General features: G+C 39.1%; 1 protein-coding gene across 2 annotated transcripts; it reads right to left on the reverse strand.

The window, feature by feature from the left end:
• Nucleotides 1-21,347: 21,347 nt before the first annotated feature.
• Nucleotides 21,348-38,240, reverse strand: FAM174A (family with sequence similarity 174 member A). 2 transcript variants are annotated; one of them, XM_052701246.1, is made up of 4 exons: nt 37,902-38,240; nt 26,933-27,067; nt 23,954-24,013; nt 21,348-22,740 (listed from the first exon to the last, which is right to left on the reverse strand). In XM_052701246.1, the coding sequence occupies exons 1-4, from the start codon at nt 38,162-38,164 to the stop codon at nt 22,719-22,721; spliced, it is 480 nt and encodes a 159-aa protein (XP_052557206.1). In that variant the 5' UTR covers nt 38,165-38,240; the 3' UTR covers nt 21,348-22,718. The 2 variants fall into 2 exon arrangements, with proteins under 2 accessions (XP_052557206.1, XP_052557207.1); XM_052701247.1 differs by lacking the exon at nt 23,954-24,013.
• Between the last annotated feature and the right edge of the window lie 33,849 nt (nt 38,241-72,089).

A 72,089-nucleotide genomic window follows, 5' to 3' on the forward strand; every position in this document is an offset into this window, starting at 1 on the left:
CTTTCAGAGCAACCCATGTGGCTACTTATAAATCCATACCTAAACGTCTTGCACAATGGTAGAAAAGCTGCTTCATGATAAATTCATGCAAAGGTTCCTATGTGCAACATTTGGTTCAGAAGTGTGTTGTGCTCTTTGTTTCTCTGCCTCCAACTGAGGCTACAGTTTGTTCTGACTTGAGCTTTGAGTCATGATCTACGTACTTTGTTAGTACAGAAAACAAGCAGCCTAAGGAAAGAAAATAACAGGCAAGTGCTACGGATATGTGCACATATGCACACAGCATATGTGTGTGTCCTAACGAGGTGCTGTCGTTGATGTAGTGGGGATATTTCAGTTCTGCTATAGTTCACTCAAACCTTTTAAAGCCTCATGCAGTACTACTAATACTAAATATTATTTCTCTATCTCTAATATATACTATTTTCTTGGACAATTTTGCTTACTAACAATTCAGAAATAAATGATCCTTCTGCCATATGAGACTGTCCTTTTGGAACAAACTTCTACCACATTTATAAATGGCATTGGCCTTTTCGAAAGGCCAAAATTGTTTTTTAGATCATAAACAGCAGAGAACAATGAATTACTAAACTATCTAAAATTTGCTTCTATTTCTCAAAATACTTCACTGTAGAATATTAATTATACTGGAAGAATAAATCTGAAAAGAAAAAATTGAGAAAGCACATTTACACAAATTTATGATTTGACAGTTTTGGAACTGAAAGGATTTTCATCATGCACAAAAAATGCTGGGACCAGCTAGTCTAGCAGTTCCACAGGAATAAAAAATTCTTCAGATGTCTGCATACCTACTGTACCCACAAAAGTCAACATGGATAAGCACAATATTTCCCAATTTCTGCATAAGAACCTTCATACATAATGCCAGTTTGGGCAGTTTTATAGGAATATGTACTGCTATTTTCACTGCCAGAGGAAAAAAGTAATTCTGTATTCAGTGGAAATATATCAAGTGTAGTTTACAATGTGCCAATTCTGCATGCATTCTTCTCAGTTTAATGGGATGTTTGCAGTTTTCTTTCTTCTCTGTGGTCTCTTTCTCAACCTAACTACCTTTTTCTCTTTTCTTTTTAAATACATAGGAAGATAATGTCTTTGAGAGCAATTTCTCTCTGTCATATCAAGTTTAAATCAGCCAGCATCTTTTGTTATCAAGGGGGGATGGCAGAAAGACTTGAGTTCTCATGCTGATAATTTGATCTTGAAGCATTCTTCCTTAGACTCAGGCTAAAAGTGGGGACATACTTTCAATATTTCATTTGCAATACATTGTAATCAATTTGAGAAAGAAAAAAAAAAAAAAAAGATGCTGGGTTTTGTACAGTTTATAATGTATCATTCTGGGAATGCTCTTTTCTTCAACAAGCTGTACTACTGACATCATTCAGCTTTACAGTGATGGTTATTAAAATGAAAGGATGACTGAAAAAGCTGCAATTTACACACAATTAAGACCACTTAAGAACACCATGCTATCAAGAGTAAAAAACAACCTTTAAAGTCCATTCAGTAGCACTAAGTATTTGCAGTGTCCATCTATGACTGTGAAAAAAAAATGGGTGGGGGAGGTATACATACTGTATTATTTATAAAATATATTGTCATTTTTTTCTGGCACTGTACATCCAAAGAGGTAATACTCTCCACCATGAACAGAACTTTGGATTTTTGTGAAGGTGTTATTTTGAACAAAACAGAAGCTCTCGGTCAGAAACAGAAAGCAAAATCTAATTTCAACAGCTTGATGAAATGTGTAATAATTAAACAAAACAAACATTCTGGAAAGGATGTCCATTATCTACAAAGCTAAACATTATGGAAGACCTTACCTTTTTTTTTCTTGAATGCTTCTTATTCTGTCGAGATAGTTCCCCATGTGGGAAGTTCTGGCAGGAAAGGAAAGCAGAGTTTGGCAGATTATAGGAATTTTTTGAATTTTTCCTTTCATTGGGTATGGAGCACAAGAAACACAAACCTCTCAATAATGAAAGAGAAATAGAGACAAAGGTTCAATGAGCAATATAGGAGACAGCTGTTTGTGGCCTACTGTATAGGAAATGAAGTGTCAGTTCATTTGCCTTATGAGAAACAGAAAACATTACAAATGTAATGGAAACCACAGATCATTGAAATATGCATGTTGCTCGTGGAGGATTAACTACTGTTATATTTTCACATAGAAACATACTGAATTAATGCAATCCTTTGCATATTTGTGTGAGTATGTATGAAATATAATTGTGAAGAAAGAGATGAGATAGTTGTGTTTGGATTAATTAATTATATGGAAGGCTGCATTTCTACATTTACTTCTACATTTGCTTTTAAGAGGTTAGTTGTCTCATTAAATTGCAGTTTTTGTGAATGTGGAATTTTGATGAACATTATAGATCTGCTTTTCTCACACTGTTCATAAAATTGCCCTTCTTCAAGCCACAAAATCAAAGAAAGATCGTGTTCCATTGTTAAAAGCAGCTGCAGACAGAAAAAATGCAGAGGTGCTTTGGATTTTTGCAATACATTAGTACTTATCATTCATACACAATTTTGAACATGTTTGCATATACACAACCATCTTCATCCTTCGCGATTTAACCAACCACAGTGATGAAATGCTAAGGCTCTTGGGCCAATGTTAGTTCTCTAATATATAGCAGATTATTAAACACACACGGTGAAGCAATGGCCACTGTAACCAAAGTATGACACGCAGCTCCATTAGATGTGTGTAATAGAAGACATTATAAAAGGAGATTTACAGCATCTATTACTGCTTCCTGCTAGAGAGAAGCACAAAATAAAGTCATAAAGGGGATATATGATAAGCCATAGAATACTGAAAAAGATTGCTTATGCAGCACTTAATCCCCTGGAGATCAGTTCAAGGCAGGCTAAGCAAGGGGCAAGGAGGAGTGGCTGTAAAAAGTGCTTAAATCCTGGCAAAGCAAGAAAAGCAACAGTATGTATGGATACATTATTATCTTGGCAGATGCTTTATAAAATGAATAAGAGAATAACTGGAAATTAATAGAAAATTGTGTGTGATTTCTCCTATCATTAGAAATTCAGTAAAAGAGATATTGCTTAGTGAAAGGTCTAGCCTCCAAAATTCATTAATAAACAAGGTACTGCAGGAAAATATATTATCTGTCTTTGCCAAACTGGTTGCAGCAACTGACAAAAACCTGTCCACTTGTCTTGCACTGTGAGCTCGCTGCAGGCATTGCCAATGAGTCCTTGTCATTGCTTTTGACATCACAGAAATCTGCCTTTGGAAAAAGAGACCTGATGACCAGGGTGTAAATGAAATGTACTGCATAAGTAGCTGGCAATCTGCATCTCACCCACGCAGTCAGCAATGTTCATTTCAAAAAATAAAAAGGCTTTGGAAGGTGAGGTTTGCAGAGGTTGTTTGGGCACATGAATCAGAGAGAAAATAAAAGCTCAAGAAAAATGTCTGAAGGGCAAATATTCTTATCGCAACTTTTGTTCCAATCAGATGTTTCAGATTTGGAATGAACACGAACAATAACTGAAACTCCTGTGAAGTAAAAGTGTGTCATGAATAATATGAGCATTTTATATTTGACCTCCAAACAATAATTGTATTTTACAGATTTCAGGTCTAACCTACAAGCTGTGATGTAGATTCATATTCTGTTTTACCAGTGTTCCACCCATACGAAAAAATCTGCCTAGAAAATGATAGTCAGAAAAGAACTGGTAAGACTAGATTGCCTCATGTGTATTTTATCAGAAATCACACTTATTTTATCATGCAAATTAATATGAAATTCTTGCCTGACATCCTCCTTTGGATGCACCTCCTTTGGATGCACCACTGTTTGAGGCCCCACTTGGTTGTTACTGTACCTCATCCCTTCCTGGGGAGAGGTCAACTTAATCTTCCAAAGTCAGCATTCAGTTGTCCTGCATGGGGTAGTTTAAACTTAACTGCACAATTTATATTGTTAATTTAAATGAAAGGACTACCTAATCTGTTAAGAGAATGTGGGTCAGTACAACTTGTAGATAGAAATAAGAAAAGGTGGGCAGAGGCATTAGCACATCTCTTTGCAAGTTGAAGGTCTGTTCATTCTTTTTACAAACACAGTCAGCTAAAGGTCTGAACAGGTCTTCAGGTATCTGGCTAGTTCCAAAATGATTTTACAGTGCAGCATTGTTCCTCTCAATTTAGAAGCTGGGCTCCAAAATACCTTATTAGAAAAGGGTTCCACTCAAGCCTCTGAAGGCTGGAAGAAAGCTTGTACTTACAGTTCAGATAATCAGCCAACCTTTCATATTGATGAATAGTTTACTGCTTTTCAGTAAAACTCCAATGATTTTTAAATGATGAAACTGTAAGTATTTCTTGGTTTCATATTCCACTCTTCACAACATCAAGCCTGCTAGTGAGGATTTTTTTTCTTCCTTTTCTTTCTCCTTTTTTTTTTTTTTACTTCCCAGTAGAAATATGCTGCGCTCAACCTGAGGAAACAAGCTATTATGAGACTACCACCCAGAATAATCCATAGGTCAGTCCTATATGTCTGCAGTCTTTACTGAAGCCTGACACTTATTCTGCTCTATTTACCAGTAGTTTGTCTCCTGGCACCTTCGTTTCGGCTGCCTGACTAACAATTGAAAGAAGGTAAAAAAGACTCACTGTCACTCTTCATCAGCTATTGTGGAACAATTCACTCTCTTGACACGATGGGAGAAAGAAACTGATAAGTTTATGAAAACACTGCCAGTCTGAAGAACAAGTGTAATGAACTAGTAAACCTAATCTTCTACTTCTAATGTATAATTGGTGTCTTGTAGACCTGATTAAACCTGTATCAGTTCAATCTTTCCCTCAAGTTGAATTTTCAAATACTAAAGAACCTTTTGTAGCAATAGTCAATTTCTAGTGATGTCCGAAGGGCAAGAAAAGTACTGGCAGGTCTCCAGAGAAAAATGTTGGTGTGAATAGGAGGGAGCTGGAATCTAGAAAGCCTTTTGGAATGCTGGAACTCATTAATATGGCTGGCTTCTCTGGGGGAAGAAATGCATGAATTCCCTTTTTTTTCCATTCTGCTGGAAAATGTATCCTATTTTGCCTATTGCCTTGAGCCAGCCTTAACACAGCTTTTCTCAACATTTCTTTAAGAAGTTTTCCACCCAATTGCTGAAAAGGTTCATTGTTTTTGAACCAAACATAATGTGGCAGCAGAGCCCTTGGGCATGCTCTTCAGTAAGCAATACATAAGCACAGTCACAGAGCCTAATGTTTCCAGTAAAGCAGTTGGCTCTATCCAAGAAAGGTGCAGTGATGCTAACACAGAAAAAGACTACACCCTACAACATAGGGAAAAAGAGGAAGGTGCTAGGAAATGACAGCAAGTGTGATCTACGCAGCCCACAGAATAAATTATAGTCTAAAAAAGGGGACAAAAAGTTCACTGCAGTAAACAGCAGTAACACAACTGGAAGAAATGTCTACTCAAAAATCCCATCAAAGATGGGATCTTGCACATTGTCCTACAATGGAATATACAGGAATTCTTACCTGCTTTGTTTTTTCTCTTGGACACCAAACATTAGATTTCACGTGACAAAAATTAATTAGCAATACCAATCCGTCCTTTAGTCTTCCCTTTGATATTTATTTATATTTTCTATTTCCACTTCTCTTCTGCCTTTTTCATTAAATCTTTTATCTTTCTTGCACTTCTCCCACCTTATTTATCTCTGAATTCCACTTTCAGAGGTGCTGGAGTCTGAAAAATTCAATTTTCTCTACCCATGCCAACACTTCCTGCCTCTTGCTCTCATTATTTTATCCTGCTTTAATTCTGTAGCCAAAAGGAAGAAATTACAGTACTAGTTCCACTCACACCTCATGTGTAGGCCAAAAAAAAAACACCAAAAAAACAAAAAAAACTTTTTCACCCATCAACCACACCTGTGTCTCCAGCTTACTTAAGAAATAGTCCTGCAATTGAGATGTTGCTATGTTCATCTTATTCTTCTGTCTTGTCTCTTCAACAGATTCTTATTTCTTATAAGCTGTGTTAACAATTCTTATTTCTTTTTTTTTCTCACAACTTTGTTGTATTTCTCTTTCCAGCTTTTCAAGATGCAAATTAACTAAAATTTTGTTATTTTTACAGAGTAACACACAAGTAGTTGTCATCTGCATATCATAACAGTGTGTTTAGAAGATTTACTTTGATCTGAAATTTAACCAAGCACGTAAAAATAATTGCAGACTGGTGACATTACATCAATAGCATATATTTACTGTAATGCACTGTTCCTGAATGTTAGTACAATGTAGTTGCATATGCCTATTGCTGTATTCAAGTTATGTCATTTATGAATTCTCACCATGCTTAGTGAATTCCTACCATCATCTTGAATTTAGCCACAAGTATATTCCATTCACTATGCTTTTATAAAAGTAATGTTGCTGCCTTTATGAAAGGAGCTCACACAAGAAGAGGATGAAGAGGAAATTAAGGCCATAGAGAAAACATCAGCAACTGCAGAAGAAAAAGAAGGAATTAATAAACGTTAGGGTTATCAGACTAATCCCAAAATGAAGAAAGTTTTCTGAAATAACTATGCTCTTAGATCAGAAAGAAAGAGGAAACCAAACACAATAGTCTATCATCTAAAAGATAAGGGTGTATCTCTAGTTTTTAAATAGGAATGAACTCTTATTAGCTAAATATCATCATTCAAATTTATATGTGATCATCAAAACAGTTGAAAAGGACTGTGAAAATACATGTTCTAATCTTATGACTAAAACAGCTTTTTTTTTTTTTTTTTTTTTTTAAAGATAAGCAGGACATGAAAGAATACGTAATTTTTTCTACATGTATAACAATAGAGCTACAGCAGACCTAATCTCATCACAAACTCAATGTATAGCTTGATGTTTACCTTCCTTGTTTGATCTTCTAAGATACCAGAATGATTCATTTCATTTTTGCTCTTTGCATCCATTTTGAGTATAAACACATTTTTTTCTACTTTCACATGTACTGACAAAGCTCCTGCAACATTATTTCTACTAACTCAGTTTGTTGTAACAATGGAAATCAAAACGAATCAGTATGAAATATTTCAGTCTTTAAAAATATTGATGATATTTAAAATTAGAAGCATTATTACACAACAAAGAATTACAACACAGGTGAATAAAGGATTTTGTAAGTCAGCTGCCAGTGAGAAGACAATGAAGAATATTTAAAGGCTGTGTTTCTGAAATCAGCATTGTTGAATTTTAATTAGTTTTGCTTAGTGTTTTCAAAAGCACAGTAAACACCCCAGTGGATGTACAATTTTTCAGATGCAGTCCAGATTAACACGTAGAGAATCCAGACCCCTGCAGTAATTACAGTCAGAGCTCTTGCTATAGGAAGATTCAGTCACATCTACTCGTCAGGCAAAGAAAGGATATTGCAAGATGCTTGATTTCAGTGCAAACAAAAGCCTTGCAATTGAGCCAGTTATTGAGAAATTTCTGCCTCTTTCTGACTATATGCATCTCTCATAGTCTGTTGAACTATTTCTTCCTGGTGCAACAATTACTGTGGAATTGGTTGCTTGATTTAAAGAAACAGCACTAACTCAGATATGCAATTGGTGTTAAATTAAAAACTGACTTATTCATAGATTAAAGAAGAATAAAACTGCTTCTTCTATTTCCGGAGAGCATGAGTTCAGGAGAACAAGAATGCCACTACGGTTTATTTTGCTGTAAAAGTGAGGATGATAGTTTACATGAAAGCATACTTGCTCTGTAAATTGTAAAACTGGCACTGACAATCTTAATGAACAAAAGGCATTGATATTCTGTGGGAACAGCTTTATTTCCTAGGATAATTACATCTTTTATAATTCATAGCATGCGAAATTTGACTGAATCTCCTTAAATGAAGGCATCTGAGATACACTAATATACATAATATGGTTCTGCACATTCTGCACATCATAGTAGAGTTGTGGCTTTTGGACTTCTATTTGGATGTATTAGCCTTTTCTTTATAGGTCAGATATAAATCATGCTACCAGCAGGCACACTACATAAAATTGGATTCAAGCGAACATTTACAGGATATTAAGGGGGAACTTTAAATTACAAATGAGAAGTTCTTACTGGTTTTCATAAGGATTTCTAACAGCTATGCATTAAAAAAAAATCCAGAGGTATAATTATTGTTAGGATTTTAATAGAACCGAAGAACTGCAAGCAAAACACACTGTGTTTTGTAGTATATAGGTTTTCAGTGAGTGGGGCTTGTCATCCTTTAGTTGTCCAAACACAAGTCTAAATGAAAATAAAAACCTGGCTTGCTTCAAGAGAGAGCAAACAAAAACACATTAAATATTTTCCACTAATTGATGGCACATTAGTCATATAAAATACTACTGGTCGTATTTTAGAAGACATACTTTCCTTACGTTATGAAAATATTATTTTTTTTTCAGAGGAAAAAACTGTCCAGAGATACTTCATTGGCCTAGGGAATAACTTATGAATGCCAAAATTCCCTGATGTTCAGATATATCGCACATTTGCAGTTTGACAGTATATTTTGCCTTGCATTGTTACACTTTCAATTACAGTTCTAAGATCACTATATTTAAAATACATTATTTTAGTTTAAATTAAAGTTAATTTTTTAAGATTTTATTCAATAAAAATAGCAAAACTGAAAGAAAGATAATGTCAGCTGTTCAGTTAGTTGATAAGCTAAGTAAAATAGGTTGGATCTAAATGTACTGAGAAATATTTTTCCTCCTAAGCCTTCATTCCTGAGACAAATTTCAGAGATTTGTTGCTGGTCTGTGGCAAATTCCAGAGTGAATTCTGAAAATTCATTCTCTCAGTCTATTGGTTGGTGCACCTACCTGATTTCACCACTGGCAACTTCGACTAAAGTTTTTTCTTTCGTTTCAACACTTATTCTCCTCCACTTACAGCAAAAGTTTACACAATCAGAGTAGATGCTCTGCTTAAGGACTGAAACTCCAAACAAAATGGAAACACTAAGAGTCCTACAATTGGGTCTGAGACTCAGCAGAGTATCATAGGGTACTGAGATCTTCATTCTTATTTCCTAGGCCTTGTGAGCTCTCGATGTTATGCAAGATGTCTTGATTTGGTTTTAGTTTTGCCACTTCATGTCCAAGAAACTGACTAAGAACAACCCCCAAATGTCTAAGCTATTATACAATATAATGATAGAAATTAAGCACTTTTGATTTTCCTTTGGGGGAGGTGGGAAGAGGAAGAAAGGGAGGGGGGCAGGAAGTGCTTATTCCTGCAGACAATTGCACTGTGCTTAATTAAAGGAAAGGAAGGAAGGGACTCAGGCAAGGAAACTTTGGATACCAAACAACAAAACATAAATCAAGGAACATTAAAGTGACTCCAAATAAGTAAGAAAAGTCCTAACAGCAAGTCCACATTTTAATGCTCCTATAAACTTGAGTTGATCTGCAAATTGGAGCGCAGCATGCATGGCACTGGACTTCCTTTTGACAGGTTTGGGTCACCAGTGAATGGCTATCTGCTATTTCCAAGTGCAGCTGTGGCCTACAAGAGAACAAGCACTACTGGAATTCATGGAATACGTTTATCCCTTGTGAAGGATCCAAACATCTCCTGGGACCTTTGGCACAGGGAGATCAAATGCTACTGCGATGTATCTTTCCTTAGTAAGGCACCTCTAGAAACAACGCCTTACTTAAAAGCGATCCTTTGAGATCTTATAAACATTTATCATTACTTAGAGGAATGTTTCTACTCTCTCCATTTTATTTTCATTCTTTGAGTGAAAGCACAGAAGTGATTAGAACAGCAAAGAGCTTTTGCCAATACGATGCAAATATATTGCAAATATATGATGCAAATAAGCTTGCCCAATATGATGCACAGTTTGTGGCAGAGTTTGTGGTTGACAATACATTATATTCCTGTAAATTGAAGACAGTGTAGATTCTTGCCTGTTAGTACTTGCCTGTTTCTCCTGCCCAGTTTCTAAGCTGTTGATATGTGACTTGTATTTATGTTAAATCAGACACAGTATATCCTTGATTCTCTTGTGCCATCTTAAGCTTCCCCTGTTAGAAACAGCACATAAGTACAGAATAAAAACACACATACAGAGAAAGTGGTAGGGATGCAAACAAACAGAATAGCTGAACTACAGTCAAATGAGTGACATGCATTTGTTACAAGCTGGTGTAATTTCTGAAACAGAATTTAGATTTACTCCAGACAGATAAATGGCTCCTTTGTTCTACTTGTCTGCCAATAACTAAATTCCCATCCAATCACCCTCAAGCAATGACTTCTGAATTCTTGATAATTCCTGCAGTTCATGGAAATACCTCTGTAACAGGTTACTCAAAGCCAGTCAGATCCAAATTAGTTCCTCCTAGAGACAGAAGTAAATTGAAACCTAGTGAAAGCCACTGCAAAAACTGGCTTCTCTTCTCATCATGTCACCTCTTATGCTCTATCTTCAAAGAAATCCTCCTGCCTTAGAATAATTAAATAAATAAATGCGTAGATACATAAATGTCTTAATTAGAGATTACTTTCCAAAACAATCACAAATTTAACCAAATACATCTCAAGTTCATCCCTACTTCTAATTACTACCCCTGTTCTCCAAAGATGAATAACCTTCATTTAACTGTAGCAGGAGAAAGTTGCCCCCTTGTGCACATGTACTGCAATAGAGTCCTTATTAACATAATCAGAAACCATTTTTCCCAAAGGACCATGCCTCATTCAGCATGCCAGATGGAGTGAACTTGATGAATGAACTGGGGCTGCATGGTGATTGAGGAAATATGAACTTCATAACAAGGTTAAAAGGAAAAAGAAAGGGAAAGTAAATTGAACAACACAGACCAGATTCCATATCAGCCCCTGTGCTGAATTTCCGGGTGGGGGCTAAACACATTTTACACAAAATTTGTCCAGATTATCATTTGTTATGTAATTCTCATTTTCCAACTGATTAGATTAGGATTCTAGTTCTGACCTGTAAAACCTTCTACAATAAGAAACAAAACAACACAGAACATGGGATACTTCAACACCTCATCAAGTCAGTTCGTAGGTGTTTGATCTGGAGCCAGCTTACAAACGTGGCAAATGTACTCAGTACCCTATCTGTAAAATAAGAATAAGAATTTGATGTTTCTATAAAAGTCAATTTATTGTAATTCGTTTGAAGCCCTAAGCCACTATTGTAAGAGGTGTCTTGGAAAAGGGATAAAAGTAAGGCAGTCATTTTTTATACAGAAAAGCACCTGAATTTAGGAATAAGACCTAAATCATGCAAACACGAAAGGCAAAACCAGTACATTTAAAGTGTATTTGTTAATTCTGTTTCTTCCTACTCCAGTAAGCAAGCAAAGTTCTATGGAAAAATCCTTATACATTCAGTGATAATGATGCTGCATATACAAAGAAATTAAATGAAGATTACGGAAAATCTTATGATGTGATCTAAAATTTAAGTAGTTGATTCTTAATTGTAATTTCAACTGATTGTAACCTTGAATATTGAACACATGCATACAAAAATACTGAGAGAAACCAACAAGTATCTGAGCGCTTGCCTTTGAAAAGCTGCCCATATAAGCATTGACAATCAGCTGTTAACTAAGAGATCAATCATGTTACTTAAAAGGTTTCAAAATCAAAAAAAGAGTTTGACAGAACAAAGCACTGTTACTGTATGCAAATAAAAAAATGGTAAAAATAATAATAAAATAATAATAATAAAAAAAAATCACAAAAGCCAAATACCCCTTCATAATCAGCAATATTTAAGTCTGCTTCAAAGAGATGCTGGCTGGCACATGCAAAGATGTATACATGTATTAAACACATTCATATCAGAAAAGAATCTTCAAGAAAACTGATTTGTTTTTTAATTTATTAAGTAACTGGATTGTCTAGTGAAAGATTATTGTATTTTTTAATACTGTATGTAGCTTAATTTTCAACATTGGATATCAACATTATATATGTAATCAATATTTTTAAGTCAAATGCGTGGGCCTGTTTTTGGTACACTGAACCATCTAACCTGCTGAACATACATTATTAAAAAGATATGATGAAAATGATTTGCCAGTTTTGTATGGCACCAGCTGTCATTTAAATTTATCTACTTCAGAGTGAGCCTGCAAAAACTGTGATTTGCCAAATTTTGTTGGAAGAGAAATTATTGAAATGAATTTGGTATTGTGTACTGTGGCATATTTCCACAGGAAATGGCTTCCTAGTAGTGTCCTACCTTAGCCTTGCAGAAAAAAAATGAATCCAGTCATTAGTAACACAGTGTTTCAAGATCTTAGTTGGACTGAGGCATTAGACATATGATGACCTCCTGTTGACATCCTGTTGACATCTGTGGAACTCAAGCATATGACTAAGAGCTTTGAATAAAATATTTAATAACCTTCAGTATTAACATGACAGCATGCATAATATTAGAAAACAGAACTGCGGTAGCACAGTTCTTCAAGATTTAAAAGTATAAATCATTCGCATGCAAACTTTCTACTCATAATAGGCTGTGTTGAATGCAGAAGGATCTGTCTCAACTGCTAGAGGGAATTAAATACATTGTAAAGAGATATAAACCATCAGGTCTGGATTGGTCCTTCATATCAAATGTAGACTTCAAATGAAACTGCTATCTTCTGCCTGTTTCAGCCTACATCTACAAAAAATAAGTTTGGCTCCCCCCAACGGTTTCACCTTCGCAAATTATCTATTACAAACTACAGTGATAGCTTACACAAGTATTCTGCACGCATGTGAGGCTATTCTCACGCGTGTGAGGCATCAGGCTATTCTGCTGCATTAAGCCACTTCTTACCACTAGCTTCTTTCTCATCCAACCACAATATCTTTTTTAAGCTCTATCTGCCACTTCCCTTAATGTAGTGCATACGATCTATGAAGTGGAGGTAGAGGAGATAGAGCTTGTAGAACTCAATGATATATAAAGTCAAACATATCAGAGTAACCTACCTAAGTTGCATCCTGGTCAGAAGAAAGAATACAGGAGCTGCTGTCTGAGTAGGTTTTGAGCGTACATCCATTGCTTCTCAATAATTACAGTTATATAGGTTGTTCCCTTCTACCCTGCCTTCCTTTCATACTGGCAGGATTATGACATGCTGCGCAGTTCAGAACTTATACAAAGAACAGCAAACCCCTTCAACCTGACAGCTTGCAGCAAGATCACAAACACCTAAATGGTTGACTTTCATTGAAGCAACAACAACCTTTAATCCTGCTCCCTTGATGAGCATAACTCTGGTGCATAGGTGTAGGCTTCTTTGTGTAATGTGTATGTTTATTCCAGAAAACTCATGACTATGTTCCCAGAGAGAAATTCCTTTCTTTTGGTTGAAAGTCACCCTCATGTACTTGATGATATCACTTAGCATAACCTATCTGTAATAAAGATGTAAAAAAATACACTCCCAAGAACATACATTGCTTCTGGTCTGTGATGCTCCTCAGAAGGATATCACCTACGATGGGTATGTCTTTTTGCAAGCACTCAGTACACAGAGGACATAGATTTGTTGAAAAGAGGGAGGAAGGGAATGAGGGAGGACTTGGAATAGTTCATGGTCCAACATGCTTCATTTACCCAATATGCCCTACATCCAACTATATCTATGCAAAGAGTTCCCCTTCCCCTTCCTTTCATGGCTCCTCAAATTTAGGACACTCAACCCATTTCATGTTCAAAGTGAACCTGACACATCTCTTCCTTGGGAAGACGAATCATTTTCAAGACAGAAAACATATGTTGCAATGTGCAAGTACTTCTTATTTTGTCAAGTGCCGAAAGAATACATAAATTTTCAATAAAAGGAGAATAAATATGTTTCCAGAACAGTGGTTACCTTGTCTTCCTTTTGCAGAGAATGGAATGCACACTACCCAAAACTGAACTTACATTTGCTGTGAAAAAAAAGCATTATATATTTGAGGCAGGTCTCATGCATTGGCATAAAGAGTGCTGAGCAGAGTTACTTTACTATAGGTCACTGCCCTTGCACTCTGCTGTAGATTTGAGTACACTCCAATGCCAGCTACAAGACTGCCCAACTAGATGGCAATAACCTTGTCAAGAAAGCCTCAATGCTTCCTTTTCTGGAGTATTTGTGTGGTTGAAGTCCTGGACTATCAATCAGAGAACAGAAGCCTTCGCAACTTCATTATTTTGAGTTTTGTTCCTCCATGATTTGAGAAAGAAGACAAAACACAGTAATTTTATATTTAATTTAAAATTCAATGCATTAGAACAATTTTGTTTGGAAATTTTAGTTACGCTATCTAGCCATGCAAACGGACAGCACAATACCAGCCTTTTTAGCGAGGTACTCAGCTCTGAAGCAGACTTGTTCCGTGCCAAAGCTGTGAACTGGCTCGGTTGGCTGAGGGGCAATCCAGGGAGCAGCTGCCACTTGCCATTGTCCTCCCTGTTCTGCATTCTGATGTCACTCGGGCAACAGCGGCAGCAGGGCCACCCTGTGTAGGAGTGGAGGATCTGCTCCGTATGGTGCCAGTACTTGAGGAGGAGGTAAATGGGTGGAGTAGCACTGGCAAACTTGCAAGAAAGATGCAGAGGTGATACACCCTAAACAGTGGTGGTCCCTTGCTCTGCCACCATTGAGCAGAGGGAGGGGATTTAAGGGAAGAGGAGAAGTGGAAACAGGTCCCAGCTCAGCATCACAGGCAAACCCCATCCCGACCTACTTCGGTTCCCCATGTGGCTGTTGAGGTTCTGGAACTTGAGTGAGGATGGACCTTTGGGGTTGTCTAGTGTGAGGTGATTGGTTCCATACCTCTAGACTGCTTCTGCCATGAAGGACCGAAGGCTCCTGCTAAGAGGAACTGGAGCCCCATGTGTCAGCCTGACTCTGCTGCAGGGAAGTGTGTTGCCTCCCTGGGGTCTGGGTCAGGGATATTTTTAGGAACCATACTGCTCTGAGTCTCCCCTCTGATTATTATCCTTTATTGATAGTTCAGGCCAGCAGCAGTGAAGTTGCTGAAAGGAGTCTGAGGATTATCCAAAAGGATTTCAGGGGACTGGGACAATTAGTGGATGGAGACTGTATTTTCATCTATCCCTTCAGTGGCAGGAAAAACCCACCTTCATAAATACATGGCTGAGAGGCTGGTGCAGTCAGAAGAATTTTGTTTTTTCTGACCATGGGACTGTTTACTTTGTGCCTGGTCTGATAGCTGCAAATGGGTCTCATTTGTCTCAAAGGGGAAACAGACCCTAACCCAGGAGCTAGCAGGGCTCCTTGGGAGGGCCTTAACCTAGATTATGAAGGGGAAAGGGGATAAAATCAGGGCTGCTAGATTTGAGTCTAGGGGAACAATGATAGAATTGGGGGTGAGGCAAGGGTGCATCTATAGCTAAAATGCATCTACACAAATGTCTGCAGGATGGACAAAAACAGGAGGAGCTGGAAGCCATTGTGCAGCAGGCAAACTATGACATAGTTGCCATTATGGAAACACGGTGAGACCATTCCCAGGACTGCAGTGCTGCAATGGGTGGCTATAAGCTCTTCCAAATGGATGGGCAAGGAAGGAGAGATGGTGGTGCGGCTTTCTCTGTTAGAGAGCGTTTTGATGTTGTTGAACTTGTGGCTGAAGGTTGAGGGTTGAGTCTCTGTGGATAAGGATCACAGGGGGAGAGCCAACAAGGCTGACCTCCAGGTAGGGGCCTGTTATAGACAGCCTAATCAGGATGAAGAAACAGATGAGGCATTCTACAAACAGATTGGCAGAACCTGTCCAATTGCCACCCCTTGTTCGCATGGAAGATTTCAATTTCCATAATGTATGCTGGAAATACAGTACAGTGTAGAAGCAGTAGTCTGGGAGGTTTCTAGAGTGTATGGAAGATGAGTTCCTGACACAGCTGGTAAGAGATCCAGGGGAGGTGCCCTGTGAGACCTGCTGTTCACAAATAGAAAAAGACTGGTGTGAGATGGGGAGCTCAGGAGCTGTCTTGGACAGAGTGATCATATAAAATGGCAGAGTTCTCAATTCTTGGTGAAGTTGGGGGGGGGGGTCAGCAAAACTGTTACCTTGGACTTACAGAATGTGGACTTTGAAGTAGGCAGAACACAGGTAGGAAACGTCACTTGGAATTCAGTCCTGAATGGACTAAAGGTGTCCAGGTAGGCTGGTTGCTGCTCTAGAAGGAAGTCTTAAAGGTGCAGGAGCAGGCTGTTTCCCTGTGCCACAAGATGAGCTAGCAGGGATGAAGACTGCTGTGGATGAACAGGGAGATTTTTCCTGCAGCTCCAGGAGAGAATCTTCTTCCAATGTAAGAAGGGATGTGCAACTTGGAAGAGTACAAAGAAGTTGTTAGGATGTGCAGGGAGAAAATTAGAAAGGGAAAAGCCCAGCTTGAACTAAACTTGGCTATTGGGGTAAAAGAGAATAACACCAAGTTGGACACCAAGTTGGGAGGCAGTCCCAATTTGCCTGAGGATGGAGGCCCTTCAGAAGGATCTAGGTCAACTTCAGAGGGATCTCTGGGCTGACGTGAATGGGCTGAGGTTCAACAAGGCCAAGTGCCAGGTCCTGCACTTTGGCCACAATAACCCCATGCAGCGTTACAGGCTTGGGGATGAGTAGCTGGATGATTGTGAAGAGGAGAAGGACCTGGGGGTATTGGTTGATGCTCGGCTGAACATGAGCCGACAGTGTGCCCAGGTGGCCAAGAGGGCCAACGGCATCCTGGCCTGCATTAGAAACAGTGTGGCCAGCAGGAGCTGGGAGGTGATCATCCCCCTGCACTCAGCTCTAGTGAGGACGCATCTTGAGTATTGTGTTCAGTTTTAGGCTCTTCACTACAGGAAAGATATTGAGGCCCTGGAACTCAATGTGTCCAGAGAAGGGCAACAAAACTGGTGAGGGGTCTGGAGCACAAATCTGATGAGGAGTGGCTGAGGGAGCTGGGATTGTTCAGTCTTGAGAAGAGGAGGCTCAGGGGAGACCTCATTGCACTGTACAACCTCCTGAAGGGAGGAGGATCCTGAACCTGAACATCCTGAAGATGAAGAGGGGTTTGGCCTCTTCTCCCAGGCAACAAACAGGACCTGAGGAAATGGCCACAAGTTGTACCAGATGAGATTTAGGTTAGACATAAGGAAGAACTTTTTCTCTCAGAGAGTGGTCAGACAATGGAATGGCTGCCAACGGAGGTGGTGGATTCACCGTCTCTGGCAGTGTTCAAGAGGCATCTGGATGAGGAGCCATGAGATATGGTTTGTGGTAGCAACAGTAGTGGGGAGGATGGTCAGACTAGATGATCTTCTAGGCCCTTTCCAATGTTGTGATTCTATGATAACAAACTATTTTACAAGTACATTAACGCTAACAGGAGGGCTAAGGAGAATCTCCATCCTCACTAATGTCAGGGAATATGTGACAACTGATGATGAGGAAAAGGCTGAGACTCTAAGTGCCTTCTTTTTATCTGTCGTTGAAAGTCAGAACACTCATCCTCAGGGTTCTCTATGCCCTAGCCTGGAAGACTGAGACGAGAGAGAATAAACCCCCCATAATTCAGGTGGAAGCAGTTAGAGACCTGCTACTCTATGTGGTCTGTCAGAAGTCTATGGAACCAGATAGGATCCACCAGAGGATGCTGAGAGAGCTGGTGGAGATGACAGCCAAGCCACTTTCTGTATCAGCATTTCTGGTCAACTAGAGAAATTCCAGGGGTTTGGAGGCTTGCCAATGTGACTTTCTTCTACAAAAAGGGTCATACAGAAAATCTGGGGAAGTATAGGCCTGTTAGCATAACCTCAGTGCCAGGAAAGGTTATGGAGCAAATCATCTTGAGGGAGATCACACAGCATGTGCTAGACAACTTGGGGATCAGTTCTAGACAGCATACACTGATCATCATTGATTGTATGAAAGGCAGGTTCTGCTTGACCAGCTTGATCTCTGCCTATTGTTGAGTGATGTCATGTCAATGAGGGAAAGGCTGCTGACATAATCTACCCAGACTTCAACAAAGCCTTCAAAACTGCCTCCCACAGTATTCTCCTGGAGAAGCTGGCAACCTTTCACTTAGACAGGTGTATTCTTTGCTGGGTAAAGAACTGGTTGGATGCCTCGGTTCAGAGAATGGTGAGGAATCGAGTCACATTCAGCTGGTGACTGGTTACAAGTGGTGTTGTGCAAGGTTTGATACTGGGACCTGTCCTTTATTGATGACCTGGATGAGGACATTGAGTGTACCTTCAGTCAGTTTGCATATGACACCATGTTGGGAAGAAGTGTTGGTCTGCCTGGAGATAGGAAGGCCCTTCAGAGGGATCTGGACAGGCTGAAAAACTGGGCTGAGGCCAGTGGGATGAAACTTAACAAGACCAAGGGCCAGGTCCTGCACTTCAGCCACAGTAACACCAGGTAATGCTAGAGGCTTTGGGCAGAGTGGCTGGAAGACTGTATAGAGGAAAGGGGCCCGGGGGATATTAGTTAATGCTGTGTTAAACAGGAGCAAGCAGTGTGCCCAGGTGGCCAAGAAGGCCAACGGCATCCTGGCTTGTATCAGATATAGCATTGCCAGCAGGAGCAGGGAGGTGATCATCTCTCTGTACTCAGCCTGCTGAGGCTGCATCTCAAGTACTGTGTACTGTGTTTTGGGCCCCTCACTACAGGAAGGTGCTGAGGCCCTGGGGAGAAGAGCGATGAAGCTGGAGAGGGGTTTGGAGCACAAGTCTTCTGTGGAGAGGCTGGGGGAACTGGAATTGTTCAGCTCGGAGGACGCTCAGGGGAGACCTTGTCATTCTCTACAACTACCTGAAGGGAGGTTGTGGTGAGCTGGGGTCAGCCTCTTCTCCCATGTAACTAGCAATAGGACCAGAGGGAAAGGTCTCAAGTTGAGCCTTGGGAGGTTCAGGCTGGTTGTTAGGGATTAGTTCTCAGAAAGAGAAAGAAGGCACTGGAATGGGCTGAGCAGGGAGGTGGTGGAGTCACCGACACTGGAGGAGTCGAGAAACATTAGGATGTTGTACTGAGGGACATGGTTTAGTGGGAAATACTGGTGATGGGTGGACAGTTGGAGTGGATGATCTTGGAGGTCTTTTCCAACCTTGGTAATTCTATGATTATGTAAGGACTATGCTGTTATAAATTGAGAGTAATATTTCAGTTTTTAGATAGTGATAACAGATACATCTCCATTAAGGGCAATGTGATTTTTCACATTAAAACTCAAAATAAAGAGCAACACATTTTATAATAAACTTTGCCACATTTATTACCTTACCATTCCTTTTCTTGAAACTTGTAGCAAACCAGATGAATTTAAGAGGTTTTCTGAAGGACAGTGAGAGTAGGCAAGGTCATCAACTAAACTCTTAATCATTCTCTGTGTTCATATCCAGAGGACTATAAACGCTTTAGTTACATATGTATTGCACACAGGAGCCCTGATACTTCTGTGTAACTCTGGAACCAGAAACACCACAGCTGCTCAGGCAAATAAGCCCCAGTACCATTGCCTATCTGTGAAAATGAGCTAAAAACTCCTAATCCTGTCATGTTTCAGAGTACTACATGTGGTTATTCATATTTATTTAAAATTATGCTTCCTACATACTTAACTTCTAATATTGTGTGGTTCTAAAGTTGCTACAAAATCCTAAGGCTTCAATTCCACATTATGTAGAGAGAGCACTCGAGCTGAAAATATGGTAAATAATATTGTTTATTCAGGGAAGGGGTGATGGGGAAAAAAAAAAGTTTTTATTTTAAAATTTTAAAATTCAGGAAAATAATTTAATGCAAAGTTATGCATAAGGCTTCAATCACTGAGCAAACAACTAAAGTGGGATCTGACAACCCGCTTCCATTTCATTTAGGGAAAAAATCTGTTTATATATATCAACCTTTGTTGATATATATTGTGTATATATGTCAACCTTTTCACTATTTGCCAGATGAAAATTTTAGCAGAGAAATCAGCAAACACACGTGCTGTATTCAAGTAACATGTTGTTTCAGCAGGAAAAGGACCCATCTCTAAATACTGTTTTCTGAAAACTAGATCTACATGACATCAAACTATTTCACAAACATCTTACTCAAAGAAGATGCTAAATAGGCTGGATCAAGTATAGCTGAAGCAGGTAAGCTCCTTTCACTCTTTAAGTTCCAGCACTGCCAAATGCTCAGTATACTACACATGGAAAAGTTCTGAGATTAGGTATCACTGAGCATGTGTTACCACTTCAATAAAAGACTTTCATGGCATACCGTTGGGACAGATTGAAAGCCTTTTATACTGCGTTACCAACCACCACACAGACATAATATTATGCAGACATACAATTCCCCTTTAATCTTTCTCTCTCACACAATAAATAAATAAATAAATAAACAAACAAACAAACAAAAAAACCAAAATAAAATAAAATAAAATTTAGAGCAGATTTCTAGCTGCTCGGTTATGTCCAAGATAGGTGCAATAAAAGCCTTTTAGAATAACTTAGTGCCAGTGACAGCCAAATTCAACTCCTAAAATTAAATATGGTCAGGAAAGCATTGAGGAGTTAGGCACCACAAAACACATAGCATCTGGAATACTAGAAAACACAATTGTCTCAATTTATTACCAGTTTTGTAACTTTTCTATAACCACTCATGCTAGAAAATAGAGGCTAATAATTTTGATGGCACGAATCCCCCACCTTTTTTTTTCAACCTGGAAAATTTGCTCAGGAATGTAAATAACTTTTTTTTTTTTTTCCCTCCAGGAAAATCTCCAGATTTACTTGGAACAGACAAGAGCTTACAAACTAAGTACTCCCAGATTCCCTGCCGCACATAAACACTTCAAGTATGTATGCTTGGCAAACATAACAGCTCTTCAGGATACATTCAGCTCAAAGCTTAAAAAGATTGTGCAGAATTAAAACAAGTCTAGGAAGTCAGGAAGATGGTCGCTACTGCTAAGCTTAACATGCAACACTGCTAGAAAATATGCAGTTACACTGACCTTTTAATGACGTTGGTCCCCTTCTCATATGGGAATAACACGCTTTACCTCTACCATGTAACTTGTTGCTTTCTCACTCGCAGCCAATGATACAGCTATTTTTTGCAATATTTCTTTCTAGATTTCCCAGCTAAGACTCGTCAAAAAAATCAGGCCTGTGTTCTCACTTCAGTTTTATCTTTAACTATGGATGAAAAAAAAAAATGTGTACAAGAGGAGAGGAAATAAAATTACTTCAATTTATTGTACATACAATGTATTTCCCAGCAGACTGTGGCACATGAGCAAACTGTAGATGAACATTAGCTTGGAAGACTGATTACTTCAAACCCAGTCTAAGGTTTCACTATGGCAAAATAAATAGGATTCAGTACAAATCAGCTAGCAGAGAATTTTTAAGATATATATATATATATATGTATGGCAGACAACTCCCCATTGTTATAAAAGTAGTCTTGAAGATATTCCTGTACTCCTCCAAAAAGGGACCGAATAATCAGGAAAAAGAGTCTGTTTGCAAGTTTATACCTTGAGATTAGATGTACAAAATTAGTGGTACAATTACACCAATGTAATTTTAACAGCCTGGAATTTCTACATTTCACCTATAATATTTAAGAGCATTGTAGGATGTGAAACATTTTTAAAAAATCACGTCTTCTCTATTTTAAAAGTTATTCCATTAAATTTTAGGACACTGGCTAAAGAAAACAAACAAACTACATTCATGTGAATGCTACTGCATATTTCAAAGTAACTGCTGCTTCTGATGTCACCTCTTCACTTTAGAGTTATGGTTCAATTTTAGTATTTTCCCCAGATCTAAAGCACAAAAGAATACAGACTACAAAAGTAAGGAACTTTACCTAAAGTCCTGATGTCTGCTTCATCACAAGTCTGAATGCTGACACCACTAAGTCAACGGAACAAGAGTTGTTTCACATCAGTTAAAGATAGCCCTTACAAAGAAATTGACTTAACAGCAAAAGATGAGGCATTACGATCTTTAGAAAGACCCTATTAGTAATATCCTTAATATCTATATAGTGCTGAAAAACACATTAAATACTAGAAACATTGTAAACAGGTTTATTTTTTCACTTAAACTTACACATAACAACTTTATTAGTTAAAAAAAAAAAAATCTCAACGTGAAAGGCAGTAGTTTGGCTTTTTATCTGCAAAGGGTAAAGCATCTCCTCAGTTAAAACTGAGTTATAACAATTCTGAGTAATCTACACAGGTTAAGTTTACTTATAATTTAATATCAGCCAAAAACCTGTTAACATTCCAGATTGTTGTAGAAAAATTGTATACCACACTTACGGCATACAAGATTTAGAACAAACAAAAAATACCCTGTTTTAAAAGTAATCTCCCTTCCAAATAGGTTTTCGTTTTAGTGCACCCTCTCTCCTCAGGCTTTACAATTCTCTATATACAGGAAGGTAACAACAAATTGATACAGTATTTATGGAACAAACTAAGGATGCTGCAGTATGCTAAGTTTCAATTAGCCTCTCCCCAGCTTACACATCTTCTTGCTTCCTATTCCTCGTGTGAAGCAGTCTCGTCTGGTTCAAGAATTAAGTTATTTCACTGCAAGGCACGTACTAATCTACAACAGAAGAAACACATGCATTAATGTGAAATGCTGTTTCAAGGGTAATGTTACTCTACATTTTTAAAGACCAAACATTAAGACAAAAAGGGTGCAATTCTTTATTATTAAATTTGTTCATAAAAACAGGTAGTTACCACATTACAGTGAAGTGAAATGCCACAAAACACTGTTCATTTAAACCTCCAAAATAGTTATTAGACCTCTATGTTTTTCAGTTTTGTTTTTATATATTATACGCAGATATAAAAAAAAATATAAAATATATATAACAAAACTAAAAACCATATGTATATATACAAACATATATGTAAGACATACAGTCCGTGAGATTAAACACCGCGCAAGACTGAAATTTTGCTAACTCTCATTAACACACTGTAACTAGCAAGTACTGCATTCATGAAGTGATTTAATGAGGACCACAAACTTGTATTACACAGCTTCAAAAACTAAGGATGTGCTTGCAAGACACTGTCCCTCTAGGGGGACAGTATCTAGGCCAAAATGCACGATGAGAAACCAAAGGCCAGAATTTCAAATTTTGACATGCAACAGTAAGTCACTGGACAAAAGAGTTAAAACTTCACATTCAGGTAAGATTCAGGTAAGGCACAGAGACAACATGGTATACAGAGCACTAAACTGGTGACAAGAGGAAGACACCTAAGTTGCACCTATGCTGCTTTTTTCATACAGCAACGAAAGGAAACTGCAACAAGGTAGTTACCATATCAGCACAACAACTAACACAGCCACGCTTATTTTAGGAGTGAAACCAGCTTCTCTGCTCTGCCTTATAAAGAGTCAAAAAGCAGCTTACACAAAACAGGCCTAAAACTTTCTAACAAAATGTACTGAACTGTGCACTAACACCTTAAAACAAAAGATCTTGGTTGATTCAATTAGAAAAGAAAGCAAGGCAGAATGAATACTACTGCAGTCTACAGCAAGTCATACAGAAACACACAACTCTTTTGTATACGTGACTGCTTCCATAATTTGTTGTCTATGAGAAAAACATATGGACACACCAGAATGTGTTAACTATACACCTACTTTCCTGAGACTGTGTTTAGTTTTTGAATACATTCCATTCTGATCTATGGCGATAAGAAAGTTATGAACTGAATAAGCTGAGTGACTGCAGTTATGCAAAACAGCAACACTGATTTGCCCATGACACACAGGGATTAAAATCAAAACCTACCCAAGACCTCTCTTGCTAGTTTCATAGTTGCTCCACACCTGACTGCATATTTGCATTATTCTAAAATAAAAAATAGAAACAAGCTCCAAATCACTGGAATTGTGAAAAAGTGAAAATACCATTTGAAATTATCTGAGGTATTGCTATCATTAAATTGTTTCAGTTTTATCATCAAGTTGTTTCAGTTGTTTTGATTCCTTACACATTTTCTACTCCCTAATTAGGGAACAATGATTATTTAGGTGTATACTGAGCCTATGTGGCAGGGTTCTGGTAGTAGGAGAGGCCACAGGGTTGACCTCTGTTCACCAAGGCAAGCAGTGCCCCATGTCAGAGCAGCACCACTCCAGCTGGTTCAACAGGGACCTGCCACTTCCTGAGATGGCTGCCCAGGAAGGTAGTGTTCAAGAGGTGTCTGGATGAAGAGGTACAAGTTATGGTTTAGAGGCTTGTGGGTAGCAATGGTGGTGGGAGGGGGGTTGAACTAGATGATCTTGTATGTCCTTTCCAACTTTGTGATTCTATGATTAAGCTAAGTATGTCTGGCTTGTGCCTGTATTTGAGAGTAATCTCCCTGTCCTTATTTTAACGCGTGAGCATCTCTTCATCATATTTTCTCCCTGAGGAGATTGTGTAAACAGTGTGGAGCTTAGCTGCCCAGTGTGAAACTTACACAGGTTGTCATGCAGACACGACAGGATGAATGAAATTGACAAAAGTGTATTTCCAATTACTGATAAATATATATATTTTAAAAGTACTCCACATTAGTTTTTAATGTGGAAAATGTTAGTTTTTCCTTCCTGGAAATGCTGTCCCTTTGCAAAATATCAGCAGTATTCTACCAAGAACTACTGACAGTTTTGCTAAACATATTCAGATTGTCCACCACAATTCTTCATATTCTCCTATGCACAAATTTCAAGATAAACATAACTTGCAAAATTTTGACAGCTTGTCTCTATATAGAGGAGAATACAGCAAGCTTTCAACATACATGTGTGGAATATAACTTAAAATATTTGCTTTCTCAATCTCCCATTTCAGAAGTGTTGTCTTTCATCACTTAAGCACTTACTTTCTGAGCACTCCTGAAAAAACAGTAGCGTTTTCTTAAGCTGAATGCCAGTTGTTCAACAACCAAGTGCCAGGTGCTGCACTTCAGTCAAGTCTCCATACAATGCTAGAAACTTAGGGCAGTGTGTCTGGAAAGCTGCACAGCTGAAAATCATGTGGGATGCCTACTGAACATAAGCCAGCAGTGTGCCCAGATGGCCAACAAGGCCAGCAGCATCCTAACTTATATTAGGATTGGTGTAGCCAGAACAAGCAGAATCACACTGTACTCAGCTTTAGCAATGGTACACCTTCAGTGTTGTGGTCAGTTTTGGGCCCCTAACTACAAGAAAGACGCTGAAGTGCTCGAGTGTCCAAAGAACAAAAAAGTTGGTGAAGGGTGTGAACCTCAAGTCTTATGAGGAGTAGCTGAGGGAATTGGGATTGTTCTGCCTGTAGAAGAGAAGGTTCTAGGGATACCTTATCATTCTCTAGAACTATCTAAAAGGAGGTTGTGCAAGGTGGGATCAGTCTCTTTTCCTGGATAACAACAAGACGACGAGATGTAATGACTAAAGTTGCACCAGGGGAAGTTTAGGTTGGATATAAGGAAAAAATTTTCCTCTGAAAAAGTGGTCAGGTGTTGGAAGAGGCTGCCCAAGCAAGTGGTGTAGTCATCACCCCTGGAGGTACTGAAGAAATTTGTAGATGTGACACTTAGGGACGTGGTTTGCGGGCATGGTGATGATGGGTTGATAGCTGGACTTGATGGTCTTAAAGGCCTTTTCCAATCTTAATGATTCTATGATTTTCTATTCATTCACTTGTGAGAGTAGTACTTCTATTCAGTAAATTCCCTTAGCAAGTAAACAGAAACATATGCAGAAATTCAGTCAGGACACTCAGTTACTTGAATATAATTGTTCTTCTTGCAGTGTGGTTCAATCTTGACATCACCTCTTCTGTAAGCTAACACTATCAGATCTTAGGCTGTTTTGCAGGCCCACAGAAAAGAAATAATCCCACCTTTTTTCCCACTTTTTCTATGTGAAAACATTGGGTATTTTTAGTTTTCATCTGAAGTTGAAACTATTAAAATAAACAGTATTTAAATAGTAGAAGTTCTCTCATCGAGAAGGTAACAAAGTATGTGAGGAATTTCATACGCTGATACTGATAAATACTTATCTGACAATAGCTATGTCATCAGATAAATGAAATACTTCTAATGTATTCAAATTATTTAGATCATATGTCATCCTAACGATTATACTAAAAATGGTCTGGATCAGGGGATCAGAAAGATACTTTCAAATATTTCCAAATTGTTTGGTTTAGCTAAAGGACATGATAATTTGCCTCGGTACTTCAATTTTAAAAGAAGCTGAGCATTTGGAAATTAGGACAGTTTTTTTGTTTTTTTGTGTTTTTTTTTTAAATCTACAATACTACATCATAATTTTTTTCCTTAGGTAACACTTAAAATCAATTGCCAATAGAGGTGTACTGTTTTATAGCTGTAAAGTACCTTGATCTAAACAATACTTCTGTTCTTATTATTCTTGTTTCTATCTCCTTATACACTCAGTAAGTGACAAGAATAAAATATCCAAGAATGGAATAATTGAAGTGTGTATAGCTGATAAATTAGTTGTTGACTTTCTCTGGAACTCATATGTCAAAGACAAAATCAAAGACAAAGGTGTTCATGTTCTAGAGTAGATCAAGAACTGAAGTACTAACCTCATCCTCTTGCCTACTAAATTTAAAATTAATTTAAATTAAAAATTCAATTTATTTTGACAATACGTCTCCAATTATACACATATTAAACAAAATACTAAGCATCCTCAGTCAAGCTTCTTATCATCTGTACACCTTCATTTCTATTTGTAGACATACACTCAGCTCCTACATACAAACCTTCGAGGATGATTGGCATCAAATAGTGTTGTATCATCATCATCATCATCTTGCTCTAGTGGTGTCAGCTCCATGTTTTCTATGTTTGTATCCAAAACTCCATATCTTCTTGTTTTCCTGTTATGTCTTCTGAGCCTGAAATGTATTTTGAGATATATAAGTTCTATTAATTTCATCCTGCTTCCAATTTCAACAGTGTAAGAGAATTATCCCCATAAAACACTGCTACACTGAGACTGATCATGAATTTTAAAAAGTTAGTGTAATTACAGTGTACACTCTTAGCTCACTGAAGTTCAGTTGTCAGACAGCTCCAACAATGAAGAATTTACAGGAAATGACTGAGGCCAATAAGCGTTTGTCACCTTTAGTTTTGTATAGAATTACTGAAGAGAATACTAAAAGGCACTTAATAGCTAACAAGAAAGTAAATGCAGAAAGCTATTCAGTAGCTAAATGCAAGAGACTGATAAAAATACATGCCAATGTAAAAAATGCACTACTAGAAGACCTTACAGTGAGAAAAAAAATAAAATTCTCTTACTACGTATTTGCTGCACATTTGGCAGAACAAGAGATGAAAGAGAAACACAGGAAAACTGTAACAGATATACAGGACAATCCATAGCTGCCATCATTTTCAGCTCAGTCTATGTAAGACTTCATGAATTAAAAAAAAAAAAGCTATACTGTTTAGAATTAAGTCAAATAAAGTGCAGTAAAATATGCAACATGAGGTCTGAGAAACCCAAGCATCTCTTACAGAAATGAGTAATAAACATCTTGAAAAAACAGCATTGCTTTTATACAAATCAATCTGTTCTGTGGCTTCACAGTGTAGGTCTGGCTCCCATGTAAGCCCTGTTCTTGGCTTTGCAGCTCTGTATGTATCTAGTATGTCTTGCACAACTCTCTGAAGTGGGGGAACTCTGATTACAAGTCTCTCAGAAAAACAAATGTAAAGATGCCTGTTACAAAATTGAGCTGCTTTCAGTTAATTTAGTCTCATAAAGACAAGCAATGTAAAAAAAGTATGTATTCTAGACTCTTACAACTAAATCCAGCACTTCTTTCAGCAACTTCAGAAGCAGAATTTACAAACCTAAGATAGGTACCTAGGAGAGGTGTTCATAGCTTTCAGAAAGATTTACTATGTACAATTTTTATGCTAATGATCATCCCAGTAACTTAGATGTCCTTTGGTACAAAAAATACCATTCTTCAGGATATGGCATTATAAAATGAAAAGAATTACTATTACAGAGCAGTACAAGGGCTGCTTGAAAGAACAGCCTCATATTTTCTTACGCTGGCCAACAGTGTCAGGGGCAGATGTTGGTGGCATGGCAGTAGAGGCCAAACCTTCCCATCAATATTCCACTACATTTTGTTGCCATGCGACAGATGGCAGCAGAAGGGCACTCAGAGAATGGAGTCTGACGTAGAAATGCGTATGAAGCATTGATGTGTCACTGAATTCCTCCATGCAAAAAAAAAGAAAAAAAAAAGAAAAAAAAAGGCACCCATTAAGCTTGCTGTTTGGTTTCTAGAGACCAAACAGTGGATTATGCTCACTGTGAGCACAGAGAGGCAGCAGATGGTGCATTTCAACAGCAGCAGCAAGGACATGAAAGGACAAGCCACATTCCGGATGCCATGAAGATTTTTATGAGAGCAGCATGCAGGCTTTTGTTCATGGCTGGGGATAATGCATAGTCAGTGGTGGTGGCTACATTGAAAAAGAATGTTCTGTAACTGCAAATGTGCTATACCAAATAGTTTTATTGTGCTCTTGTATCTGTTGTAATTCCATGGAAATAAATAGGAGGCATTACTTTTGGAACAGCCTAGGTATAAAAAGAAATAGTTAGCTTTATAATTTCCTTTACCTGATTCGAAACAGCAGCAGCAGTTGTGCCATACATGTGCTTTAGCATAATTTATTGTTTAAAGGTAAGGCTAATCACAAAAACACAAAAATGTCATCTTTCAGCTCAGGACAAAAACATTTTAATCAGTTCTCAACACAGAAAGAAGTGAAATACTTATAACGTACCAAGCTGAGGAACATTCTGAAACCTCATGATGAGGGTGTGATGAAAAATATGGTAGCTTTAGCATGTCTTTTATTTTCACTAAAGTAAAAGGTACACAACCAATTTTGGTGTAAGCACTCAGACATTCTAACAGACTAGACCAATGGCAAATGGTATCACAAGGCTTGCACAAATTTAAAGGTTCATATGAATGCTACCGAGAAACAGAAAATTACTGTGATACAAAAACTTAGTTTACATACAAGTTAGTTAACAAACTAATGCTACAAGGATACTGGAGATGCTTGCAGAATATACATGTACAGACGTACCTAGAATGCTAGAGCACTGTCATGAGTGTTTACAAAAGTTTGTTTTTCTAACCAGTGATTGAAAAAAAATCTACCACAAAGCTCTGATTGCATAATAAACTTAAAAAGGATTACTTTTATCACTGTAGTTATTCCTGACTCCTTGTGGTCTAATGAAGCTATGAAAAATGCGATTCAAGTTACACAAAAATCCATGTTTTATTTCTGCACGTTCAGTCTCAATAATTTCACAAAAACAGCTGACAACATGAGAGTAATCTGCAATAGGACACAAACAAATATTAATACCAGAAGTGTTAGAGATGATAAACTGTAAGAGCAGAGCTAAATAAGAACTAAGAAACTAAGAAAAAAATAACAACAGAAAATATGTTAATGAAATGAGAGCTGAACAAAACAGGCCAAGTCCAAAGCACATCTAAAGAAAAAAGATTAAAGAAACACGGAACTGAAAACGGCTCAGAGGATGATGACTAAGAATTTGCTTTTTCTAAGTTATCCTAACTAGCACAGGTGCAAGGGAATATGCTTTCTAAAAGCCACACACACTTGAAACAAGATCAGTTCAATACAGTAGTAATTGCTAATTGATCTCTCTTTTTATGTAAAGTGCCATTCTAGTTGAAATTTTTTACTATTATTAAACTCTACAAATGTCCCTTGTTCTCTGCTCCTCCTCTTCACAAATACTTTGGAAGATTCTGAGAAGTATGGGAAATTTCCAATCACGTCAAGCCTACAGACAAGCTTTATGTATGAGCCAGCATACATCTTCTTAAAAGTGGAAATATCTTCTCATACCGTGTACTACACAACATGGTGCAACCCATTCACATTCTCCATTAATGAATATTTCAAACTAAATTGATTTTTCCTGAACCATGAACGATGCCAGTTACAAAAAGCATCCTCATAAATTTATTAGTTGAAGCTAATATCTTCTGTGAAGGGCACACATGAGCTACAGATTTCATATCCATAAAAGAAATTCAATAATCCTAAGAGGCTAAAAAATAACTCCCTAGAAACTTATTTAAAATTATTATCTGATACATAATTCATACTGAACTGTTTTCTGGTAGTCTGATGTAGTATGACAAATTGTGTGGCATACTGTAACAGTTGTCTAGAAGAAAAAAGCCATTTCATCTCATCTGCTAGATCTGTTTTCTCACCAAATCATGAAGGCTGAAGAACTGAGAGCCTGGCTGCTCTTCTTCCTACATAAATACAGGAGATCACCTTTGACTGCAATAGGCTTCCTATATGCAAGCAGAACTATCCAGGAACAGAAAAGGTAGAAAAAAGAAAAAAAGGAAAAAAAAAGGATATATGAACTGTAATATTAGTGTTTCTGTGCATTGTCAGGCATTTTGTGTCAAGTATCAAATCTAAGTATGGAAGGCAAAATTGTCAAAATGCATCACAATGTCTAAATTTCCTTATTTCTAGTTCCAATTGATATGTTACTACATATATGTTACTACTATATGTCTTGTTACTACATACACTGTTCTTTGGAAAATCTTCTGTCATAGAAGGAGCTGGATATCAAAACGGATGACGATGCACAAGAGACATGAAGTTCTATTGTAAAATACACAGCTAGCTATCACAGCAAATAAAGCCTGGGAAAGATCTGCTGCATTGTAACAAAAGCTTTCCTCAATAACACAATTGGAGGAAAACAAAAACAAAAACAAAACAATAACAATACCAGAAAAAAAGAGAGAAAAAACCAACAGACTTTCTTCCTGTGTCGGTTAAACACAGGAACAAGTTGATCACAAATCTTCTTCATGGCACATACTCAAAGCAACCCATCTAGAGCTGAGCAGCCTGCTGGAGGTTGCAGGATGCCAGAACACAATCTCCAAAGATGCCTCACACAGCCTGCTAATGTACACTCAGTTGTCTGAAAATACCTCCCACACTCATCTTCACAGCACAAAGAGGCAACTTTTATAAAAGTGCAGTTGAAAACAGAAGTCTCATACACAAAGCTAGAAATGAAATCAGATATGTATTTTTTTTCCTGACAGAGAAATTGCATCATCAGCTTTATCAGTAAGAAAGTTTGAAAGATTGCTATAGTTTACATTAATTATATATGGAGGAAAAATAGTGTTACAGCCACAGCAGCAAAGCTGCATCAACTCTCACATGATTTTCTTCAAAATGGATTTTCAGGGCACCGCATTCAAACAAAGTTGGAGACTTGTGTGGATGAGCAAGGAGCTTGTGCACACACTCAAAGCTAAGAAGATCTATGTGGAAATGTGGAAAAAGGGTCTGACCACTTGGGAAGAATTTAGAAATGTTGCCAGGGCCTGCAGGGATGCAACGAGGAAGACTAAAGCCTGCCTGGAATTGAATCTGGCAAAGCTAATAAAGGATAATAAAAAAGGCTTTTTTAAGTATGTTAACAGTAAAAAGAAGACTAGGGAGAATGTGGCTCCCCTACTAAGTGAGGGTGGTGTTCTGGTAGCAGGGGATGCTGAGAAGACGGAGATACTGAGTGTCTTCTTTGCTTCTGTCTTCAGTGAAAAAAGCACTCACTCAGGAATCCCAGACTCTGGAAGTTAGTGAGAGAGTCTGGGGGAATGGAAGACTTCCCTTTAGTCAGAGAGGAGGCGGTCCAAGAGCACCCTGGCAATGTTCATAAATCCATGGGACCCGATGGGATGCATCCATGGGTGTTGAACGAGGTGGCAGAGGTGATTGCTGAATCACTTTCTGTCATCTTTGAGAGGTCTTGGAGGATGGGGGAGATGCCTGAAGACTGGAGGATAGCCAATGTCATTCCAGTCTTAAAAAAGGGCAAGAAGGAAGATCCAGGCAATTATAGGCCAGTCAGCCTCACTTCTGTCCCTGGAAACGTGATGGAACAGCTGGTGCTGGATGTCATCTCCAGACAACTGGAAGAAAAGGAGGTGATCAGGAGTAGTCAGCGTGAGTTCACCAGGGGGAGGCCGTGCTTGACCAACCTGGTAGACTTCTACAATGTTGTCACTGGCTGGCTGGATGGGGGGAGAGCAGAGGATGTAGTCTACCTTGATTTCAGCATTTGATACTGTCTCCCATGGCATCCTTACAACAAAGCTGAGGAAGTGTGGGATAGATGAGTGGACAGTGAGGTGGGTTGAGAACTGGCTGACTGGCAGAGCGCAGAGGGTTGTTGTTGGTGGTGCAGAGTCTGGTTGGAGGCCTGTAAGCAGCGGTGTTCCTCAGGGGTCTGTGCTGGGTCCGGTCTTGTTCAACATCTTCATCAATGACCTTGATGAGGGGATAGTGGCCACCCTCAGCAAGTTTGCTGATGATACGAAGTTGGGAGGATTGGCTGACACGCCTGAAGGCTGTGTTGCCATTCAGCAAGACCTGGATAGGCTGGAGAGCTGGGCAGAAAAAAAACGGATGAGGTTTAACAAAAGCAAGTGTAGAGTCTTGCATCTGGGGAGGAATAATTGCATGCACCAGGACAGGTTGGGGGATGAGCTGCTGGAGAGGAGCTCTGCAGAGAGGGACCTGGGTGTCCTGGTAGATGACAGCTTGGCCATGAGCCAACAGTGTGCCCTTGTGGCCAAGAGGGCCAATGGCATCCTGGGGTGCATTAAAAAGAGTGTGGCCAGCAGGTCGAGGGAGGTGATCCTCCCCCTCTACTCTGCCCTGGTAAGACCTCATCTGGAGTACTGCGTCCAGTTCTGGGCTCCCCAGTACAAAAAAGACAAGGATCTCTTGGAAAGAGTCCAGCGGAGGGCCACAAAGATGGTGAAGGGCCTGGAGCATCTCTCCTATGAGGAAAGGCTGAGTGAACTGGGTCTGTTCAGCCTTGAGAAAAGAAGACTGAGAGGGGACCTGATCCAGGTCTATAAATATCTGAGGTGTGGGGGGCAGAATGGTGAGGCCGGACTCTTTTCAGTGGTGAGTGGAGACAGGACAAGGGGAAACGGCCGGAAACTGCAGCATAGGAAGTTCTGCACAAATGTGCGCAAGAACTTCTTTACAGTGAGGTGACGGAGCACTGGAACAGGCTGCCCAGGGAGGTGGTGGAGTCTCCTTCTCTGGAGATGTTCAAGACCTGCCTGGATGCCTGCCTACCTGTGCGACCTGCTGTAGGGAACCTGCTTTGGCAGGGGGGTTGGACTCGATGATCTCTGGAGGTCCCTTCCAACCCCTATGATTCTGTGAAAGCCAAATGGCTCTGAAAACCAAAAACTCGTATCTTTATCAGAATGTACAGAATTGATAAAGAAAGAGATTGATACGTTATCTAACCAAGCAAGGCTTTGACTAACTGCATCCCAACAAACAGTACCTAGATTTTCCTTGTAGTCTTTATCAGAACTGGAAAAATGTTACTTCTAATTTTTAAATTATAGATTATTTGTATGAAAAAAAATAGTTGAAGGGTGCAAATATGCTGAAATTTTGTATAAACTCCTGAAACCTTTATGTTTGTTAATAGTATGCATGGTTTTACCCTAAGGAAAAAAAAATGTTCAAAAGAAACTGGAAGGTTGTATCTAAACCTTCAATTTCTAACATGAGTACTGTCACAAATTTCAGCCACAAATCCAATTTACAAAACACATGCTTTCTCTGTGATGATGTATATGAGCAGGAACATAACAGGACAAATACCAGGCAGTTTGCTCAAAACACAGTGCTCATTTGCTGAGACAACATCCATTCAGAAAGGTTTTAAGCTTCTGGTACAGTAACAAAGTATAATAGCTGAAGATTTAATTATTATGGAAAGAACTTTCATCATTATTCAGTATCTATATGCAAGTTATCTTAAACAATACTTAAATTTCTGGCAATTAATGGTTTATGAGTGTAACAAAACCATTCCAGCAGCAAAGATAAAAACAGCTATTGAGAAAAAAAATGTTGAGAGTACAAAATAACTTGTATGCATTTTCTCTCAGACTATCATTAGCAAACAAGCATTTTTCTCATGTGGATTTAAGGTTGCAGCTGCAATTCATGATGTCCAAGTTAATTTGAACTTTTTTGCTACAAGTATACAATGAATTTTTCAGATTAGCATTTTCACCAATGAACGTTTCAAAAGCACAGCTCTCAAAAATGTGTAAAAAAAAAAAAAAACCAAAACAAATTTACTGGTCCTAGGTGGTAAATGTTTTCGTGCATTAAGAAACAAATCATTTACACGTACACTTAAACTATACACAAGAGCATATTGGAAACATGGGCTTTTAAAGTCTAATCCTGTGAACTGGTAATGCCTGGAGTGTAAGGCACAGATCTCTTCTCTCTGGCAATAGTGTCAGGACCTGATGGATAGGCATGGAGCTGTGTCAGGGAAGGGTCAGGCTGGGGGTCAGGAAAAGGCTCTTCACCAAAGAGCGGTCAAGCCCTGGGTGCCAGGTTGACCTCAGCTAGCCTCTTGGTTTCTACCATCATACTCCAGTTACTCAGCAGCATAGGAGGAAGAAAAGAGATGCAACAGTTCATAGGTTGAGATAAGAACAGAGGAACTCATCAGTTACTGTGACTAGACTCAACTCAGGGAAGACTAATTTATTACCAATCCATAACAGTGCAGGGCAGTAAGAACTGCAAGTAGGAACATCTTCCTCAGGCTTCCCCTTCAATACCATGCTCAATATCACACCCTCTTCCCTGTTCTCCCTGATCTGGAGCTTCACGGCAGGATGAGAAACACTCACTGTGATCAGACATAGTGCCTTATCTGCGCTGTTTCTTGTTAGAAAACCATGGTGTAGTAGCCATCACTGAAACTTGGTGGGATGATTCCCACAACTGGAGCTTGACTATCAACAACTACAAGCTGATCAAAAGGGACAGGTTAAGAAAGTGAGGGGGAGGTGTTGTCTCCTACATCTCCTGGAAAAGTAGCATGGTGAGCTACAAGTAATCCAAGAGGCTCCTGGAATGTATAGAGGATAACTTCCTGAGCCAGGCAACAGACATCACACCCTGTGTGGTGGTCACTGGCTCAATGTTTAGATGGAGATCAGTGATGAGTAGCGCTCCTCAAAGGTCAGTACTAGCAAAAATGCTCTTTAGTATTTTCATCAGTGACATCAACAGTAGGATCTAGTATATCCTCGGTGTTTGTAGATAACACCAAGTGGCTGACATGTCTGAGGGACAGCATGCTACCAAGACAGATCTAGAAAGGTTGAAGCAGTTGGGTCCAGGAATACCTCATCAGGTTCAAACAATCCAAGAGCAAGGCTTTGTACCTGAGTCATGGCAACCCCCATTATCAGTATAAGCTGGGAACTAAAAGAATTGAGAGCAGCCCTTCCAAAAAGGAACTAGGGGTAGTGGTGCAATATACCCTCACAGCCCAGAAAGCCAACCATATCCTGGGCTGCATCAAAAGAACCACAGTCAGCTGGGGGAAAAAGGTATCCTGCCCCTCTTCTCTGCTCTGGTGAGACCTCACCTAGAGTACTGTGTCCAAATGGGGAGTCTTCAGTACAGGAGAGACATGGATCTGTTAGAGCATGTCCACGTTATGGCCACAAAAACGATTCAAGGGATAGAACATTTCCTCTGTGATGACAGGCTGAGAGGGCAGGCATTCTTCAGCCTGGACAAGAGGAAGCTCCAGGGAGACCTGATAGCAGCCTTTCGGTACGTAAATGGGTGCCATAACAAAGAAGGGGACAGACTCTTTAACAGGCTCATAGGACAAAGGGAGATGGTTCAAGCTAAAACCGGGGAGATTTAGACTGGATATAAAGAAAAAGATTTTCATGATAAAATTAGTGAAATACTGGCACTGGTTGCCCAGAAAGGTGGTGGATGCCCTGTCTCTTGAGACATTCAGGGTCAGACTAGACAGGGCTCTGAGCAACCTGATCTAGCTGTAGATATTCCTGTTCATTGCTGCAGAGTTGGAGTAAATAGTCTGTAAAGGTCTCTTTCACTTCAAACAATTCTGTAATTCCCCTTCATACTTGTTCTAGCGTAGGATCCATCTCACAGGCTGTAGCTCTCTAAGCATTCCTCCAACAGCTACTATCACAGGGCTCATCCTTCAGGAGCAGACTGCTCCAGCATGGAGTTCCACAGCAGATACCTGTCCAAGACATCCTGCCCCACCGCAGATTCCTAGGGTCTGCTCCTGCAGGGGCTCTCCAAGGGCTCCAGCCTCTTTCAGGCCTCATCAACCTGCTGCACCATGGCTCTTTCATAGTTGCACAGGGAGATCTGCTCCCCATGGTGCCCACCGGCTGCAGAGGGACAACTTGTTTCACCACAAGCATCTCCTGGACTGCAGGGAACTTCTGCTCCACAACAAAAGCATCTCTGCCCTCCTTCTGCACTGACCTTCGTGCCTGCAGAGCTGCTTCTCTCCCATATCTCACTCCTATCTCCTAGCTGCTGTTGTAGAGCAGCATTTCCCTTTCTTAGATCTCTTTTTCCAGATCACAGCCAACATCACTCTTGACTCAGCTATGGCCATTAGTGGGCCCTTTCTGGAGCAGCTGAAGCTGTTTTGCTGTGACCTGGGGCAGTGCTGGGCTCTGCTGATAAAGGCCACCTATATGCCCTTCCCAGATACCAAAACCTGACCACTTACAGCCAGACATAACTGTTTCCACTTTCACTTCCATTTTTCCCATGGAAGGATATCAGAAACAGGAAAAAGTAAAGCCACAAGATTTTGCTGGCTGACTCAAAGCACATCTGACCTCAGAAGGTAACTGTCATCAACACAACCAATCTGAAGTAAAAGCCATAAATCTAGTATTTCCAGAGCCACATCACTCTAAATTTCAACAGAGCTGAGTACTTGTACTGGACAAGGTTTGAATTTAAGCCTGCTTACTTTTGTCACAAAAGCGACATTTCTCACATATAGTTTTGGCATGACATATTTTGCTTACTAAAAATCAGCCTGAAGTAATTATTTTTTCCTTTGCTCTCAAAAAGGAGAAGTTTCTCAGTACTTCACACCAAGATGCTACTCTTGGTTAAGCATCAGTTGTTTGGTTCTTTTTTATTATTATTATTTATTATGCATATACATAACAATACATAACCCTAGATTTACATCCGTTTTCATAAAGAACACGTAAACTGTGCTAACTGTTCTGAGAAAAAAAAAAGGAAGAGAAAGAAAACACACAAACATAGCGTAGAAACATAGTTACAATGCATATACTTTCTGAGTAATCACACATTCGAGGCTGCAAGTTGTTCAGAGACTAAGTATGCAAGGAGAAAACCCAGAAACAAAGACTTCTTGTTATGGGGTTAATCATAAAAGAATAAAAAGTTTTGCAAGAAGCTTCAATGAGAAACAGAGGCAGTATTGGCGGCAGTGAAATATTTTAAGGATCTTTCTCCTAGGAACGCACAAGAAGTGTTTACTGAAAACGAGATGCACAGAACTCAGAAGCTGAACGGCGCCCGTTCGCACATGGGACAAAGACTGCCCACGAGAACCCCACAGGACTAGCAGGCGGGGATGTCGCTATTCCCGCCGGGACAGCACCACGAAGATCCGGCAAGGGCCGCTAACTGGCACGCAGCCGTCGCAGCGCCGAGCCCACTCGAGTCCCGCCCCCTCCTCCCGCCCTCCGCCGCGCTCACCGCACCGTCCGGATCACGAAGTAGACGATGAGAGCGGCGCTGGCCAGCAGCAGTATGGACAGGGCGCGCTGGGTCATGGGCTGGCCCTCCTCAGGCGGCACCGACACCTCCGCCAGCCGCCCGCCGTTACTCCGCGTCGTGCCGCCCGCTGTCTCCGTGGGCTGCGGGGAGACGAAGGGGCCGCCGAGGACAGCCACGGCGGCCTCTCCGCAGCGCGCCGCCAGCACCAGCCCCGCCAGCAGCCAAGGAGGCGACGGCCACATACTGCCCGCTCGCCCCGCCCGCGCACGCCCTTCTCAGCCGCCGCCGGCCGCGGCCTGAGCGCGGCCGGGCCCCGCCGCCCGGCCCCGGAACCGGAAGTGCCCGTTGCCAGGTGGCCGCCGCCGCAGCCGCTAGAAGAGTGGCGGCGGGGAGCGCGGCGCTCCCGGCGCGGTCACGTGACTCACAGCGAGCGAGGTGCGGGGCTGGCCGTATGCGCCCTGAGTGGGGATGTGTGAGCTCTTTGAGCGTGGGGTCTCCTAAGGGAGAGCCTTGGAAACTTTCCAAGCGCGTTTCTCTTGTGATCAAAACGTTGGATCAGGAAACGAGTGTGACTGGGCTGGTTGCAAACGCAGCCCGTAGAGCAATCAGTAGTTTACAAACCCGGTGGAAATTCATGAAGTGGGGAGAGGAGCCCCCGTAACTGTGTTGCAGCTCTGAACAGACTGAATGCAGGGTGCGTATGATGCTCGTGTCAGTCGCATCTCTTCAGTGCAATTGCTTCAGTCAGTCCTATTTGTTAATTCTTCAGTCCTTGCTACCTCTTACCAGATGTTTGACATAGCGGAGAAAGAAATGGAGAAAATATGGACGAAGAAAAATAGCTTTATCAGTTACATTTCTGCAGTTGAAATATCGCTAACAAGGAGGTAAACAGATTTTAAATAAAGGCAGACTTGTTTTAATATCCAAGAAAACTTCCTACTAGTGATAGTTATGTGGGAAAATAAGTTCATGTTCTGACACATATACAGTGAGAATTTGGCATTGAAAAGTGTAACTACTTAAAATAGCACGCGTGCCTTTTACCATTATTTTTATGCCTTCCTTTTTTTTTTTTTTTTTTTTTTATGTAAATGTTACTGGTTATTCCAGTGCTTTGGAGGAACAGTTTTTACTGAAGGTGCTGAAAGGAGCATGTATTTGAACTTTCATGATAACATTGTTTGTTATTTGAATAGAACTTTCCTGATTGAAGCCTTTAGGAAGTCTCTCCAAACCCAATATATGTGGTAATTCCTCATCCATCTGAGTCACCTTGAGATGCGTTTCCACCTAATAACACATTCCAGCTCATTGGGAGCATTAGTCATTGGTTCAATCAACAGTTTTGAGGATATGTCAGTGCTGCATGGGTGCTGTATGCTGTGCAGTGCTGGGATACGTTCTCAGGGGAATATGGTGATATATTTCATGGCAAACTGCATATCATACTCTATTTATGAGAAGAAACTGGGGACTATCTTGTTCAATATCTCTGTAATACCGTCTTTTTTCAATATGTGTGTTTTCAAAGTTATTACTTGAAAATAGGGGAGCCCAGTGTTGTATGGCCAGGGATTTTTTTGTCATTGTTATTTAATTAGAAGATAATTAGAAGATAAAATATTTGCAATTTTTAAAAAATATTATTTTATTATTATTATTTATTTTATTTTATTTTAAATCATTGAATTCCATTGGTTTGTTCAGCATTCATTTGTGATATAAAGTCTCCAAGTTTGTAAACAATTTGCTTTCAGAAGAATGTAAGATCATTCTTTGTTGAAATATATAATGTATTAAATGTGTCACGACTTTCAACCTGCACAGCAAAATTGTTTTGACAGCCTTTTTTAAGTTTCCTAAGCATAATTACTGCTTAATTTATTTTTTGCAACCAAAGAAAGAAAAAATTAAATACAAATGGTGACACTCCGTCATCATCCTTACAACAGCTTTTGAAAGAAATGTCATTCTCTGTGTAAGTGCTAGAACTTTTCTCACCTATAAGAGAAAGGAAAAACTTTCATATCTTATCTCCAAAAGGTGACAGAACTTGAGTACCACTGAAAGACTCTGAGCCTGCTAAATCATCCATTAAAATTAATGGAGCTTACTTGACTTCCACCTCTGAGTAAAGCAAAATTGGGTAATTTTTTGAATTCTTTGAAATAGGCCTTGCACATAAATTGAAAGAGCAGAGAAATTACTTTGCAAGAGTATGTGAGTGTCATACATGTCTGGGAAGGAGCCTTTTCATCACAGAATGAAATGATAACTCGGAAAAAGGCACTTAGGAGTTCTGTATATTCTTTTTTTTTTTTTTTTTGCAGTTCTGCTAACACTGCTCTGTGTGTGTGTGTCCCAATACTTTAGGAGACAAAAGGCACAGTACAGAACACAGCTATTTTCGTTTCCTTACACTCTTTCAGTCTGTAGATTTCATCCTTAATGAAGTCCTTTAGGAACAACTTTCAGGTGACACTGAGAAATTAAGAATCCAAAATTGACACTGCACACTATGTGCTTCTCTGCTCTGATAGGATGCTACTTAGATGCAAACTGTCTTCTGTCCCTCTGAAAACACCTGAATAACACTGTTGTATTCTGCAAGTCTCCAAATGCCATTTACTCTACCTAAGGGTGTTGTTGCCTGAAAATATTTCTTGCCTGCCCTTGTGTAGATCAATAAGCTTTTTGAACAAGCTACAATAACAACAGAGAGTATGTCCTTTTAAGGACTCCTCCTGACAATATGGAAATAAAGTAACTATGAAATATGAGGTGTTTTTGCATGCTGGCATTCTTCCTTGCAAAAGTCTTAGTAATTCCAGTATGTTGTTTCTGTATACTTCTGAGAAGTATACCATATAGGTTTTCAGTGCATTCCTGAAAGATGATTTTCATGAACCAAAAAACCCACAACCAACTCAGAACAAAGCCAAAATGTCTATCCTGTTGTAAACATCTCTGAAAAAGGCTTGTTTTAGAAACAACAAAAGTACAATAGATAAAACAGTTATAGGAATCCATGTTTCCCTCTGTAAAACTGTGGAATTATAGCAGAGTTTTCTGCTTAGGACTGCCTGGACTGTTAACAAAGTGTGAATTAAATCACAGAAGCCTGCATTCTCAGTGTTATGCACATGTAATTTGCATTTAAACTCATAAGATTGGATGCAACTTTGAAGATGTGCAGAGCAGAGTCCATTATCAGATTTTACTGTAATCCTGAAGCAGATGGTGACATTAAAAGAGTAGTCTGTTTAAAACGTAACTGGTTTTCAACATAAAAATGAGTTAAAAATGTTTTCGAGTTCAGCCTATGTCTATGAATCAGGGTGCCAAAAAGCATAGCTTTGTAATTGCACTTTAAGAAATGTTTTTATCTTTCCTTTTGCTTTGTCTTCAAATACACACTGAATGGAAAGAGAAGTGAAGAGCCGGCCATATTGGATTAGTAATAGAATATTATTTAAATAAAATGAAAAACACTTCTTGCTTATAACAGTTGTCATTTGTTATTGTTAAATACTTGGAAATGTTACTTGTAAAAAATATCAGTAGCAGAAATTGAATATTTAACCAGTAATTATTTTTTAGTAATATAAGTTTAGGAAAGGAAAGCATGAAGTATGTCATGCCCAAGCAAGATACAGACAGAAATTAAAGCCTTAAAGAGGGCAGACAATTTCATAATAGGGCCTGTCTAGACATTACACCAAGATTCATATGTACTTTAAAACGGGGTTTTTATGGAGGTAAACCAGTGAGAATATCTTTCACATTTGTGTTGTGTTCTTTCACTTGATGGTATTAGAACAGAAAAAAAGCTGTAATTGCCATAACTAATACCTAAGTAAAATTCAGTCTTAAATTATGTGATTAAGTGCTGTAATACTATTCTAATTTGTTATAGGAAGTAATTTGTTAAAATGAGCTTTCTTTTATATGTCAGTCCTTTTTATCATTAACAGCTTTTCCAATATGAAAGATTCAAGAGTGGCTTTTGGGGATTTTTCTTACCCTCTTTTATGTACAGGTTCCTTGCAGACAAATTTAAAGTGAGTCTGATGACTGATGACATTACCAAATTAGGTTTTTAGAGTCATAACACCATCTTTTCCACCTAAGTAGATTTGCAGAGTACTTGCAAAAAGGGGGAAAAAAAAGAGAAAATTCAAAATGTAGTCTCTCATGTGCAATCTTATTCCAAAAAGTGCCTCAGAGAAAGGTTATATAATTATAATGTCTTTGTAATCTTTTAATGTCACTGGAAAATACTTGTTCACGTATTTTAATCCAATACTTTATTATGGCAAATGCAACTTGCGACTTTCTAACAGTTATCTGCCACATTTAACTGAAAATTGTAAAGTCTATTTCTCTGTAAGACATCATACTATATATAAAAGGAGATTTAGGAGTAAAGGGAGAGAGATGTGAGTTTTCTCCGCAGCTGGAAGTAATGCAAAAAAACATATTCACTGTTAGTAATGCCTGTAGTGTTTTTAAAACTGTACACTGTTACATTTTACACTCTTATTTTGTCAGATGAATGCCTGCCGCTATGAGAAACTTGTGACTATATGTATAATGTCTGTATCATTATTCACAATAGGTGTTTCATAATGTATCTAATTTAAAAATGTAATTAAAAGCTTGTCTTTCACAATGAAAACTTTGATTAAGAAAGTAGGGGAAGAATTGTATGCTAAAAAGAATTTAGTTTTTGCTGCAGAAAGCAAGAGCCTACTAGAAGCCAATGTAACTGACCATCAAAGCTTGTTAGTGTACAGACTTCAGCAGTCTTTTTGGGTTAGAATGAGAGACAAATCCTCACTGCCGCAACCTCACAGACCTGCAGAAATGACAAGGAGGGCAGGAAAGCGAAGGGGATGAGGGGCTGCTCCTCACCACGCTGCTGCAGCTGCAGGGGTCACGCTAGGAAAGGAAGAGAGGCCACGGTCACTCGCTGACCCCGTCAGCGGAGGAACGAGTGCCCGGGTCCCTCAGGAAGGAAACCCTCCCAGTGGGCTGCCCAGGCTGAGGCGTCCCCTTACCAGTTCCCTTTGCTGCTGCGGCCTCCTGGGTGCCCCGGCTTTGTCGTAGCAGAGGATTGAAAACAGATGATCTTTAAGGTCCCTTCCATTCTAAGCCTTTTCATGATTCTACAATTGTATGACCCTTGTGCATCCTTTCCAACTAGGATATTCTGTGGTTTTGCGTTTCTATCACAGGCTGGTAAGATGAGATGGGGGAGTCTCCCTTTTTCTAAGAGTAAAAGTCTACTCAGAATCATAGAATCACAGAATCACAGAATTGTAGGGGTTGGAAGGGACCTCCAGAGATCATCGAGTCCAACCCCCCTGCCAAAGAATACAAATCTAAGCATGAAATGAAGTTCAGTATTTTTCATTAAAGGGTTATTTGATCTTCAATACTTTGCTCAGTTTTACAGATTGTAGTTTTGAATCTAAGTTCTTGATGATTGCCTGCACAGGCATTATAAATAATGGATATATCTGTTAAAAGAGACTGGAAGAAGAATGTACTTGACTCAAGAAATGTCGAGAAGGCGGAGATACTGAACGCCTTCTTTGCTTCTGTCTTCATTGCAAAGACTCCTGCTTGGGAATCCTGGACCCTGGAGGTAAGTGAGAGAGTTGGGGAATTGAAGGCTTCCCTTTGGTGAGGGAAGAGATAGTTCAAGAGCATTAGTGTACATAAATCCTTGGGTCCTGAGGGGATGCATCCACATTTGCTGAGGGAGTTGGCAGAGATAATTGCTGAGCCACTCTCTATCATTTTTGAGAGTTCTTGGAGAATGGGAGAGGTGCCTGAAGACTGCAGGATAGCTAATGTCACTCCAGTCTTCAAAAAGGGTAAGAAGGAGGGTCTGGGAAACTGCAGACCACTCAATCTCCATTCCTAGAATGGTGATGAAGCAGCTTGTTCTGGATGCTATCTCTAGGAAATTGGAAGAGAAGAATGTTATCACGAATAGTCGTTATGTGTTCACCAGGGACAGGCCATGCTCAACCAATCTGGTAGCCTTCTGTAATGTCATCACTGGCTGGGTGCTTTGGGAGAGAGCAGTGGATGTACTTTACTTCGATTTCAGCAAGGCGTTTGGTACTGTCTCCTACGTCATCCTTATAACAAATCTGAAGAAATGTGGGATAGATGAGTGGACAGTGAGGTGGATTGAGAACTGGCTGACTGGCAGAGCTCAGAGAGATGTGATCGGCAGTGCAGAGTCCAGTTGGAGACCTGTAACCAGCGGTGTTCCCCAGAGGTTGGTGCTGGGTCCGGACTTGTTCAACATCTTCATCAGGGCCCTTGATGAGGGGATAAAGTCCACTCTCAGCAAATTTGCTGATGATAGGAAGCTGGGAGGAATTGCTGACACACCAGAAGGTTGTGCTGCAATTCAGTGAGACCTGGACAGACTGAAGAGTTGGGCAGATAGGAACTGGATGAGGTTTAACAAATGCAATTGTCGAGTTGTTTACCTAGGGAGGAATAACCACCTGCACCAGTACAGGCTGGGGGATGACCTGCTGTAGAGAAGCTCTGCAGAGAGGAGTCTGGATGTCCTGCTGGACAACAGTTTGGCCAGGAGCCGACAGTGTGGCCAAAAAGGCCAGTTGCATTCTGGGGTGCATTGAAAAGAGTATGGCCAGCAGATCAAAGGAGGTGATCCTCCCTCTCTACTCTGCCCTTTGAGGCCTGACCTGGAGTACTGTATCTAGATCTGGGCTTCCCAGTACAAAAAAGGATCCAGAGATCTCCTGGAGAGAGTCCAGTGGAGGGCCACAAAGATGAGGGCCTGGAGCACCTACCTCTCTTCTGATGAAAGGCTGAGCAATCTGGGTCTGTTAAGAAAAGACTGAGAGGGGATCTGATTAATGCCTATAAATAAGGTGTGGGAGACAAAGGGATGAGGCCAGACTCTTTTCAGCAGTGCGTGGTGTAGGACAAAGGGAAGCAGCCACAACCTGAAGCACTGGAAGTTACACACAAATTCACTTAAGTACAGTACAACCTTGGTCTACGGAGCCTGCTTTGACAGGAGAGGTGGACTTGATCTATAGAGGTCCTTTCCAGCCCCAACAATTCTGTGATTCTGTGTGATTCTGTGAGTTCGCTGACTTCTCCAGATGGAATAAAGCAACTTTTGCATCTATATTGGAATACACATTTTTACCCCATTGATTTTTGACTGAGAAAACTTGTAGCATTAAAAAAATCTAAGTTTCAGGGCTGGGTTGCAGTTCTCTTCTGCTCTGGAAAACACCGAAGCACTTCCATAAACATTCCCTGAATATACAAAGAGAAACCAACTGTTCTCAGGGAACTCAGACGGTAACCAAGATAGCTAGGTATGGATTTGTTTACATTTATACTGTTTGTATTCACCAGCCCAAAAAAGCCAGCCGGGAAGGGAAGGGAAGGGAAGGGAAGGGAAGGGAAGGGAAGGGAAGGGAAGGGAAGGGAAGGGAAGGGAAGGGAAGGGAAGGGAAGGGAGGGGAAGGGAAGGGAAGGGAAGGGAAGGGAAGGGAAGGGAAGGGAAGGGAAGGGAAGGGAAGGGAAGGGAAGGGAAGGGAAGGGAAGGGAAGGGAAGGGAAGGGAAGGGAAGGGAAGGGAAGGGAAGGGAAGGGAAGGGAAGGGAAGGGAAGGGAAGGGAAGGGAAGGGAAGGGAAGGGAAGGGAAGGGAAAAGAGAAAAGAGAAGAGAAGAGAAAGAAGAGAAGAGAAGAGAAGAGAAGAGAAGAGAAGAGAAGAGAAGAGAAGAGAAGAGAAGAGAAGAGAAGAGAAGAGAAGAGAAGAGAAGAGAAGAGAAGAGAAGAGAAGAGAAGAGAAGAGAAGAGAAGAGAAGAGAAGAGAATTTTGTTCTTGTGCTTGACTACCTTCATTCTAAAAAAAAAAAAAAAGAAAAAGAAAAAAGTGGAGCCTTTGTTAGGAGGAGAAAAAACGTGCTGCAGTCACTTCATCTTTTTATCTCATTACTGCCTATCTTTTGGCTGTTATTTCTGTAGAATTGTTATCTCCAGTGCACAAGAAAGCTGAAAGAATATAAATCCAAGTTTGGAATATACTTCATAGTCAGGTAAAGATTATTTTCTGCATCTAATTATAACACCTCTGAAAATGAATCTAGTGTTAAGTGTTAGCAATATTATAGCTAATGGGATTTCCTTTTTTTTCAAAATCATAACTTTCTTAAGATTTTGTTTACAGCAGTGAGCTTCGTGCTACGTTTCCTTAAAGAAATATAGCACCAATTAAGGGCAGCTCTCTAGATGTCTAGATTTCTGTCAAATGTGTTACTATAAAATATTTTTAAATAGCTGCCTTCTAAAAAAATACTCTCAAATGGAAAAATGAAACAAAACAAAACCAACCATAAAGTGTATTAGAAAGCCACTCAAAAAGTCTTACACTTTTTAATGTTTCATTAAACATGTAGAAGTTAATCGGACAACTACAGGAGTAGCTCTGGCTGTAATTCTGCCAATAGTTGTTTTAGTAGGAAATCTGTGCTATATTGATAGCATAATATCAATTGCCTGTTGCAAGAGGTTAGCATTTGCCAGTGAACTGCTTGCCAGGGTTGCACAGATCACTTGATTCTACTGTGTTCAGACAACGTTTAGAAAAAAGATTTGTATAGCAAGTTGTTCAGCCACATTGTGCAGGTTTTAATACAAAAATATCTTTATGTGTTTCCCATGTTAAATAAAATATATATAATGCCTGAATTATAAGGCACTTTTCTTTTAATTTTGTCCCCCAAAGCATCTTTATTTCCATGTAAAACCATCATATTAAAATATACCATTGAAAATATTGTGGCATGCAATCTAACAAATTGGTAACAGTTCATAATTGTCACATTCCATGTTTTTAATGTCATTTAAAAGTGCTGTCTTCTGCATACATATGGATTTTCATGGTTATGCAGATCATAAAAAGATCATTAGCAGAGACTTCGAATAATGTAGTTTTGTCTAGTACATGAGTTTTATAGACATGATCCCCTTCTTTAGAAAAGAATTAAAATCACTCCAGAGAAAAAAGAACTGAAGCTCAGTTCTATTGATAAGAGATGATAGCTAGTCATATCAAGACCTTTACACAAATATGTAGTGCTGTACCTTTCAAAGCTAACGTTGTCATCTGTAAGTTTAAACAAAGTGATATTTGCTGACATTTGAATTATGACGGTAATGTTTCACAATGTTTCTTTAAAGTTTACACCCAGAATTTCCATTACCTGAAGTCTGACAACTAAAGGCTTGATATAGTAATACTGGCTGCTCTCCAGTACTTCAATGATTATCCATGTTCTCTTACAATGGGTGTGCATGTGACTAAATTTAAAGGCTCCCTAATTACTCATACTCTCATACTCCGTAGCTTATTAAAACAGATTACCCTTACATATGATCCTTCTACAAATCACTAAGAAACAGACACAACTGGTGATGCTTAGAGGCTCCTTTATCAAATCAGTCCATAGTCTTTTTTTTTTTTTTTTTTTAAATTTATAAACTAAGTCTTGATACCCATTGAGAACTAAGAAGATATGTGTAGGAAAGGAATGCTATGTACTTCTGCCTTATACAGCTTTTCTGAAGAATTAGCATTTGGCTGCTGTTACAGTCAGGATATATTTCTAGGCAGAAATATTGAATCTGATTGAAAGCTGGCAAGGAAATGCAAAAATACCAGAGGCTATATTAGAGAAGCTGGGTCAATGGCTAGAGAGCAAGTGTCTTTCCAGCTAAGAACAGCTATTTTGGATGCCATGCTATGCGGTACAACTAAGCTGCACCATTTAGCTCTGTCTTCACTGCCAGAAGTACCTAATGAAGGCTTTTCTCTTTTTACTATCTCAAAGAATCCAGGGATTCTTCTTTATAGAATTTCAACACTCAATATTCTTTTTCCATCTCTCCCATTTTCTCACCTGTGCATGGTACAATTTGTAAATGAATTGCCACAGTCAGGAAGCACATTATCCTCACTGGCTAGACATAGTTTAAATCTCATTCTGGTGTGAAGATGCATCTAAGACTAGTTAAGTGTAGTAGTTAAGGTAGCTGAGACACAGCTGCTTTCAACTGGCCTTTCAACCAACTCTGTTACATGTTCTTTGAACTCCTTGACTGGAGACAATTTCATCCCTGCAACACGCTCAACCATCTGACTGCCTTTGAAATTCTGGATACTTCTGCAAACTCCATACTGCCTATTTATCTCATTTTTATTTTTACCTCCTACTGTGCCAGTCCTTGCCTGCTGCAGTTTGCCATGCCATTCCTTTTATTGTTCATTTCTGATAAATTAATTTTTATCCATACAGAATCTAAGCATACTTTTTAATACATATCTACTACATTTTCACTTCATGTGGGTCACTTTCACAAAGCTCGTTTAACTATATTAGTGGACAGAAAAAAGAAGGATGAGGAAGGGTTAAAAATTAAACCCAGAGAGATCAAAATCATTTGGACAATTTAGGCGTGCAATAGGTATACATAATTTTTTATCAAGAAAAGATAAAAATACTAATATTTGTATAGTATATATTTGTATAGTATTTGAAAGTATAGTGTAGTAGGATTAATTGCAGCATACAGCCCCAATTCAGCATCAGTATCTACTGACAATGATCACTGGAGCCTTGCAGTCATTTAAAGATAAAATACATTTATGTAAATTCATCTTAGTGGAAGTTGTAAACTTTAGCAGTTAAAGTCAGTAACTTCTACAGGCAGGTATAGTAAAAAAAATAGAAAATTGGCACAGGAAAAAGGATAACAGAAACTAAAGTTATCTAAAAGAGAGAAAGATGTATTAAACATTAGCTGACAGTATTAACACTACAAATATTTCCATTCTGTGTTGGAAAAGGTCACTCTTTGAAAAGAGAGGATGAGTAAAAAGTTTCCATTAGAGGAAAAAGCTGACAATAGGAAGGTTACTAATGAAACCCATCAAAGAGAATGCTTAATCTGAGGAAGGGAATCTGGGGGGGCACTGAAAGTACCACCAAAGAGTCACTGAGGTTGTGATCAACTATAGTTTTTTTTTTTTTTTTTTTTCCTATCAAATTAACAGAAATAGGGATTTTAATAGATTAATTTCAATAATAAGGCTAATAAGTGGTTATGAGTGAGAATCTGTACTGGGAGCGAGGCTCGATATACCAATTAAACTTTATCTCTGTGCAATAAAGGGACAGACTGATACCTAACTTCAGGAAGGAGCAATGCGCTGTCAGAATTAAAACCATAAAAGAATATTTAATCTAGAAGACCTTAATTGGCTCGTTATATTTGCTGTGCCTGAAGTTTTCTTGTCTCTTCTGGTGTTAGCTTTTGATAATCATCATTATTAAGACAAAGCTCCACTATTTTCTTATACAAGTCATACTCAAGTCTGTGCTGTAGAGCATTTGACTTACATTCCATTGCATGCTGTGACGGACTGGAGAAACAAAGACAATTTAATATACAGTAAAAGAGAAATTGATTGCATTTTTCATTTTCCTATTTATTTAATCTGTTAGGCTCTTCTTTGTTATTTATTTGGAGATTAAACTCATTTTATCTTAAACCATCACCACACATCCAATTTTTTTATATGCTGGAGGTTTTACTGGCCATACACAACTGCACATTTAAAGACCACAGATCTGCAGTCTTTAATGACTATATAAGTGAGAGCTGAGCCATAAGAGAGAAGATGTTAGAGAGCTTTTGAGCTGTGATATAAATATCTTAGTTGGATCGTTACACTAGAATACTCAGCAACTATATTGGTGAGGTAGGTTTTGCATTGTGATTTTTATTTTCCCCTTAACATTTCACTGAGAGGATAAGGTGCATAAATCCTCCTCAGACCTCTTGTTCCACGCTGTCTGTAGATTTAGGAAGGAAATACTAACTGATAATGAATTCTTTGTTCTGTGCTATGTAATAGCATTGGTATGGAGCCCATAAGAAAGCTTTATTTTTTTGTATGTATTTGTCAGTCTCTCCATGTGTTGCTTCCTTTAACAAATACATCAGATTTTGTGCAGAACTCGGTGCAATCTCTGCAGAAGATTCTAATGACTAAATATCATCCAGCACAACTCACTATTCAGAGGTGAGCCACACATTACTGTTATAATCACTTTGTCATTCAGCAGAGTGCTGAAGACACCCAGGAAGTGGCTTACAATGTACCTGTACTGCTAGTCTGCATGCTGGGGGCAAACAGAAGGCAGGAGGATACCTCACGTTTTACCGTGAATACAGCTTGTGAACAAAGACCTTTGCTAGTGAGGTATGCCTGTCTAAAATGCGATAGAGTTGAGTTTCTAAAGCTCTAGAAGCACTAGAGTGTGTTCATAGGCCCAGCAATTTGATTCTTGGCAGAGCCTATCTTCGAGGGTTGCCAAATGTAACATTTGAGTTTCCATACAAACATGGAATTTACTCCCATCATGAAAATCCATTCAGCTGTATAGAAACAACCCTAAAACAAAGATTTGTTTATTTTAAGCATTATTCTTGGATAAGTAACTGTTATTCCAAGACAAATTACAAACCTGAAGGAAGTTTTAAACATTCCATTGGATACTGTGCTAACTTCATGACAATATACTTCCTTGGTTTTAGCAATCTTTATCGATCTTTGTTCTGATAAGAGTGAACCTACACAAAATTGTTCTGCTGCAATTTTCCCTCTAGAAATCAGTGAAGATGTGGCTAATTAATAGTCTGTTATTTTGCATAGTCATTTACATGTATCTTGGAATTTTACTATCTATAAGAACTTAATGGAGAAAAATCACAGGTTCCACTCGAAGAAATGCTTAGAAACACAGCAAAACACAGGACATTTGATGGAGCATAAATCAACCACTTTCTCCGTCTACATTCCCTTGCTCATTTTTCAAAATGAGAAGTAGTTTAATAAACAGCAGCTCTTGCCACTATACAGATACAGTGATATTGAAAAATCATTCTCATTGCAGTCAGCTAGAATAGCAGTTTAAAAAAAAAATCGAACTGCAGTTAAATGTTTCAAAAATATATTTTCTATAGGTTTATTAGCATTATCACTACAACACTAACTTAATTTTTATTTTTCCTGCTTCTGATAGTATTAACAAATAGTTAATTTTTCCTGAAGATTCCCAATGGAAAGGAAGCATTAAAAGAAATAGCAGAGAAAGAAAAGGTAAGCATAAATGTGCATAAGAGAGACATAAGAGAGAGAAAAGAAAGTTTAAATATAAAGCAAGTAAATTAGTCAGATTCAGAAGGATGCAACTTTGGAGGAACAGCTAGCACCAGACTTGGAAACCAACTAACAAAAGAGATTTTGATGTGGGATATAAAAATGGACAATGTTCAAGACAGTGAGAATTAACTAAAATGAAGACATCAGGATGAGGATGTTTCCTTATCTCTCAGTCTGAGAAGACAGGGAAGAAGTAACAAAGTAAAAATAATAGGGAGAATGCTAGGGCTAGAAAAAGATCAGTTTAAAGAGTGATTAGATGACTTATTCTAAGAAGTGTAGTTTTAGCATATCTTGCAGTTTGAATGAGCTGGAGAATATCTAAGTTATACTACACCACTGAAGTTCTTAGGTGTCTTATATTTCTGTTTTTCTCTTCCACAGGACTGAGTACATGAAAATGACTGTGTTGCATCAACACCTCTGTCATAGATGGGAGTTGGCAGGATTCCTTTTCAAACCATTCTCCTCAGGATAATTTAATAGATCTAGTCATCACGAAATAAAGGAGTTCTATGCTGAGGAAGCTCAATATATATATAAATTTTTTATAAATACTATTTTAGAAAATGAGAGGTCTGTGTTGAAAAAAAATCAAAAATCAAAAACTAAACAAAAACATTTTCTGCCAAACTGGAGTAGGCCTGGAAGAGTGAGGTTTTACATGCAAGCAAGCGTTTTGACTTTCCTGTAGCAACCTTAGAAAAATCACTTTTGACATTTCAGGCTTTTATTATCTTCATTCCTCCAAAGACTTTCCTGATCTGTGAATTCCAGTAGCTGGCAGAGCATTTTTTTTAGTTCAAACCTCAGACTATTTTGTGACTTTCCAAAGAGGGAGTAACATACACGTCACAAAGTCCAGACCCTCTCAGCAGTGCAAAGCAGGGCCAGCTGTTTTTCAACAGGGATGTAACTTTGAAACTATATCATTATTCCTTGTTCTGTTGTTTTTGAATAAATGTATTAATTTAGGAGTTTATATGTAATTTTCTTCTGTATTTCATTTGATTTTCTTTTGCAATTTGTTTTTCCTCACTTGTTTTGCCTTTATTCTGGTATTTGATCTGATAGAAGTCAAGGTATGGAAAAAGTATTGAGTGCTTACAATGCAAGTACAGTTAGGACATTAGATTTCAAGACTCTTCTTGAAAATCTTCTTTGCATAAGTAGCTTTATCAAATGTGGTGGGATTGTAGCATAGGATAAACCAGGATGAATGACAAATCACAGAATCACACAGAATCACAGAATTGTAGGGGTTGGAAGGGACCTCCAGAGATCATTGAGTCCAACCCCCTGCCAAAGCAGGTTCCCTACAGCAGGTCGCACAGGTAGGCATCCAGGCAGGTCTTGAACATCTCCAGAGAAGGAGACTCCACAACCCCCCTGGGCAGCCTGTTCCAGTGCTCCGTCACCTCACTGTAAAGAAGTTCTTGCGCACATTTGTGCGGAACTTCCTATGCTGCAGCTTGTGTCCATTTCCCCTTGTCCTGTCTCCACTCACCACTGAAAAGAGTCCGTCCTTGCCATTCTGCCCCCCACACCTTAGATATTTATAGACCTGGATCAGGTCCCCTCTCAGCCCTCTCCTTTTTGCACGTGTTTGAAAGGAGAAGGCTTGGGGTCAGCCCACAGTAGCAAAGCCTTTTCCAACATGAAAATTTAAGGACGAGTTTAAGCAGAATATTCCAGTGAGGTAATTTTCTCCAGGTTCACTGTATCTCCTTTATCTCTTAAATGAGAAACTCGCAAGAATATTCCTATAACGCTTTTTAAATCCTACAGATGAGTAAAACCTATGTACGTCACTCCTCTAATGCATCAGCTCTTCCCCTAGAAGGTACTGAAAGCTGAATTTTCTATTAAGTCATACCATTTATTGGCATTTCTTCCTTGAAATACTGAAGAGGCAGAGGTATGTACAGATCTGCTTAAGTGTGTGCACCTGTACAGCATGCATCAATGCTGCGAGCTATCAGGGTACTACTAACCAGTCCAGGTTGGTTACAGTAAGATATTGAATACACATCAAGGTTACTGCCCTGTGGGGGGACTGTATATAAATTCAAAACCTGGCAGAATCTTTGAAGAACTCAGTAGACAGGTCACTAGATTAGCTCACAGATATTCTTTTTTGTTGTTGTAAATGGTTTGAAAATATTGTTTTGAAGAGAGAATTCTGCTCAGAGACTACTGGCACTGTGATTGTTCTTGGAGTTTATTTCAATGTAGTTGTGGTTATTTAAATATTGTGGTTAGACCAATCTCTGAATTTGGTAGCAGGATGAATTTCTCCTGCTTAAATACAGATATTGCTGTTGGTAAGAATCTGGACAGAGGTAGTTTCCTCTATCACTAAAGGGTGACCATCGCAGAAAATATGTTTGCTCTCTTTTCTGCAGTTCTAACACAAATTCTGCAATTTCTGATCTTAGTTACTACACAGTCACTGGGGAAAAACAAGGAAGGTAATAGAAGCCAAGCATCCAGAAATATATTTCAGTTGGAATTATGCTTTAGAAATACAAAATGTTACAAAAGGGAGATAAGTTCTGACTCTTCAAAATGCTGTGAATGTTGACATAATGAAGCTCTCAGTGAGATTATATTGCTTCTTGATCTCTGGTGCACTGACTAAATGGTTTGCAGCTACCTAAGACTACAAAAATTCTGACATGGATCCCTGTTGCATTTAAAGTATATCTACCTGGTGAGGATTTGTCTCTAATTGTTATAAACTATGATGTCCATTATTCTTTTTTTTATGGTATTAGTATTCCTTATGTTCAAAATTGACATCAAGCTTTTCTCACTGGAGAGCACTCTCAGACCTCATCCAGTAACTTGTAAAAATGTACTCTGCTTGAAAATCTTCATTGTTCTAAAGGTTTGTTAGATTATGTGAAAAACTTTTGAATCTAGTTATGTTGAAAAAAAATATATAGTTATTCAGTGAATAGCTTTGACTTTCAAGATCATTACAAACATTTGCCTTTTTTTTCTACACAAGTTACAGAAATCACCTGGAATTTTTTCCATTATCTGATTGAATGCATTATATAATTAAACAACAGAAAACGTACTGGGAATTACATTTTACAAAAAAAATCGATAGGTTACTCTGAAAGTAATGCCTCCTATTTATTTCCTTGGCAACTACTTCAGATGCAAAGACCAAAATAATGCTATTTGATAGAGCAAATTCTCAGCTACAAAACACTTGTTTTCAACAGTCATCACTATTAGATTTGTGTTTTTGCCAGCTGTTTGCAGGAGCCTATATGCTGCATAAGTCTGCAGTAGTTGTGGTGTTCCATTGTTGCTGTTGCCACTGCTGAAATGCACCACCCACCACCTCACTGTGCTCACATCCACTGATCTGTCTCTATAAATGTTCTCAGCAAGCATCACTTACTGTCAATGGATGCCACTTTTTCCACACAGAAGAATTCAATGACACACCTTCATCTGCATTTCCATGTCAGACACCATCCTGTGAAAATACCCTTCTGCTGCAACCTGATGCACTGCAACAAAATGTAATATTGTAAAAATAATTTTGGGAGAAAAGAAGGCTGTGGGGTGACCTCATTGCAGCCTTTCAATACCTAGAGGGAGCTTACACAGGGGAGGGGAATCAACTCTTTGAAAGGGTTGATATGCGTAGGACGAGGGGAAATGGTTTTAAGTTGAGGGAGGGGAGATTTAGGTCAGACATCAGGGGGAAATTCTTTACCCAGAGAGTGGTGAGGTGCTGGAACAGGCTGCCTAGAAAGGTTGTGAATGCCTCGTCCTTGGAGGTGCTCAAGGCCAGGTTGGATGGGGCCCTGGGCAGCCTGTTCTGGTATTAAATGGGGAGGTTGATGGACCTGCCTGTGGCAGGGGGGTTGGAGATTCATGATCCTTGAGGTCCCTTCCAACACTGGACATTCTGTGATTCTGTGATTCTGTGATTGTTGGGAAGATTCAAACTCTACTGCCGTACCACCGACAACTGCCTCTGAATCATGAGCCAACATCATAAAATAGGAGGCATTGTGTTTGCGGCAGCCGTCATATTTGTGCTTTGTTCATTGGTTGTATATGTGTTATCCTTTCTATTTAATGTCTGTACAGCTGAGGAGCCTCAGTTTAAAAGGGAAGCAGAAACTTTGACTACTTTTGTCCAACGTCTTGGCTTTCACAAGTTGGTTCTTTGCATCCCAAGTCTTCTGAAAAGCAGCCGTAGACTCCTAATTTCTCTAGTAGAAAGAACTGCCTGAATTTCAAAAATTTCAAATATTGCAAGGACTATTTCATATCTTTGTCCCCCAAAATTTTATTTATTATGCATTTCTCCCACCATCTTGCCTGAAAGATTTTATGTGGAAAGATTTAATACCTCTTGTTCTTCACAAAATGAAGGGAAAGCTCAAGATTGTTGACATTACAGTGAAAAACTTACCTGAAATGCTCAAAAGTTAAAACACATTCCCACGAAAAGGCTAATTTCAAACCAGAGAAATATGTCAACACAGATGTTTTAACCACTAGGCTCTTGGGCACCATTCCGTATGTGCTTCATTACTTTGAAGAGCTAAGAGGAAAAGTTGATCTGATTTTTGCCTAATTCCAGAAGGCAGTTTGCAGGTGCAAATTCAGGTTGAAATATTTGCCACTGAAGTGCTGATGTTAAACTTGTTTATCCTCCTACTAATTAGCATAAACATTTTTTTCTGTTTAACATGGATGCTTATGTAAAGCAGATTTTGAGTGTTTATCTCTGTAATGAATCGTAAAAGGGAACTTATCTGATGACTTACATTTCATGCCAGTATGTCTGAAGCAATAAGTGTATTGGAAACAGCAAGGAAAGGTTCATTAAAAACTGTCAAATTGACATTCATTTTTAAATTAATATATATTTTTTCCTGTTATTTGTTCAGTTGCATTTAAAACTTTATTTTGTAATTAAGGCCTGAGTCAGCCACCATCTACCATGTTTAGACAATAAGTACACAAAAAAAGAAGCTAACAATATAAGGAGCTTGGTGTCATACTCTGGCTCATTTAGGTGTGGTCATTGTATCCAAATTTATAAGCTACCACTTTCCCCTTGCTTAAAGGAATTTAATTACTTAGTCTCAGAAAACATCTAATTCTTTTTTTTTTTTTTTTCCCCATGACTTTCCTTTTACATGGCTCTGTGTTCAAGCTTTAATATAACAGTCTTCAAATGTTCGAGGATTTCAGAGATTATTTCTTTTAAAATGAAGAAAACAGGAGGTTATTATTGAAGAGTAGAAAACAGAGTTAGGAGATAATTCTCAGTAATTGTGATATTGTAATGCAGTTTTATAAATGAAGTCAATCAGGCTGTTTGGTTAATGTGTGTATCCTGCAGAAAATAACTACAAACGCTCTTTCTCTGACTTCAGAAATGTTAATATTTACACTACAAGACTCATAAAAAAGATACATTATATGTAAATATATATGCAGATATATTTATCAATTCAGATTTTACTGACATTTCATTTGCCAAATACGCATAGTCGTACAAAGCCCTATATCCTTACAGTCTTTTTCTTTAAGGTGTAAATTTATCATCTTTGGCCGCAACTATATATTTTATTTATCTTTGGAAAATGCAATATAAAATTTAAAGATTAGATCTTTCATTTGATTTTGTGCTGAACAGCCCTTTCTTTCTGCCACTTCTTTCATTTCTGGCAAGTTAAGTTACATTGAAGATCTTATTTATTTATTTTCCAGTGGTAGAGGAGAAAGGTCTTATATTATTGTACAGATAAGAAATCACAGCAGGAAGGACTAGTTTCACCAAGGAGATTTGCTGCTATTGCACAGCCTTGAATCAGATACTCATCTTACAGATGCGTATTTCCTTGTAGGATAAAATCATGCCAGCCACTTCCTTCCTACAACTTATTCAGTACAAGAAGGAGGAACACTTTTTACAAATAGTTCAGACAGACACCAACAGGAAAATAAGAAATAAAATGAAATCAGAGCTAGAAAAATTAAACTCTCAAGGGATGTCCAGGCACCTCCAAATTTAGGAAGCAACTTATTCTATGATAATTTGATTTGGGATTTGCCGAAAGTTGACCAGTTCAGTTACTGGGGAGCTAAGTAAAAATGTCTCAACGAATGCCACCTACTGCCTGAAAACTTGACCAAGGACATGCAGTCCAGCAGTTTTGTCACTTCCTTCCTCCCAAGAATAAAAAAATATTTTAATGTGCATATTTCAACTATGCACAGCAATTTAGTCTATATTTATTTAACATCCTATCATATCTGTTTGTAAAGAGGCTTAACTTATATTCATGTAAATCTGTATTAAGAAAAGCTATCTAGAATCTGTTCAAAACTAGGCAGATACTATGATCTGGTATTATATGCCTATGTATCTCATACCTGCAGTATTTACAATAAATGTTTCTGCAGACCAGAATCTGCCGGACTGCATTCAAGCACAGAAGCACAATACATTGAAGCATTATGGTGCAAATTGCACTGACATTCACTCTTTTAAATCTGAGATGATTTTCTTTTTCTGTACAATTCGGTTCATTCTTAAAACTTGAAAAATCAAAGAACCTTCTTCTTAGTCCATCAGAAAATTTTAACTCACAGTGATTGTAAGACTTCAGTGAAAGCAGCCTGTCTGGAAGTCTCTGGACGCACAGACATCACTGTGAATATATTTGTTCTCAACTTTGCTTACTAAAGACTCTGGGGAAGTTACAACATGGAAGACTCCATTTTCTGATTCAGCTGATAAAGCCAATTATTTTTTCCTTAAGTTCTAATGTTACCCATCACTATGGTATGTAAGTATATCCTGGAAATTGGAGTTACAGTGATGACTTCTCTTCCTTCTTTCCTCCTGTGGACAAAGACATGATCTGTAGATTCAATCTTGACAGCAGTCCAAAACTATCTAAAAGAATTTGAGAATATCATAGCTCAAGATGGTGCCCTTTCCCTTATTAAAAATACATGATTTAAAAATGTTATCAAAAATGTTGGCACTTTCGTAAGGTACATTTCTCTACTTCTGATATTGTTCTTAAAAATCTCCATTATTGAGAATTCAAGAGCTCTTAAATCACCAGTTGTAGTAATAACAATTACTTACAAAATGAATGTTTCTTGGTAAGACTTTAAGCCTATGTCTTCTCATATCAGTTTAAGTATTGAAAACAAATTACAATATCTCTGTAAGTCACTGTCAGTTAAGGATAGAAGAAAACACCATCTGTATTCCTGCTCCATCAACCAACTGCCCCAGTGCCCTGAAGTCCTTTTTTGTAGCCCTCAGGCTTCTCTCAGTGATGTCATTGCTTCCAGCCTGGACTATAGTGAGAGATAATAATCAGAGGGGCAAACCAGACTAGGGAGTCTCCTGGTAATGTCACTGACCTGGTCCCTTGGGAGGCAGTTCTGTGGGTACAGATTGGCCAACATATTGGCCCTTCATTCTTGTCAGTCACCTACAACAACTGCCCTTTTAAAAAACAGCCTAGTTCTACCTTAATAATTCTGTACCTATCCCTCGCTGACTGTTGTGCTGTTTTTCATGCTCACTAAATGAATAAGAGCTGTGACAAACACATTTTAGATTCAGATTTAGAATCTTCTGTGTTTTTGCCCCTACAGTAATTTGAAAATTTTCCTGATGGAATTAGTACTGCTATTCCAGTTTGTCACAACTGTTCAAAGCCATAGATGTAAAACAGCCTGCTACTGCATATAAAATAGTTCAAATGGTTCCTGAGATTTTTTACTTTATGAAGAACAGAAAACTGAATTCCTGCAATGTCCACTACAAATCTTATGGAGAGGTTACAGCATGTCTCTCTGTGTCTGTCTGGCCCTTAAAACTGAGAAAAACTTTCAGGAACAATACAAGTGAGTAGGACAAAGGAATGTTAAATATGTGAAACATACTTGCACATGAGTTTGGCTGTTTCTGAAGTTGCAGAATAAATTTAGCACTACTATGTTGTTAAGAGTTAAGAAAATATTCTGTTGTGAGTATTGAAAATGCCTTTATAATCTTTTAAATACTGATCTAGACAAAAGAGATTCTATTTAACATCTCATTTAGTTCAAGATAACAGATACTTAGAGATATTCAGATACACCTTTAAAGTGCTTCTTAATGATCTATAGTTATTGTAGAAACCGATCCGTTTGAAAAATTACCAAACTGTTAATAACATTCACTGTAAAAAATAGATTCTCTGCAATAATTCTAAAATAAACTTTGTTTTATAAAGTTGTAACGTAGAGTCTCTCTGTTTTGAATTAAACTCTTTGTGCTGAGTTCATGTACGTCTTTTCCTGAGTTGCAACAGAAACACTCAAATCTTTTCCAGGCATTTCTTTGAAGAATCAGCAGGTATCTATTTCTATCGTCATCCCACATGCTTCATCTTTTCAGAAATTTTCATAGTAGTTGATGTTAGATAATCAATATTTTGACTTTTTCCTGATAAGCCCGGTTAGTCATTTCACTAGTAACATAATATGGTGTACTAGTGGTACATTTTCTGTTAACATTCCTCCTGTTAAGCTCAATATGACTGTATTCACAGTCTGCTCACCAGCTATGAAATGCTGAAATGGTTAAGTTCTAACTGTATAGATAACCATAAAAAGAGGTTATTTAGCTTTGCTTCTTGATACCCTTATAATGAATATTCTATTGTAAATCTGGTTGTAAAATTTGCAGCATTGCTATTCATGGAGAGTTGACTGCATTATGTTCATGCAGTCAGTCTGAAAATAGAGAAAGTAGCATGATATGTTGAGCTCATCCATTTCGTATGAATTATTAATTGCAGTTAATGGTGTGTACCATTCTCTAAAGTAATTTATGCAAAAATTACTGCATATGAATGCTCTTGAGCCTATTTGTTAACAATCAGCAAACTAGAAAGAAAAGAGCTTTTTGTTCTTCTACTGCCAAATGAGCAATTGCCCTTTCCTCTCCTGATTTAGTGCTCTGTAGGCTCTGTGGTTGATGTAAAGTGTGCTGCCTCTAGCACTTGTTCAACAGGGATCTGTCAGAAAGCTAACTTTCTGCCAGAAAAAGTAAATAGTTTTCTGTTGAATGTGTGATAATATGAGTCAGTGGTTGCCATGCAAGCACAGAAACTTTCAGGAGCAAGGAACTAGAAAGAATGTACTGTAGGAAGCCATGTGTGACAGGAAGAAAGAGATTAGAAGAGTAAGGTGAAAGCTCTGACTGCTTTTTGGTGTTGAACTTTTTGACTCAGTGAAATCTGAGTTAGAACTCATAGCTAGGATAAAAATGACTAGTCTTTAATGAGAAAGAGGAAGATGCTTCTTAGTAACCTTCTGTTACAGATAAAACCATTGCGCTCATAGCTAAAGAAGCAGAAGTCCTTACATAGTGTATCAGATGTCAGTGCATTTTCCTCTCACAGTTTGGCAATGGCACAGTATCTCAAAATACAATAAAAAACTGTATAATCCATGTGATTTTTTTTTTTTTTTTTACTTTCTTTTAAATGTGTCTGTTAAAATGAATAAAAATTGGCTTCCTCTTAAAAAATACTTTAGTAATCAGATATATAAAGGAGTAATGTCTTTTTTTTTTTTTTAATTTATGTTCTTACTTTTGTAGGCCACCATTCACTGCAGAACATGAGATCTGAGTTCATGGTTTCTGGCATGTGGCATTTCCTCTGACCGTAGGGTAATGCCTCATCCTATTCTCTATCCTGTGACCCAACACAGTGAATCATTGGTTCAGTCATCAGCTGCCAACTTGTGTTCAAGTGGTACAAAAAAATGGAATGCTTCGTCACGACTTATTATGACTGATAACCAGGAATAAGACACCTTACTGTCTGTGGGGAATCTGGCAAAGAATTGAAGAATTCAACTGCCAGCACTGAAATTGGATAAATTTGACAACTGAACATTTATTTGCAGAAAATTGTCGTGGGCAAATGCTTGTTCTTAAAGATACATTCTCAAAAACAAAACAGAACAAAACAAAAACAAACAAAAAAAATCCCTGAAGAAATACCAAGAAATATTTCTTCTTAATTTTTCTTTATATTCTATTTAGATTTTTTGTATGCTTCAGAATTCCCCCTAGAAACTTTGTTTTAATGGCAGATTAATTTGTCTCAAAGTTTCAAGAGAAAGACAAAATCTTCATAAACATCTATTTAACCACTTTGTCTCTCACTCTATATCTTTCCTCCTCCCTCCCCTCCCCTCCCTTCCCCTTCCCTTCCTTTTCCTTCGCTTCCTTCCTATGAGCATTCTGCATTCTGGTACAGAACAAAAATGACAGAAACAAGGCAATTTGCTGTCCATATTTGATTATGATAAATGAAGTGGATTATTTTAGCTATGGTATTAATACCACATAAATTACAATTGTAATTATAATTGTAATTGTGTAAAGGTTTTGTACCTCAATGTGATTTTTAGCTTGAGTGATTCTAAACAGTTTGACAGCAGAATATCAACAACAAACAACTAATTAAATATAAAATTCACTACACATTAATTAAATTACCAATCTGTCTTTATTAAGTGATTGTAATGCACTTGATAGCATGACATATTTTAAATATGCAGAAAAATTAAGACAAAATAGTTTTGAAAGATAAAAATCATCATCTTTCCAAATATTTGGCACACATCTTTTTCATGCTAATGACAATCAGTTAGGGAAAAATTCTTAAATATTCTAGGGAGATACTTTAAAGTATTTGGTCACCAACAATCATAAAACTTTAGTACTCAGATAAGAATTTTTTATTTCTTTAATTATACCAATACATGCTTCTCAAATACTGATGTCACAATGGTAGTAAACTGCCGTGTTCCCCATACTCTCCAGTGACCATCAAATGTTTAGATTCTTCTAAGGGAAGTCACAGTTTGTCTGCAGTTCAAGGAGTTCATACGCCTTGCTGAAATTCAGGTTTAATGCTTGCAACACTGGGGATTAGCAGTTACTAATTACATTCCTAAATATAGGAAGTGTAGCAAGCTGAGCCCATATTGGATCAAAGAGCAGTACTTTCATTTTTGTCTTTCATGATTGCATCTGAATTTAAGTTTCAGGCCTATGAACAAAAAGCATGTAGAGAAGCAAGGCTTTTTTTTTTTTTTTTCCATTCAGTGAAGTCTAATAAAATAGTTCCACAATTCCGTTTTATTTAATGCTATTTTCTTCAAAGGGAATTATTACCCACCTGAGAGTGCTGAGGATGCTGGTGGAGGTGATAGCCAAGCCACTTTCCGTCATCTATCAGTGTTCCTGGAGTCCTTATTGAGTCCAAACTTACCTTCAGTCAGTTTGCATATGACACCATGTTGGGAAGAAGTGTTGGTCTGCCTGGAGATAGGAAGGCCCTTCAGAGGGATCTGGACAGGCTGAAAAACTGGGCTGAGGCCAGTGGGATGAAACTTAACAAGACCAAGGGCCAGGTCCTGCACTTCAGCCACAGTAACACCAGGTAATGCTAGAGGCTTTGGGCAGAGTGGCTGGAAGACTGTATAGAGGAAAGGGGCCCGGGGGATATTAGTTAATGCTGTGTTAAACAGGAGCAAGCAGTGTGCCCAGGTGGCCAAGAAGGCCAACGGCATCCTGGCTTGTATCAGATATAGCATTGCCAGCAGGAGCAGGGAGGTGATCATCTCTCTGTACTCAGCCTGCTGAGGCTGCATCTCAAGTACTGTGTACTGTGTTTTGGGCCCCTCACTACAGGAAGGTGCTGAGGCCCTGGGGAGAAGAGCGATGAAGCTGGAGAGGGGTTTGGAGCACAAGTCTTCTGTGGAGAGGCTGGGGGAACTGGAATTGTTCAGCTCGGAGGACGCTCAGGGGAGACCTTGTCATTCTCTACAACTACCTGAAGGGAGGTTGTGGTGAGCTGGGGTCAGCCTCTTCTCCCATGTAACTAGCAATAGGACCAGAGGGAAAGGTCTCAAGTTGAGCCTTGGGAAGTTCAGGCTGGTTGTTAGGGATTAGTTCTCAGAAAGAGAAAGAAGGCACTGGAATGGGCTGAGCAGGGAGGTGGTGGAGTCACTGACACTGGAGGAGTCGAGAAACATTTGGATGTTGTACTGAGGGACATGGTTTAGTGGGAAATACTGGTGATGGGTGGACAGTTGGAGTGGATGATCTTGGAGGTCTTTTCCAACCTTGGTTCTATGATTATTTTTTTCTAGTATTAAGGATCCTTCTATTTTCAAGCCAATCCAGAATCTCTTTATTCACATTCTGTAGTTTCAGATATCTGAGTAAAGACTATATGGGTATCTTCTGCAATTTGTCAGAAGGCTTTTGGAAAAAATGTGCTTAATGGTGCCAGGGCCTTCAAAGTCTCACAGGGCAACTGTTCAGTCTTTGAAACTACAACCTGTTCATTTTGTTAGAGTAACGATGCAGGGCTTGATTCAGTTGCCCATTCTCAATCTGAGAAATATAACGCTGGGAGACAGGCAGTCCCACTGAGATAAGACATTACTATTATAGCTCATAAATCACTCCTTATGCTTTCAGATACCCCTGTGAAATGCTCGTTTGCATATTTTGTACTACACCTTCTATACCAAGTCAACAGAGAGAGAAAGTAATTTCTGAAAAATCTCTTTCTAAACCACTCATTACATTCTGAAGATTAATTTTAACAACACAGAGTAGCAGTGAAAATTTGCTGGAACAAAGTTTAGTGCACCCAAGGTAGATATTTTTCTTCTCATTCACAGATCTGCACATGAGAAAAGGCTGTGCTTCTGTCTAAAAATAAATTGTACAAAATGTTTTCCTTCTATACGAAACTGATCCGCCTTCCTCAGGCACACCAAGAGTTCTTGTTCTATAATCCTTTACTTAGACATCACTGCCTGGAAAAATTTTATGCTGAGAAGAGGAGGAAACAAGTTGTTTCATAGTTACAAGCTGCAAAGAGCTCCAAAGCTTTATTTCTGTCAAAAGCCAAAATTAAAACAGTCACTAGCATCGGTGATATTAGGCAACACACGAACAAATATGGAGCATATATGAGTTCTCATTTAGTCCTATTTTAGGCTTAGGCTGATTTAGATTAGAAAGAGGTGGTGTGATGAAAAGTAGCGTGGGTGTCTTCAATGAAACAGAAATTACATGTAGTGTGGTTATTGCTGCTACTCTGCTGCACTGAAGTAGTATTATTCAATCAAGTGCCATCTGATATTAAAAAATAAACAGACCAGAAAGAAGTTCTTAAAGAAATTCTTTCTTTGTGAACTTCTGTTTATCAAATAAAAAGAGTGACCATATCTAATGAAAGTTGATTCTCACTAAAATAAGTGTGGGAGGAGTAGCTGTTAAACAAACAAGCACACGTGAACACTCAATGCACATACAAATGCAGAGAAGTGAAAAGATTATCTGAGCAGTATGTCTCAACATAAGAAGACATGGCAGAAGTCCACCGTTTTGGAGTAGGAAGTCCTGATCTGTAGGAATCCCAGTAAGAAAGATATAATTCACAAGGCTGATTGTTAGAGCTAACACTATAGGGAGAAAACAATATGGATGGTCATATGTCCCCTTACATCAGGCACATTCAACTGCATTCAGCCCAATTTAGCACACCCTATAGCAGCCACCCCCTACCCTATGCCATCACGGCAATGGCTCTACACCACCAAGAAGCCTGGTCTGGCGCTGAGCACACATCCATTGCTCAAACAACCACGCACTGGTGTGCAATTGGCGCTATACAGGCTGAAACCTGGGCATGAGGAGGGCACAGTGCAGTGCTGACTCAAGTTATGGCAAAAAATTGTATGCATTGTGATACCCTGGTTGAACACAGTCCTGTGAAAAAGTAACAACTATACAACAGTGCTTCCTGTCGTGATAAAGGAATTTGAGAACAGGTTTCAAGATTGCCAAAAATGCATCAATTTTTTTGTATGTTTGTGACTCCATTTCCAGCCAACACAAACACAAAGTCTGCAATTTTTTAAGTGGAATGTGTAGAGTTACAGTCAGATCTTCTACTCAGAAATTTAAGCCTGTCTCTCAACTGGACTTTTATAAGCTCTATCTTAGTAGAGAAAAATATCCCTCACTGCACTATTACAACTTATTCATGTTACCTTCTGGCAGTATGCACATTTGTGAACAACTGTTTTCAAGGATGAAGCACATCCTTGAGTAATATTTCACCAAAAGTCTTTGATCAACAACTTGAGAGTTCACTAGCATTTGCAGCCACTTCCATTTAACTAGACTGATACATCAGTTTCACAATAACAGTAAATATCTTTCCGATTTTGTGTTTTGTTGCCCTCTTTTCTGTTTTAATAAAAAAAAATATTTAGAAATAAATTTTATTTCTCGTCTACATAAACAATATAATATGTTTTGTGAAGGCTGCTCTGAAAGTAATGCCTCCTGTTTTATGTTATTGGACCATTACATCAGAAGCAGTTGTTGGTGGTACAGCAGTAGAGATTGAACAGTCCTACCAATATTCCATTACATTTTGTTGCTGTGTGATAGGTGGCAGCAGAAGGGCTGTCTGACAGAGGGGCATCAGTCGTGGAAGAGCATATGGTGCAAATGTATGTTATTGAATCTCTTCATGCTGAAACAATGGAACCCACTGACATTTATTGATACTTCTTGAATGTTTATGAAGACCAAATAGTGGATGAGAGCACAGTGAGGTGATGGTGATGTATTTCAGCAGCAACGATGCCGTTTTAGCAGCTGTGGAACAGTGGGTCACCTCTGCTGACGGAGATTGTTAGGATCACAGCATTCAGGCTCTTCATCATGGCTAGCAAAAATGCATAGCTAACAGTGGTAACTATGCAGAAAAATAGAGTTTTGTAGCTGAGAATTTGCTATATTAAGTTTTATTATTGTGCTCTTTGTAGGGGTTGTGGTTACCATGGAAGTAAAAAAGGAAGTATTGCTTTCGGAGCAACTGATGGCCTATTCCTGTTCACTCAGTGCATCTCAAACGAGCTAACAGGCTGGACATCCATAGCATAGATGCTGGAAACTCAGACAGTGTGGCAACTCAGAAACCTCTGATCCATGCTGAGCAGGCCCTATACATAATAAATTCAGTTAATTGAGCTATGATATGATTTCCTTACAAGAGTATACCTATACTCATGATTTCTGCTGTCAAGTAGAACTGATGCTGTCATGTAAACTTCTTGCTGCTTTGCTAGATAAAGGTAAGAGCACACAGCAGTCATAATCACTGTTAACATCAGGAAAGTGGTGGAAGCTGTACAGAGGCCAAGAGATTTATGCAGCACAGCATAGTTCTGAAGGCTGCATGGGGCTAGCCTAGGCAAACTCAAGTTGGCCCTGGTGTGAATCATCAGCTCCTTGGTGCCTACTAGTGTTCTGGTCAGGATCACCACATTGGCAGTAGTCTTTGGCTCATTTAACTCCCGTATTAATGACCCAAAAGTGTAATCAGACAGCATTTTACTGAGGTGTACTAATTTAAAATGGATACAAAATACAGAAGCTAGGAAAGGCAAATAAACACATCCATCTGGAAAGGTCAGAGAGGAGAGATGGGCTTCTATGGCTTGTTGGTTGTTTTATGCAGGCAATGGTAGCTCATAGCATATTTAATAGATTATATTCGTTTGAAACAAGTCACTATAATGATTTTTCTCAAATGGTCTAGATAGGCCTTTATTGGCTCCAGCTGTCTTAGGCCACAGCTTTCAGCATGCAATAACACTTGTAAGTGTCATGTCTGAACAAAAATAATGAAGTGCCTCTGACAAGATGATACAGTTCTTCAGAGTGTAAATCACTGTGCAGAACCACAGAATCACACGGCTTGAAGGAACCTCAAGAGTTTATTGTGTCTAGCCCCCCTACTGAAGCAAGGTACCCTCAACTAGATCTCACAGATAGATGTCCAGATGGGTCTTGAATATCTCCATAGAAGGAGATTCCACAACTTCTCTTGGCAACCTATTCCAATGTGCTGTCACTGTTACTGTAAAGCAGTTCTTCCTCATGTTAGTGTGGAACTTCCTATGTTCAAGTCTTAATCCATTACTCCTTGCCCTTTCACTAAAAACCACCGAGAAGGTGCTGGCCTCATCTATTTGTCTCCCACTTCTGTTCAGATATTTATAAACATTTATCAGATCTCCTCCCAGTCTTCCCCAGCCTGAGTAGATCCAGCTTACTCAGTCTTTCCTCATATGTGAGGTGCTCAAGGCTCTTTATCATCTTTGTGACCTTCCACTAGACTCTCTTCAGAAGTTGCCTGTCTTTTTTGAACTGGGGAGCCCAGAACTAGACACACTATTCTAAATATGGCCTCATTGGTGCAGGGTAGAAGAGGAGGGTCACTTCCTCAGCCTGCTGGCCATACTTTTTTTTAATACATCCCAGGATACCATTGGCATTCTTAGCCACAAGGGCACACTGCTGGCTCATGCTCAACCTCTTGTCCACCATGAACCCCAGGAGCTTCTCCACAGAGCTCCTGTCCAACAGGTCACCCTCTGTCCTGTACTGATGCAGGCAGATATTCCTCTCTAGGTGCAAAGTTCTACACTTGCTAAAATTCATCAGATTCCTTCATGCACAACTCTCCAGTCTATCCAGAACTTGCTGAATAGTAGCACAGACTTCCAGTGTTTCAGCCACTCCTTCATGCAAACTTGCTGAGCGTGAATTCTATCCCTTCATCCAGATCATTGAGAAGATGTTGAACACAACCAGACCCAGCACTGACCCCTTGGGAACACCTTTAGCTACAGACCTCCAACCAGACTGTGCTAATGACAATCCTCTAAGTTCTGCCAGTCATCCAGTGTGCTCCTGCACCTCAAAGACTTCCTTCTTGAGGAATGTGCAGCCTTCCTGGACCCCTCTACCTTTTACGACTGAATTCTAAGCAGCTCTCCCTACCTGTCTCCTCATTAGTTCAAAGTCCACCCCTCTGGAAGTCCAAGGTCCCCTCCTTGTGACTTCACCAAGAATTAAGAACTCTGCCATTCTGTGATCACTTTGCCCACAACAGCTCCTGAGCTCTGCATCTACCACCAGTCCTTCTCTGTTTGTGAGCATCAGAATTAGCTGGGCACCTCTCCTGGTACGTTCTCTTACCAGCTGTGTGAGGAGCTTATCTTCCAAACACTCTAGAAACCTGGGCTGCTTCATCTGTGCTGTATTGTATTCACAGTGGGCATCAAGGGAGTCGAAGTTCCCCATGTGAACAAGGGCTGCTGATCACACAGCTTCTGCCAGATGCTTGTAAAATGCCGTGTCCTTCTCTTCATCCTGGTTAGGCAGTCTGTAACAGACTCCCACCAGGATGTCAGCCCTGTTAGCCCTTTCTGTGATCCTTACGCATGGAGACTCAACTTTATCACTCTCAGTCCTGAACTTAACAACATCATAACATTCTAACATAGAGAGACACGCCACTACCCTTCCTTCCTCAGACAAGGAATGATAGGACAAAGGGCAATGGGTGCAAGCTGGAACATAGGAGTTTCCACATAAATATGAGAATATCATCACTGTAAAGATAGCAGAACACAGGAACAGGCTGCCCAGAGAAATTGTGAGGTCTCCTTCTCTGGAGACATTCGAAACTCATTTGGACATGTGTGGCCTAACTTAGGTGTTCCTGCTCCAGCAGGAGCCTTGGACTAGATGATCTTTCGAGCTCCCTTCCAATCCCTGACATTTTGTGATTCTGTGATTCGTTGCCTCTCCCTTCAAAAGAGAATCCATCAATTCACTGCAGCACTCCAGTTGTGGGAAAGATTCCATCATGTTTCAGTAATGGCAGGTAAGTCATATTTTGCCTGTTGGCAATGGCTGCCAGCTCTTCTTTATTGTTGCCCATGCTGTGTGCATTAGTGTATATGACTCACTCTCCAACTCCATCATCATTCCCCCAAGGCTCACCTCTAGAGTTTTATTTTAAGCCCTTCTCTTTCCTACCCCTGTACTCAGCATTGGTGAGGCCTCGCCTCGAGTACTGTGTTCAGTTTTGGGCACCTCAGTACAGAGAGGACATTGAGGTACTGAAGCAGGTCCGAAGAAAGGCAACAAGGCTTGTGAAGGGCTTGGAGAATATGTTCTATGAGGAGTGACTAGGTGTCACGGAGTTGACTAGATCAATCTATGCCCGTGACAGGGGAAGGCAATAGTCCCCTGCCCTCCCCTCACCCCAGCCCCACAAAATGGGAAGGAAAAAAGGGAGGAAAAAAAACAGCGGCAACAATCTATGGGTGGAAAACTTATTTTACTATGTTACCAGAATACAAGATAACACACTATAATACAATTTAATTGAAATTGAGATTAATAAATCAAACAAGATAGGAGAGAGAGTTCCCAAGACCGAGCCAAACCTGAAGAGCTTGGAACAGCTAGGAAAGCACCCTCCAGCAACCACTGCTAGGCAGTAAGAGACTGCCTCCCACCCGGAAGGACCAGATCCCATGACTTCTATAATGTACAGGGATAGGTACCTGGAACTGGGGCATTAACACTTTAATACCCCGTACACTACATGATGTTTTGACGTGGAATACTGAAAACCAAAAAAAAAAACACATAAAACCATGACACTAAGGGAGCTGGGTCTATTCAGTCTGGGGAAAAGGTGGCTGAGGGGAGACCTTATTGCTCTTTTCCAATACCTGGAAGGTTGTTACAGCAAGAGCAGGGTTGGTCTCTTCTCACTGGTGACTGGTGACAGGACGAGGGAAATGGCCTCAAATTGTCCCAGGATAAGTCTAATCTGGATATTAGAAGACCTGTTTACAGAAAGGGTTGTTAAGCACTGGAATAGGCTCCCCAGGGAGGTGGTTGAGTCACCATACCTGGATGTGTTTAAAATCTGTTTGGATGTAGTTCTCAGGGACATGATTTAATGGAGGGTTGTTAGGGTAGTATGGTTAAGTTGTGGTTGGACTCGATGATCTTTAAAGTCTTTTCCAATCTGAGTGATTCTATGATTCTATGACTTCTAAACAAGTAGACCTTCTTGTCATTTTTCTATGGTCCCTCTATCCAAACTTTTCATTTCCCTTCATTTCTTAGCTCCTCATCTATCTTCATCACATCCTTTGCCTTCTCTGCATTTCCTATTTTATTCTGCTCCTTCATTGCCTGCATAAACTATTGAATCTGTCAACAGGAGGAGCTCTGTCTAAGGAGCAGTGGGTGCAATATGCTCTGCATCAAGAAAACCTAGTACTGCAGGATGTGAAGGGCTGAACACAAAGTATTGCTCAACATAGCGTGAAAGGCTGGGAGGAAATGCCAAATGGGGACAAGGAGACATTTATCTGGACAAGTTCCCTGTGATGTGGTGTCCTTGGAAGTGATGTGGATGTGTTGTCAGTATAAAGCACCGCACTAACTAAAGGTGTATGGAAGCAGCAGGGAACCTGAAAATGCAGTGATATTCTGGCTGTAGACCTAGGCTGTTTGATGGAGGTCCAGATGTTTCTGAAGCCTGAACCTTGTGGCAGAGGTGTGGCATTACACAATGTGACATCTCACTGTTTGTCATTAGGAAGTCTTTTGTCCCATGGCTTGCTGGTCCTGTTGGATTGGTATTTGTATAAATAGAATGGGATTTTTTGACATGTCTAATAAGCAGCATAGCAGGGTTCTGCAGGATATGGGATGTTGTCAGAGTTTATAGACAGTGTAGGTTAATACATAGAATGTGAAGAGGATTTTGCAAGTCTTATTTGACTCCTTGCAATAAAGAAGTCTTCATGAAGATGTTTCGTCAGTACAGCATCTCTGTATAAAATATAATTCATCAAGGAGAGGAACAGATGCATCACACATGAAGAGAAATATGAGAACTTCTCTGTAAATTTTGAGCAAAAATATATATATATAGAACATTAAAACATCACTTTTTTTATCTTTAACTGCTAAACTGGTCTAAATGCATCCAAAGTCTGAAAAAGATTTATCTCCTGCTTACTCCCTTCCTTCATTTTATGTAGGTATACTGTACAGATGGTGAGGTAATTGTCCAAGCAAGAAAACTGGATTGTTAAAATGCCTACAGTATAAATGTTGCCTTTTAATGTTTCTTTCAGGTCAGTTAGATAAGATTATCTTGTGAGACTTTCCACCACATTTTGCAGATGAGTTTGTCTGAACTTTGCTCGCTAGATCATAATTATCTTTAAATTTTTATCTCTCCTTTCCTTATCCAGCAACTTAAATGCTTTTACAGTCATCCCATGTGACAGAAACTGGTATGGTCTATCTCTCACTACAGTTAATTTAATTAGCAGCTGAGGAGATCCATAGTGGATTAATCTTCAACATCCACTATGTGCTCACCAAAACACTCTCTCATTTCCCCTCCTCACCATGGCAAGAACAAAACAAGATTAAAAAAAATCTGATAGATTGAGATAAGGACAGGGAAAATCCTCAATAATTACTTCCATAGGCAGAGAAGACTTGACATGGGGAAGATTAATTTGATTTATTGCCAAATAATGCAGTGACAAGATAGTGAGAAAAACAAAACTTAAAGCACATTCCTCCTACCCCTCTATCCTTTATTCCCAGGCTCAGCTTTACTCATGATTCTTTGACTTCTTTCCCCCTGAGCAGTGCAAGGAAATGGGGTATGAATGTAATGGTTGGTCCATAACGTTTTATGTCTGCCACTTCTTCATCCTCACACTGTTCCCCTACTCCAGCATGGTGTTTCTCCCACAGGATACAGTCCTTTATGAATTGATCCAGTGTAAGCAATCCACAGGCTGCAGTTTTTTGAGAACTACTCCAGCTTTGGTCTCTCATGGTCTAC

Source organism: Tympanuchus pallidicinctus, unplaced genomic scaffold (genome assembly GCF_026119805.1).
Source record: "Tympanuchus pallidicinctus isolate F22 unplaced genomic scaffold, pur_lepc_1.0 scaffold4, whole genome shotgun sequence".
NCBI classification, from domain to species: Eukaryota; Metazoa; Chordata; class Aves; order Galliformes; family Phasianidae; genus Tympanuchus; species Tympanuchus pallidicinctus.

Bases quoted from the DNA above. Each gene is read 5' to 3' on its own strand.
- FAM174A (XM_052701246.1), bottom strand. From the start codon at position 38,164: ATGTGGCCGTCGCCTCCTTGGCTGCTGGCGGGGCTGGTGCTGGCGGCG. The intron at 27,068-37,901 runs GTGAGCGCGGCG...AATACATTTCAG, and splicing joins TTCGTGATCCGGACGGTGCG to GCTCAGAAGACATAACAGGA. The intron at 24,014-26,932 runs GTTTGTATGTAG...TTTTTATTTTAG, and splicing joins GATGCCAATCATCCTCGAAG to AATAATGCAAATATGCAGTC.